The sequence below is a fragment of the Anguilla anguilla genome, chromosome 15 (assembly GCF_013347855.1).
Source record: "Anguilla anguilla isolate fAngAng1 chromosome 15, fAngAng1.pri, whole genome shotgun sequence".
Taxonomy (NCBI): domain Eukaryota; kingdom Metazoa; phylum Chordata; class Actinopteri; order Anguilliformes; family Anguillidae; genus Anguilla; species Anguilla anguilla.
Window position 1 is genome coordinate 5,731,177 of NC_049215.1, and position 68,678 is coordinate 5,799,854.

The 68,678-nt window shown below is 45.1% G+C and overlaps 1 protein-coding gene across 1 annotated transcript; it reads left to right on the forward strand.

The window, feature by feature from the left end:
* Positions 1–1,269: 1,269 nt before the first annotated feature.
* On the forward strand, positions 1,270–46,300 carry LOC118214525 (neuropilin-2-like). Its single transcript, XM_035394544.1, has 17 exons — positions 1,270–2,024; positions 6,300–6,477; positions 16,859–17,040; positions 21,507–21,737; positions 23,785–23,940; positions 24,053–24,222; positions 26,331–26,486; positions 28,185–28,329; positions 29,983–30,332; positions 30,754–30,898; positions 33,943–34,029; positions 34,322–34,483; positions 38,205–38,476; positions 38,870–38,966; positions 39,816–39,848; positions 43,349–43,411; positions 44,338–46,300. Exons 1-17 carry the CDS (start codon positions 1,952–1,954, stop codon positions 44,640–44,642), a joined length of 2,805 nt encoding a protein of 934 aa, XP_035250435.1. The 5' UTR covers positions 1,270–1,951; the 3' UTR covers positions 44,643–46,300.
* Positions 46,301–68,678: the final 22,378 nt, after the last annotated feature.

The window sequence follows — 68,678 nt, forward strand, 5'->3', positions numbered from 1 at the left end:
CTGGAGTACGCAGAAAGAAAAAAAACAGTACCCACCCGTCCACATGCATACTCCCACCCGCCTACCCACTGCCACATAAACACAGACTTTTAAGAGCTTTAGTATGACCGCGGTACCTGTCTGTGACTGAACGTGTGTGTTCCAAAGGGGACCGCAAACCAATTTTGCACTGTATATACAACGCAGGCAGCGCCAGGACATTTCTGAGCAGATTTTATTTTTGGAGCCGGGAGTTTCTGCATCATTATAACTCCCGTCTCTGTACTTAAGAGTGGCTGATTGGAAGCTGGCCTTGGGTTGCTGGGTGGGTTCGGGGTGGGTTCAGAAATTAGGTCTGTGTTTCCTTTCTGGATGCAGGGAGACCAGCTTTGATGTGTGTTGTGCGGTGAGAGAGAGAGAAAACCATCCCGTGCACAGCTTCCCACACCAATGGCCTCGCTCTCTCTCTCTGCTCGGAGTTCAGAGTAAATCAGAGATTTTGGTGAAAATATTTCTCACAGCCCAGATTAAATTTGTGCTCTTCTGGAATTGCAGCTTCTGTCGTTGCTAAATCGGGGAAACTGAACAGTGCAATTAGAGGCACAAGTGGTTGCAACTGTAGCTCTGGCCCTCTCTGTACTTGCAGCTGGAGCCACTTTCTCACCAGCTTTCCAGTAAAAGCAGTGTAGGTGTAGAACACACTTGTGGGACAATATGTAAGATATGTAGGGTAATGTACAGAAATACCCACAGGGTCTATGTTATGTGGAATGCCTGCACTCAGGGTTAGTTAGGACCTGACTTTCTTGATTCATTTTCAATCAGAAGTCTCAGAACAGTGCGCTATGGTCAGGCTTTCCGCTGCACAATGGGCACATTGTCAATGTCGGATTTTCCAGTGGTCAGTCCGTTTAGAAAATGCGGTATAAAAGTGCGGTGATTACCACCCTTAGCTCAGTAAATACTGTATTACTGTCTGCGTATTCTTATTTGAGAATGAGAACTGCGGTAGTCTGTCACCTCGTAAATGTACACACACACACGCACTCAGGGCGTCCTAAAAAGCTAAAAGCGGCCTGTGGTTCAATACTGCACCGGTCAATCTCCACGACACGAGTGCGTTGGCTGGGCGCATGCATGTTCTTTTTCAGATGTTTTTTTTTTTTTTTTTTTAAATACATTTTTTGACAAATTTACAGAAAAGCCTCTGCCAGTGCGCGCGCTCCTTTTTAATCGAAGGGGGTGGTAGGCGGGCCGAGGCACCAACTGTAATGCGATAGCAGCGGCGCTCTAATGCTATTACACACGCACGGCTCGCACCCGCGCAGAAACGGAGGTGCGACCAGACAGATGCGAGAGAGCGCACGGACACCGCGGAGTGGCAGAGTGCAATCGAATGCTTATGAGTAATATTTAAACCAAGAGGATCTTGATTTTGGATTCGCCACATGGGAGATCAGGTCCGACGCTTTACCAGCTTACAAAATCGCGCTCTAATCTGCATTCTATTTAGATTTATGTGAATGGGTGTGCTCAAGGGAAAGAAAATCACTCGTGGCGTTGGATTTGGTTTGGGGAAATTCACACTTCAGATTTTAGCTTGAGGTAATCGTAAATCCAGTGGACGAACAACTGATCGCTGGTGGAGTGCGCATTTAATTGAATACATAATTATGAAGTGAATAACCACGTAGTATAGACACGATCGATTAATATTCAAAGGAATACTTTCTGTCGATGTATCAGTATGGCTTGTTTGGATATTGCGGAATGCTCAAAAGAACTGGACTGTAACTAAGTCTGTTTTAGAGAGGGGAATGCGAAGAGACGGAGGATCGTGACTCTTCTGGATCAAAGTCTCAAACAGTTTCGGTGTACAGACGGATAAATACACCAGGGGTTAACGTAACATAGGGGAGACTTGGACCGCAAGTTCTCTTCAGAAACGGAACGGTGAAATACACCCAACAAGATGGATATATTCATGTCGATGTTTGGATTGTTACTGGCATTTTGTTTAACACGCAGAGTGCACGGAGATGACGGTAAGTTTTATGAAGTTGTTTGCCCTTTCCCAGCCACTGTTGTTTTTCAGATCTAGTCCAGACCAAAATATTCGCAAACATTCCCTCGTATTAATTGTAAACAGATTTAGTTGGCTGGTTGTCATGTTTTGAATAGCCTATATTACATTACCGGTGGAGTCTCTGACCAATATGAAGTAATCAGATCTCACTGGAAGCTTGCTTGTTTTTCTCGGTGTGAATAAATCACTTAAAAATCGAATACGTGATAGATATACAGCAGGAACTGTGATACAATGGACATTCGTTTAACGGTATTTTACACTGAAGCCAAATCAAACCGTGCCGCTGTTAGCTATCGGCTGGAAGTAGAGTAGGCATAACGTAGTAGAAGACTGTCGCCCGCGGTACACTGGTAAGCTGTCGCCAAGTATCAGGTGCTGCGAACTTGTCTTTATTCCTCCGCTTAGACAATTTCCATGCGTGCATGGGGTGGGGTTATGATTATACCCCCCCTCCCCCCCATCGTGTTACGTTGTGACAATTTAGACTTCAAGGTTGGTATTGAATTCCTCATTTAATAATCCACATGTTCCTCAAAAGTGGGGCATTTGTAATATCATAATAGCATACTTATGAAGCTTTAGATTTTTTGAATGGACCAATTTGTTTAAATACCTAATTTTTGTTTTTGGTATGCATTTTTGCATTAACAAAATTTTGTTTACACATGTAAGGCTTCCCAGTGAGCTTTTTAAAACAAAAACGTTAGGAAAACTGTTCAAACATAACATTAAGTTGGCATATAAACAGTGGCTTTTTGCAAATAATAATAATAATAATAATAATAATCTATGTTTTACATTGTTCCTGTGTCCCAGTGTGCCAAGGCAAAATACAGCGTAGAATTCGTCTCGATGGACGGTGGCATCTGTCCTTAACTCCAGCCGTAATCAGCGTGTGTCATTCGTCAAAACCTTTTGCAACTTCTTCCAACGTTCCTTTCTCTTTCTTTACCTTTTTAATAATTTCGCTAATACAGACGAAGACTTGTGCTCGTTCCGAAGGAATTGCACTACCCCTTCACCATTACCGATTTTGTGAAACAAACAATCACGGGAAAGCGGGCGAAAAACAATAATTAAACTTTTGCAATTGATGTGGTGTGAGGGCTTGCTTGATCTCGTGCTGAATGTTGCACTTAAGTTTATTGATTCTGTCACTTGAGGTCCGCGCAGGGTATTTCCGTTCGCGGGACTGACGCCCACTGCTTTCGTATTATCTTCCCCAGCATCTTCTGTTAATCTACGCGAGTGGGGAACTTATATATTTCAGCTTTGTTTCCAACCTGAAAAACAAACAAACAGCTATGTAAAGCACTGAGAATAATAAACGACGAAAGCTTTTGTTGATAAGTTGATGGTACATTTATGCTGTAATATGATTGCCTTGTGCTTATTTTAGAAATGGGTTATGTGGAGTCTGTATGGACTATAGATCCCTTTTGAATTAATTAGTGTTAAATTCAATAATTGATATAAATTGTTTAGAAGAACAACATCTGTACATTCATAGAACATGAATCATTGAAAAGAACAACATCTCTACATTCATAGTAAACAGTACACACTGTCATTCAGTTGCAGCACCCAAACCGAAATTTTTCCCTTTCTTTTTTCTGCTGGGAATAGTCTAATCTAATATTGTTTACTAAGTCTAAAAGCCTGACCAGGTAGGCCTGTAGGCCTGTACTATCAGTGACGTAATTATGTTGATACTTTTTCATGTGACAGGAAGGGAATAAATTTTGACTCCAGTAGTTCAGTGCAGCCTTAAAAGTAGCTTACACAATGAATGAGTCACGCTCATAAAACATGAATCCGCTGCACTTGCCCATGTTGCCCTGTCCATGTGCAGCTGTCTGCCCACCAGGTTATGTGCGATCAGCATATATGAACGTTCAGCAGGGTAGTCGGACGAGGGACTTCTGTTTCTGAACATCAGAAGGTTTTCTGGGTTCACACAAATGCTAAATTTGTGAATGTTTCTTTGTTATCCCATAAGTTGTTTTTCATTCTAATCCAGGGTTTTGTCCATTTGTGCCTTGTTAGTTTATACTGCCCCCTCCTCCTCTGTAGTGCTGCACCCCCCAATCCCCTCTGCTGTTCCTCTTCCTTTGTGTTTTTCCACTGAGTTTTAATGTAAGTCACCTGCTGGAGTCTGGGACTCTTCCTCTGTGCAGTTGCGTGTGTGCGTTTCATGTGTGAGTCTGACTGTGTGTGTAGGGCAGGGGAGAAGCTTGGCCTGCTCGCTCTCTCTGCTGATGAATGGCAGATGTGGGTCGTTTGTTTATAGGCTCTCAGTGCCCTGTGTTTGTATCATGCACAGGCACATGCAGCACTGTGCTTCTCTTCTTCACTGACACACGCCACACTGTGCTTCTCTTCTTCACTGACACAGGCCACACTGTGCTTCTCTTCTTCACTGACACAGGCCACACTGTGCTTCTCTTCTTCACTGACACAGGCCACACTGTGCTTCTCTTCTTCACTGACACAGGCCACACTGCGCTCCCCTCCTGCACAGGCAGCACTGTGCCTCTCTCCTGCACAGATAGGCAACATGGTACTTCCCTCCTGTTCAGACACAGACAAAAGTGCGCATGTCTCCTGCACAGGCAGCACTGTGCTTCTAGATCAATGACATGCACAGTGGCAGTTTGAGAGATGGATGTAAGAACTGTATGTGTCCAATGCTTTACTATGCGGACTGCATTTTCTGTGTGTAACCAGATAAACAACTGAACATGTCCTCCTGCCCAAGCAGGTGATCAACAGAGTAGTGCAAAAAAATCCAAGCGGAGGCAGACACAGTAAAGTTGGTGCAAACCCAGAGGGTATGTGTTAACCAAAGACTAGAATCCGTCTTCTCACAAATTCATGTGAAAAGAACTGCCTTTGTGTTTCGACAGTATCCATTTTAAACACGCACCTATTTGGAAAAAAAAAAATTTCTATTGAAAAAAAAAGTTGTATTTCCACTCCAGAAAGAAATGTAATCCCTATATATGTGGCAAACAAAACAAGGTGTCATTTCAGGCTTGAACAGGAGGAGGAGGACTTTATTTTTGTGAGGTGCAGAGGACAGTAAGAGCTTGAAGTGATTACACTCTGAAAGACTACATTGCAGTGCATTTAGGCATTTAGTGGAGACTCCAGAGCGAATTTAACGGGCCTATCAGGAGGAAATTCCTCACAAATGAAACACATTCACTGGATGTGCAGCTGCATCCTCTTAGCTGTGCTACTTAGAGGTGGCAGGGAAGATAGAACAGCATTTAGACTTATTTAATGAAGTGGTGGGTTGTTCAGGGTGCGTTCATGTATGGAAAGCACTAAGCTGTGGAACACCACATGGGACAGTATCAGCATAGATACTGAGTACATCGTGTAGCTGTCAGGTCTGAATGAGGTTGAAACCCATGCCGGTGGGGTACACCAGCCTGCCAGTCGATTGCACAGCTGTTGCGTGAGCTTGGACACGCCCCTCTCCCCTGATTGGCAGCTGAATGACGTTTCTCTTTTGAAGGAAGCGAAATGGTGGTTAGTGGATGTGCTGAAAGGTGAAGAGACCTGGCAGAGTTGCTTTGACGGACCCTGGGGTGCCAGTCAATGTTCAGCTCCTCTGAACACCTTCCTGCCAATCACTGTTCACTTCCAGTGAAGCCTTTCCTCCAGTTGCTGCTCACTTCCTCTGAGCCCTTTCTGCAAATGGCTGCTCACTTCCTCTGAATCCCTTGCGGGCAACCAATCCTCTTCCCTGTATTCCCTGCTCAGCCACTATACACAGGCTCTGAATGTTTGTGGGGTGTGTTTGTGTGTGTGTGTGTGTGTGTGTATGTATGTACATGTGTATGTATGTACATGTGTATGAATGCACACTCAAGCTGCTTAGATCTTGGTATGGAATGGATGATTTCTTAGATAAAATCCAACAACAGTGTTGGTGTCATTCCTGACCCTTCAGATAGGAAGTCACATAATATATGTCACTTCCTGTCCCAGTTACAGAGCCGTCTGATGGGGAAGATATTATTCCATGGAGGGGAATATAAGATCTTTGAATGTATCCTAATGTTTGTGCATTGTTCACAAGCCCAAGAACTACTTGGCCTAGACCTATCCCTCTGGGCCATGTGCGTGTGCTTCTTGACGCAGGGTTGTGTGGAGAGCTGTTTGTTTCATCGTGTGGGTGTGCCAGTCATCATGTCTGAACTCTGATTCTGTCTTTGCTCAGAGGTGGTTTGTGGGGGACGCGTGGATGCCAGAGACGCGGGGTACATTACCTCCCCAGGGTACCCTCACGAGTACCCCCCTCACCAGAACTGCGAGTGGGTGATCACTGCCCCCGAGCCGTCCCAGCGCATCGTCCTCAACTTCAACCCCCACTTCGAGCTGGAGAAGCTGGACTGCAGGTGAGGAGAGAAGGGGCTGTGCTCTAGGGGGGCTGGGGTTTAGTGGGGTTTAGTGGCAGTAGATGGGGGCTGGGGTTTAGTGGGGTTTAGTGGCAGGAGATGGGGGCTGGGGTTTAGTGGTGTTTAGTGGCAGTAGATGGGGGCTGGGGTTTAGTGGGGTTTAGTGGCAGGAGATGGGGGCTGGGGTTTAGTGGGGTTTAGTGGCAGGATATCAGGGCTGGGGTTTAGTGGGATTTCGTGGCAGGAGATGGGGGCTGGGGTTTAGTGGGGTTTAGTGGCAGGAGATAGGGGCTGGGGTTTAGTGGGGTTTAGTGGCAGGAGATGGGGGCTGGGGTTTAGTGGGGTTTAGTGGCAGGAGATGGGGGCTGGGGTTTAGTGGGGTTTCGTGGCAGGAGATGGGGGCTGGGGTTTAGTGGGGTTTAGTGGCAGGAGATAGGGGCTGGGGTTTAGTGGGGTTTAGTGGCAGGAGATGGGGGCTGGGGTTTTTGTGGGGTTTAGTGGCAGGAGATGGGGGCTGGGGTTTAGTGGGGTTTCGTGGCAGGAGATGGGGGCTAGACTCTGGGTGTTAGAGACAGGACAGGGGGCTTGACTCTGGGATTTAGTGGCAGGAGGGGCTGGACTCAGTACGCTGTGCTATGGGCTTCTTTATTTTCTCTGGGACTCATTTATCACCGACAGCAATCCCTTAACCGGTCATTAAAAGTGTTCAGATTTGCGCATCTTACTAGATTTACCAGGCTTTCTACTGCACTCTGCTGATCAGTGAAGGAAGTGCAAGCTGACCAACCAGAGCATCCTTATATCTCCGGACGTTAGCACTGGGCTCGCACACAAAGCAGTGCACAGTTTACCTACAGTATATGAGTGACTTTCACTGAGTCTGGATTCTGGGTCATGCCCAAAAAAAATAAATAAATAAATAACAAACTAAATTTGATACAAATATAAAAAATGTATCAAATTGTAGCGAAGAGATCAGACCATTCAGCCTGTCTAGGCTTGTAATTTAGATAGTCTGAGTGTGATCCTGTGACCTGAACAGTTCTTCTTCCTGCTGAGCCTGTGAGCGCCACTGTGCTATGGCGTCGGCTGTAGCTGGAACATCAAGCTCAGAACAAAGAGCCTGTATTTTTATTTGTACGCTCTAACGGAAAGCACGGGCTAGCAAGTTGCACTGACCCAGCCCACCGCCAGATGTGATGCAGAATCATTCCGGGGCTGATATGAATTATGGCTTCAGTGGGGATCGCGATGACAGTTGAGGAAGAGATGGAGAGGAAATCGGAGCAGGGAAAAGGGGGGAGGAGTTTTGTGGAGTTGACGGTCTCCGTGGGGAAGTACACCCGGTGTTAGCGGCTCCTAGCCGTGGTGACAGCTTGCCTCCGGGATGCAGTGAGTAAAGAGGAAAGTAAGAGCCTGCTGCTGTGACCGCACTCCCAGTGTTCGGCATGCTCGGGAAGGCTGTGACTGCTTGTCAGGAAGGCACCTTCCTCTACCCAGCCTGAGTTTTCAACAGACAGTCCATGGACCCCTAGGAGGTCTTTGAAAGTACTAGACGTGGTACGTGGCCAAAACTGATATGCAATGACTATATTTATATATTTCGGAAAATATTTAAAAATATAAAACCTTTGTTTAAATATAACACTTTTTTAATGTATGATGGATGCCTTTGATCCTGTTTGGGGGTCTTGGGTGGGGGATCAAAAAAGGTAAAAAAAAAAAAAAGAACCCTGCTCTGCAGGAACCTTTCAAATAAGTATCCATCAATCAGCATCAGAATTGTTTTTTTTGTCATTACCAGTGTACCGTGTGATTGGTGGAGCTCCTCTCTGCGTGCTGGCTGAAAGATGGTGAACAAAGTGTGTCCTGTGTGGATGACACTAAAATCTCATCCCCATTTTGTTATCCCTTCACAAATCAGGGAAGTCATATACATGATTCTGCCGGTCTTAATTGTCCTCAATGTTATTATATTCTTTATTACCTCTATGTACAGATCAAAAGTAATGCTTAATTTGGAAAAAAAAATTACATGGGGCTTCCTGAAAAAGTAAAAACAGAATCTGACAGCAAATTTATGAGATTCCATGACCAGAATCTGTGCCTGCCAATGATAGGTTATTTTGATCCGTGGAAACAATAAATACAATACTGCCCATTGAATAAAGTCAAGTGATCAGGGGAGGCTATAATACCCACTAACTATTGCACTTATTTTGTGTCTCATGATGTGAATAAAAATACGGTGGCTGGAATTTTTAACCTGGTCTCCCCAGCTGTGCCGAGCGCAAGCACCTAATTGAGCGGCCTTGGTTCCAGCGTTTTACAGGTTGGCACAAAATGGCCTTCCAGTGGCCGGGCCATTTGCCAGTTAGCATTTTTAAATGGCTGATGCCTATCTCAACTGCCTTGCCTCGCCTCAGTTGTGATCTATCGAAGCACTTGCAGTGCAGATTTTAGAAATGCTGGCTGTCCTAGAGCTGTGCTCATGGTGGACAGCTGGTGGGCAAATGTATTTATTTGTTGGGTGGGTTGGTCCACGGTCCAGAAATAGGCTCTACTTAGACGGCCGTCTTTGCTCCATTTTCTGAGGGGTTTTGTTGACCTTTCAGTTTTATCATTTGTTTGCACATTATGTGACTGACATGAAGCAACAGGGGGTCCATAGCTGAAAATGTTTTGGTAACTTAGTCTTTTAATATACCTTTGTTGAAGTGGGAATATAAATTCTGAAAGTTTTCGTTGTCGTTGAAATGGCTCCCCTATGGGATTTTGGACAAAAGGAAAAGTTTGAACAGGGAAGTCTGTAAAAGTGTGATTGGCAACCGGCTGTGTGTTCTACTGGGCCTGCTCTGCCACTCTACCCGCTGTGAGGCATGATTGCTGATGGAGACAATCTTGCGTCCTCCGAAAACAACCCTCCCAAGAGAAACAAACCTGTTCTACAGCTCCATTAGTAAACAGAAATTCACGGTGAACACGAACGCAAACATACTCATTTATTTATTGCGTGAGACGCATTCTTTTGTGCTTTCCCAGACTGGCTTGTGGCCATGTTTTGAGGTCCTGGAGAATAATTGGGAAAAGAAGCTGGGTTGTATCATTTTGTTTTGGGTCTGCTGTTCAGCGCAACTGTCTGTGGTAGCTCTGCCGTGGCAGAAGAGAGTAACGCGGCCGTTCGATGGCCTGTGATAGACGGCAGACTTGATATGGATATCCTGTAACAGAGGGTAACACTGGTGTTTGTTACCCTGTAACTAAAGGTAACATTGGCATTTGATTTCATTTGACAGGTTAACTCTGGTGTTTGATATGTTGTAGCAGAAGGTAACACTGGTGTTTGATATGTTGTAGCAGAAGGTAACACTGATGTTTGATATTTTGTAGTGGAAAGTAACACCGGGGTTTGATATTCTGTAGCAGAAGGTAACAACGGGGTTTGATATTCTGTAGATGAAGGTAACCCTGGGGTTTGATATTCTGTAGATGAAGGTAACCCTGGTGTTTGATATTCTGTAGCAGAAGCTAACAACGGGGTTTGATATTCTGCAGCAGAAGGTAACAGTAGCGGATATGTCCTCTCAGAGACGGGCAGTGGTGAAGACTGTAGAGAGGTCCTCTCTGGAAACTGGTCTGAAACGGGGCTGTGTGACTGTGGGTGGCTGCAGCCATGTGTCCGCTGCAGATCAGTGTAAACTGAGCGGCTGACCTTCCTTCAGACCCTACATACCTCTCTCTGAACTCTGGCTCCAGACGACCCTGGAACTGCCCCGGGAAGAGTAGCTCTCAGTGGGGAGGAGAATGTGGGTGTCAGGGGGGTGATGATCAGATAAGTATGGTTGTATCTGAGGGTTAATGTTTTAGGGACCTCTGCTGGTCCAGAGGCTGTGGAAGGAATGTCAGAGCTGCTTGACTGGGTGTTGGTGACATGGAGAATGTGTGGTTGTAAATGACTGCGAGGTGTGAAGTGTATCTGGGTGTAGGTGACTTTGAGAATGTGTGGTTGTAGATGACTGCGAGGATATCAGGATGTAGGAAACAGGATATCAGGGTTTAGGTGGATATCTAAGGATATCTAACTGCGATTCCCATCATTAGGCCATGATTAATTTTGGACCCACCCCCCACCCTCGGTCCAGCTGACATCTTGGACAAATACGTGACCTGCTCCATCATTCTGAGTCACTTTGACCTAGAAACTCATTTTGGGTTTTTGTGTAGCCTATGGCTGTGGAGAGGAGAAAGTCAGCTTTCTTGTCATAGTAATAATATGTTCTATTCCAAATTTTCAGGGTGATATGCTCATTTAAATCACGACTCTCATCAATCTGTGTTTCTTGGAGAAAAGCCTCCGTAGTTCATTTGTCTATGTCTGATTTGACAAAAATGACATTTCTGTACAAACAAGCACTTGCCGTCACAAAATGATACAACACATTTCCTAATGATAAGGCTGAAATATCATAAACATTGGCATCACTGCCTGAAGAACACGGCAGTATTTTGTCTGTCTTTGCCTTCTCCTGGCACATTCCTTCACTGCTCTGATTAGTTGGTGGCAACACCAACAAGCCTAGCGTCCCAGCACGTGATAGTCCCACCCACAGAGCCCATGAGCACGCTGGCTTGCTGACGTGTTTCTCGTTTTCTCTCTCTCTTTCTCTCTCACTCACTCTCTGCTTTTCTCCGATTATCGGAGAGCTGCATTTTGGCACCACGTAAATAAAATTTGAACTGTAGTTTAATCGTTTGTTCACACTTTTTCTGCTTTGGTGCTTGCACATTTTACTTTCGCGCATAGCAAAGATTTCTCTATGCAGGAAAAACCTTGATATCTAGATGTAGGTGACTGAGGATGTGTGGGCGTAAGGAGCTGAGAGGATGTCAGGTTATAGGTGACTGAGGATATCTAGGTGTAGGTGGCCATACATCCATGCATACACTTACAGTCAATCTGGCGTACTTCTCTATCTTTGTTTTTTTTTTTTTTAAATGTAACATCTAAGCATTGTGCTGTGGGGAATTGGGGTGAATGGTCGTTTATGCATAGCTGTGTAAATATGTCTGGGTTTCCCCTCTCAGCCGGCAATGCATCATTGTGCTACCACTTTCAAGCTTAGAGTTAATGCCTGTGGATAATTACGTTGACGACCGCTGGCTCGGGCCATGAATGGTAACAGAGGTGGCCGTTGTGTTCAAATCCTGGGCTCGCAGATATGGCAAAGTGGTTGCTTGTTGTCCTAATGGTAACAAAGTGTGTCTAAAGGGTGAAAATACCGCCCGACTCTTAATCCTTCACAGGGGTGTCTTTGTTGGGCTGGGAGATTCTGTGAGCGTGACTGAGAGTCTCGGCCCATAGATGGACAGCAGGGTGAGGTTACAGGGTGGAGTATTTAGAGAAGCCCCAGGCTACAGACCAGCGTCTGTATGCGGTGCCATTTAGTCGTATGGTTGCAATTGCTTTCCACACTTTGTAGAATGTTGTTAAGCAGTCTGTCTGTAATTTCACAGTGGCTTCACCGTATCAGTATTGCAGATATCAGTATTCTGAATAAGGGCGGAGCCTGGACTGCGCATGAATGAGGGCGGAGCCTGGATTGGGCATGAATGAGGGCGGAGCCTGGATTGGGCATGAATGAGGGCGGAGCTTGGACTGGGCATGAATGAGGGCGGAGCCTGTGTGGGGGCAGAACTTCAAGGATACATAGAGATCGTGGGGCAGAGAACCTTGTCCCTGTTTCTCAGCTCCTTCCCCCTGCCTGTTGATTGGTCCAGCCCTGTGTGCCTGTAGATGATGTCATGTAAGTGCAGGTTTCTACCCCTCAAAGGGTTGTGCCTCCAAGCCATGTTGTCACATACACTGAAAATAAATTATATATGTTTATGTATCTGAAATGCAATCTGCACTCCCTTGCTCTGTAAAGGGCATGAATATGAACTTGCTCCTATCTTGCTTCAGTTCAGTTTTCGGTCTTGGTTTATCTCTCCCTATCTCTCTCTCTCTCTCTCTCCCTATCTCTCTCTCTTCCCTTCCCCCAGCTCTCTCCTTATGGAAATATGTGTAAGGTTTTATCCTCTTCTCTTTTCAGAAAGATTAATCCTGTCTGAGTATTTTATCCGCGCAGTTTTAATAAGCCCGCAGAGTTAGTGTAATATCCTCCCTGTCGCCCGTAGACATGGTGAAGGGAGCTGCTCGCCTGTGAGTCAGGCCTTTATTATTGTTCTATAATGAGTGTGGCTCTTTTTTTTTTTCCCCCTCTCATTATTAATATTTGGGAGTAGAGATGGAAACCAGTGAGAATAGCCCGATGTGCTGCATTTCTGCAGTTGTCTGGCTGGACCCCTGTGTCCAGGACGAGGGCCGTAAGGCGCAGACATGACTCGTGTGGTGCACGCATGTATATTTCTCACACCGTGAAAGAGAGCGGTTTAGGAGTTAGCGTGTCCCCGAGCCAACAGGAGGAGGCACGTTTGACCCGTGTAAAATGTGGTTTCCGCAAAGCGGCATTTTCAGTGCTGATTGCTTGCGGTGTCACCATCTTGTTCAAATGCCAATGGCTGTCCTCCCATAGCATTGTATATGCAAGATCCACATGTGATAAGCAGAATTTGCTGGGATACAATTGCTGCAGTCATCTAAGCTGGCAGTGCGTGTGGTACAGTTTCAGTTTTGGTGCATATTGGAAGGAAATGACAATAATTATACTCATTTTGACCTGAGACCGGCTTCTTTACGCTGGCATTATAAAGATAACATTCAAATATAGCCAGAAATCATGCTGAATGTGAATGCGAAAGCTTTCATTTAAGCACTAATCTTGTTTGAGGTTCAGACTCACTGGTTCACATAAAGAGAAAGTGTCCAGAGTTTACACCCTTTACAGAGTTCACACCCTGATCTCGGCTGGAGAGAGAATGTGTGCGCAGATTTCACACCCTGATCCCAGCTGATCGGAGAACGTGTGTGTGACAGATTGAAGGTGTCCTCAGAGTGCGGTGGTCAGTGTTAAAAGTGTAAGGGCAACTGCACTGTGGTCACGTCAGATTTAATACCTTGGCGCTAGCCTGCCAGAAGTTTGTCAGACTATCCCCACCAGCCAGACCACAACTTTGGGATATCTGGCTTTCACCCTCTTGGGGCTTACTGCACGTTGAACCCTGATTTTTGCACTGTACTTTTTTGCATTGTAAGTTGCTCTGAGTCAGAGCACCTGCTAAATATCTGTAAAATAGGCCTGTGTCTGCACAGAACAGAGGAAAATAACCTGTCATATTTAAAGTCCTCTGGGTTTTCCCTATGAAAGAGACCTGCTGCTTTTTATGTGTAGGCTTATAACATCAGTGCTTGCTTTGTGCTATACGCTACTCCACCAGTACGGGCCTGTTTCACTGGGTGGACTGGGGTTTGGTGTGATGCTGCTGCGTTGGTTTCACCAGAGTACTGGGACTCCGGCGTTGCTCTGTGCTGATTGGACCAGAGAAGCCGGGGCATGAGCTGCCTGGTGCAGGTGTGAAAAAAACACAGGGTGTGAAAGGCAATTAGCAGGCAGGGTGTGGGAGTGCACACACAGACACACTGCCCTGGCCATGACAGACATGCCCCTTAGAGAGCATTCTCTCACACACACCTGGAGAATCACTGCCTCCTGTTTACAGAGGTATAGACAGTGAGAGAGGGAGAGGAAGAGAGAGGAGGAAGCCTTTAAGCAATGATTATTTCATTACAAACAAACTAATAACAACAATTATCTTGTTTTTGTGGTTGAGTTTTTTAATGAAATACTCATTGCTTAAAGGTTCATTAAAATAAGTATGAGCATCCCTGATGTATTTGATGTTTTTGTTATTGTCGATTTATGTTTTACATAAATGCTTTGTCAATACTATATCTATATGTGCTCAAGCCAAAAAAGCATTTTTGAATTTAAGAGAAAACTGAAACACAGGGGCCCAAAAATGGCAAGAGCTGAGCCCAAAAAAAAGCAGGAAAAAGGGAGGTAAACACTTGGCTTTCATAAAACAGGGATAAAAGAGTCGCGTGTACACAGAGCTCAACGGCACCGATTATGAGATTGCTGATAAGTGTCCGAGCAAAGTAAAGCAAAAACATATTTGCGCAACTGACTAAGCTGATAAGAGTTATTTAATAAATTCTTAGTGTGTGTGTGGATTTTGAAATGTCCAGCATGTACACAAATCCCATAATTGGTGCTGGTGAGCTCTGAAAGACTGCAATCAGTTTATGTTCAGAATAGTTTAATTGTTATCAAAATACCCATGATAAACCCAAAATTCTAGAGGACAGAAAAATACAGACAACCCAAGGTGCAATTAATTATGGTCTTTTTAAAAATAGAAGGACGGTGAATGTGATGCACACGTGCGCACAAAGCACCTTAAATAACTGCAGCCATCCATGGCCAGCTGGTTAAGCACATAATTGAACCCAAACAGTGCCAGCTTTGTGATCAGCACCACTGTCCAGAAGGAAGTAGATGAGAGCAGGTTTAATGTGGATACCACAGAGAACCGATACAGGGGCTCATTTTACAGCTAATCCACCACCATGAACCACAATAAAAAAGTAAAGAGAAAAAAAAAAACAGTGTCGATTGCACATCAGTGCAGTTGGTGCATGCTCTGCGTTTCCTCGGCGTGTGTGGGAAGCAGCCGTGGCCATGCAGACGGTTCCTCCTGAAGCTGGTCTCCAGACCCATGGAGGACTGTCGCCGTGGCGATATCCAAACTAACTGGGGGCGAGCGGGGATGAATCTAAGGCCTGTGGGTGATTTTTTTTTTTATCCGGCCCAAAGTTCCCTGCTGCTCTCCTGGACATAAAACAAGAGGACACGAGCGCTGTCCTCCGTCTGTGGCAGAGTCACACGGGGGCTAGCAGGGTCTGATATTAGCCCGCAAGGTTCTGAGAGACGTTGCTGTCTCAGGCCAGAGGCGTGCGAGTGTGTGACCATGTGACCACATTAAGGCATGCTGGGGGATTCAGAGTGAGATCGCACACTCGCCATGGAGCACGGTACGAAGCTCATTGCTGCTTTTTCTTTCGCTAACTTGTTCATGCATTAACGCGGTTTTTGGCGCCGCTGATGAAAACCAGTTTTGTCCAGTTCCAAAAGTTGAGGAACGCTAATGAACACGGTATTAGGGGCCTGCCCACTAATGGAATCAGCTGTGCCAGTTACCATAGCAGCCAGTGGGCCTTGGAAGCGAGGTGCGCGGATTTTTCAGCCAACGAATTACTTGCGTGAAGCGTGTAAGCCAAAATCTGCGGCCCTCCGGGGCTGTAGTTTTGAAAGCCCTGCGCTACGCGATCGTGGCATTGAGATGCTACATTAATCGTGGCCATAGTGCGGTCGTTAGTCATTGTAAATGAATTTTTACAGGAGCGTTGTGGTTTGGCCCACTGTACTGGGCTTGGTTTACTGCAGGAGAGAAAGGACAGCTCATTCAGGCTGGCTTCATTGAAATCCGCCTCATTAGCATGACAGGGGAGCGAGAACGATGCTACCGTGCGTTCAATTGTCTGTTTTATTTGGTCCAATAGACTTTCACCATTTGTGCTTTTGGCCACGCGCTTTGACTAGTGCTTTCATTTTTGTCTTTCGAAGGGGGAGGGGGAAACCACGATGGACTGTCATTGGCTCTACTCTGTGAACAGAGACACTGGGCTTAACGGTCCTTATCATCATTGTACAGAGTGCTCCTTTGTTTTAATTCATCCAGGCAGTCCACCCCCCCGTTACACTCTGGCACAAACTGTTAGATGTTTATTACTTGCGTTCGTTTCACTCTCGGCGTTGGTGACGTCTGTGGTCCACGTGAGAGTGAGAGGATAGAGAGCTTATTGCTGCAGTGTTTTCCAAGTGTACGGTATGAAGCAAGGGTTCCTAGTTCACAGGAGGTACTGCGAGCTCCTAACAGCCAAAGGGATTTTCACAACCACGCAGGCCTAATCCCATGAATACAGGGCAGATCTGTCTGAGTCCTCCACTTGTAACAGCTGTAATTAGTTCTGCATTGTTAGTGCTAGTTTTACTGTTTTTTCGAGAATTGAATTGACACAATTGACACGTTTTAGCTGCTGCCCCCCAGTGGAAGGCCTGGTACTGTACCTTGCGTTCCTTTGTGTATAAAATCTGCTTGTTTTTCATGGTGAAGTTACCAGGCTTAATCGTTCATGGAAAAGATGTGCGTGGAGCAGACATTGTCCAATACGTACCTGAAAACTGCAACTGGTTCAATGCTGTTAGAATGTTTTTAAGTTAAATCTTTGTCCTCTGTATGGTGTTTAAATTCACCTGTAACATTCAGTGATCTATCCCTCCCCCCTCTCTCTCCTACCCTCTGTGTGTCTCTGGGGCAGGTACGACTTCATTGAAATCCGGGATGGGAACTCTGGCGTCGCCGATCTTTTGGGGAAGCACTGCAGCAACATTGCGCCGCCTGCCATCATTTCCTCGGGCCCCGCCCTCTTCATCAAGTTTGCCTCAGACTACGCCCACCAGGGGGCCGGGTTCTCTCTGCGCTACGAGATCTTCAAGACGGGCAAGTGTCTCTCTGCAGAATCTTTGGGGTTCTGAACTGTGGGAAATGTAGTCTCCTGATCTACAGTCAGCAGATCTTTGTTCAGTCAGTCAGTCAGGTTCTGCTCTAGTGCACGTCTTCTGGACTTCAGCTGCAACATCATTACATTTTGACAGTGAGTGATTTGGAAGTGGGCGTGTCTTCAGGAGAGCGCTGGCAGATTTGTAGGGGAGGAGCTTCCTCTTCTGCACAGCAGCCTGACAGGGAAGGGGGCAGCATGCACTTCCTCATATTACTCTTATTTGTCTCTTACTAACTGTGGAAATGTGGTGATTGGCTGTTGAAAGTGGGGAGTCCCATCTCATTGGTTGCCAGTGAACCCAGTGTCTGTGACGCTGCCTTTGCCCGGTTGTTTGAGTGGTGTTGTGATGTTGCAAACGTGTGACCCCACATGATCCCCCCTCCCGTGGCCCTGGCCTGCTGGTTCAGGGCGCCCCAGGATCTGTCTTCTCTCCATGGGGCCACTTCAAACTGCCCTAAAATCATTAACATCAAGGGACCCAGCCAAGAAAATAAACGGCTTTCTAGGGGGGAAAAAAAAATCTGTTTTCAGCCCAGGGAAGCATTCCTGGAATGTCTGTTTAATTGGGTTCTGATCTCACTTCCCTGGGGTTGGGGGGGGGGGGGGGGGGGGGGGGGGGGGGGGTGGGAGGGAGTCATGAGAGTGTTGGGGCATGAATGAGCAGGGGAAGGGAGGAGGGGTTAGGTTATATGTGTTTTTATGCGTGAAAACATTTGCAGTACCATCTTATTCTGAGATCAATTTGACAACTACATTATTGCAGCATCTAAATGTAATTCTTAAACTAGTAATAATGATGAACCTGGCAGGGCCTTGGCTGTCATTTCAATAGAACAAACTCAGTCTGGTTGTGCTTCAGTATAAGAAATAAAACTGCATGTGGTGTGTGTGTGTGTGTGTGTGTTGAGTGCGTTTGTGTGTATGCTTGTGGGAGAGTGTCATTTTGTAAATTTGATTTCCTCTTTGTCAGTGTCTGTGGCATAGAGAATCTTACCGCTTCAAAGAGTTATAGTCTCCTATAATTCTTTTAACAACTTAGGCTCTTGCCAGATATCTCTAAGGGCCGATGTTTAGGAGGTTAGGAAAGAGGAGTGAGCTAGGGGTGTGCAGAGAGCACCTCCGGTGAGAGGCTGTGTATTTATGCTGTTGCGAAAGGCCTCTCTCTAGACTCTTAGATAGACACACGGCTCTCCCATCTCTGGATAAAAGACTGCATCTCCTCCATCCTCTCCTCTCTTGGTAGGAAAACAAAATCAGTTTTTTCCCCCCCAACGCTGCTGCACCACCGAATGTCTTTGAAATGATTTTTTTTATTGCTACTTGGCCGTAGCGCAGCATTTTATAATTTACCATATTTGGCTGTGAGCAACCTTTCATTTTCTGAGGACTGGCAACATTGCGGAGTGAAATTGCCTCTCACCGAGAGGATTCTGTTCCCCCTCCTGAAGGATGGCGTATTTATTCCAGTTTGGGAGAACATTGTGATGCTATTATTATCATAATTTATTTTTTATTTTTTATTTTTTTTTTTACAAATATTTATTGTCTCCTGTGTTTCCTTTCCTATTTCAGCTCTCTGACTCAGTCAAGACGTGTTAATAATTGGTTTCAGGATTGTTTTGTCAGTGTCAGTATGGCTGTGAATCTGTCAGCCGCAGAGTCCGGTGGCCCCCGGGGGGGGGGGGGGGGGGTCTGTGTCAGGGGAGATCTGGCTCATAACGGAGGGCCCCTGCAGCGGGAGCGGCGCTCCTGGTCACCCGGTGCCCGCGGACCCGGAGACGCCTGTTTTCTGACGGAATGCTCCAGAAGGCCGGCTCAGCCTGCAGGCTGCTGCTGCGGGCATTTTTATGAACCTGCAGAATGTTTTTTTTTTATTTATTTTTTTTTTTTTTTAACAGAGTTCAATTCATTTTCTTTTGGGCTTTTGTCCCAGTTTTGTAATTCAGGGTGTGTTAGCGGGCCCATATTTCACTTCTATAGTTCAGGGTTGGAAATAAACCATAGGTAGATTTTTTTTTTATTGGGCCTTTGGTTTTTTTGCTGAATTGGTTTTTCTGTGGCGTAGACGGCCTCTGCATCTGTTTAAGAGTATTGATAGCCAGTCTGAAGCCCCCTGAAGCACTTGTTTCCGGCCCAGAGCGGGCTGAAGTTGGTGCAATGCAGTGTACCGTTTTGTCTGTGGTAAAGCCTCGGATTCCTCTTGACCATAGTAATTCTGTTCTCGTCTAGACTGACTGACGGAGCCCGTTTCTGACAGCACTGCTCTAAAAGCTGTCTGGGTTCTGCTTTTGTCTCAGCTGTGTGCCAGACACTAGGCTGCCTCACCTGCAAATATTTGTGCATGTATTCAGTAACGTCAAACCATTTTTCTCGAACCTTATTAGCTGTTGATTCATGCATTGTGTATATAAAACTATGTTGTACTCAAGGTACAAATACCACTGCTCTATGAATAAGACAGCTCTGTAATTTCTAGTATTCATTCAGCATTTTTTAGTAGGTAAATATTATAACCATATTCTTGTCATATACAATACCCCGACCACCACTCTGGTCTGAGTGAAAAGGAATAATATGCCTTTTTATTGGCCACCTTTATTAAATTGAGTGTTTTATTATTGGGTTCGGACTGTGGTCTCTCTCTTTGTCTCCCTCTCCCTCTTTCTATAGAGCTGGAAATATGACAATTAAAAGCATAAAGAAGTTTTCCCTTTGGACAATCCCCCTTCCCCCTCCCTGCCAGATCACCTCCCCATGCCCTGCCCTCAGCAGGAGAGCGAATGACGACTCCACCCTCTGACACCCTTTCCCGTCGTTGTCCCACCTGCGTGTAAACAAAACTTTAGCCCCACCCAGCCACAGTCTGCTGCAATCATGTGACGCTGTTGCTATGGTGACTGCAGTCCCATCCCTTCTCAGTACCCTGGCGCTCTACTCCCATCTCAGAGTGGCGGGTGCCAAGAGCCGATCGTGATCTTGCTTTCTAACTGCCCCCACCCACAGCCGCCGCTGGTGCTGCTACTGCCCCGGCTCTCCCATTACTACCTCAGGCAGACACAGATCCTCCCCAAACTGCCCCTGATGCAGGGCTCTTGAGTGGACAGCAGGATGTCCCATTGGGAAGGACCCCCTCTCTGTGCGTGGTGTGTCTGATTCCCTCCGGGAGAGCAGAGCGTCCCCCCCCCGTTCTTGTTGGCTGAAATCTGAAATCTTGAATTATGAGGCCCTTCTGTACTGAAGTGTGGAGGCAAGGTGCAGATTGAGAGAGAGAGAGAGAGCATAGCAAACCGCACACAAACACCCTCCACCAAACGCTCGACTGCTCGGGTCGACTGAAGACTCCCCTCTTCAGGCTGCACCTCTCCCCATCCCTCCCTACCTCCCTGTAAATGACTGTAAGCTTAGGGTTGTAACTAGGCAGCTGTTTCGTAGGTGACTTAGGTGCATTAACTGTCTTAACTACTGCTTGTATTTTTTCCATAGACTGCGTTGTTGCCGTTCTCGTTGTTAGTGTTAATCAGTTTAACCTACAGGGTCCAAGTTGAACTATGCGGTTGTTCCCTGCACTTGGAACGGTACTTCTCTCTAGGGGTTTCGTCATACTTGTTCCTGGTTATGGTTATTACACTTTGTTGTACGTCGCTCTGGATAAGAGCGTCTGCCAAATGCCTGTAATGTAATGTAATGTAATGTAATGTCCCTCGCACCCAGACATTAGCTGCTCGCATTGTGGCCTTCGGTGAGTTATGCGGCAGGCATGTGACTGTTGGGCAGCTTGTCTGTCTGCGCTGCGGGGGGAGGGGCAGCTGTTTTTGGTATGTTCATAGCCATGAAGTAATGTGAAGGAACAGCATGCTGAAAGCAGCAGTCAGGGTCAGTGTGTGTGTGTGTGTGTGCATGTATGTGAGGGAAGTCTGCACACACACACACATTACAGCTCTGTAATGAAGATGTGAGCTGTCGTTCGGGTGGAAGGTACAGCAGGGGCCTGTCTTGCTGTGAGAACCAGGCAGGGGTTGGGGGAGGAGGGGGGGGGGGGTTGTTTGGGATTGTGTGTGCAGGAGACTGGTGATGCCTCAAGTTAAACCTCTCCTCCGCTTCCTTCACCTGCAGCATGCCTCTGGTCAACTCCACAGAACGAGGTCACAGTCTCTCACGCCAAACTGGTCACAGTTTGTACACACGATATAGTGTTATTCAAACTCTGAGTTTTTCCATAGGTGCAGGAGCTTCGCTTTGTGTAATAGCAGCACAGTGGCATTTCAGCACTGCAGAGCCATTGGAGTTATGACTTTATTACACGTTTATTAAACCCTCCTCGCTTCTTCATGTGTTTATTACAGATTTATTACACCCTCACTTCCTGCTATGTTGTTTATTACACGTGTGCTTCTGCTTATTACAGGTTCAGACTTCTGCTCCCGGAACTTCACCAGCCGGTCGGGCGTGATCGAGTCCCCGGGGTTCCCTGACAAGTACCCCCACAACCTGGAGTGCACGTTCATCATCGTTGTGCAGCCGCGCATGGACGTCACCCTCACCTTCCTGACCTTCGACCTGGAGAACGACCCCCTGCAGGTGGGGGAGGGGGACTGCAAGTACGACTGGCTGGAGGTGTGGGACGGTCTGCCGCAGGGTGAGTCGCCCCCCCCCCCCCCCCAAGGATGTCTGACGGAATAACCTGCGTTTCTAGATGCTACACACAGGAGGGGGGTTAGTCTCTGTGCTGGGGATCAAGGGGTATTAACGTGTTTGCCACCAACAACACCCCTCCTCCCCCCCCCCCAATACGGGGAAATTAATCCCCATTCAGCCCCCCTCCCTCTTGGGAGGGGGCTGCCCCTTATCAGCAGCCAGGCAATGTGTCATTCCTGTGAGGAGCCTGGAGGAGGGGGGATGGGGGGGGGCAGCATTAACCTTTATCACGGGTGAGCAACAAGGGCATCAATAATACCAAAAAGGGATTTAATCAGGGAAAAGAGGCTCAATGACACTCCAGCATTGAGCGTGCCATCCTCCCCTTTCCCCATGCGAGACAGCTTTTCTGTGTCAGTAGCCAGAGCCCCAGTACCCCCTGTACCCCTCTGAACCCACAGCACCTATATCCCTCTAAACCCAGAGCCCCAGTACCCCCCTGTATCCCTCTAAACCCAGAGCCCCAGTACCCCTCTGTATCCCTCTAAACCCAGAGCCCCAGTACCCCCCTGTATCCCTCTAAACCCAGAGCCCCAGTACCCCCTGTACCCCTCTAAACCCAGAGCCCCAGTACCCCCTGTACCCCTCTAAACCCAGAGCCCCAGTACCCCCCTGTACTCCTCTAAACCCAGAGCCCCAGTACCCCCTGTATCCCTCTAATCCCAGAGCCCCAGTACCCCCTGTACCCCTCTAGACCCAGAGCTCCAGTACCCCCTGTATCCCTCTAAACCCAGAGCCCCAGTACCCCCCTGTACCCCTCTAAACCCAGAGCTCCAGTACCCCCTGTACCCCTCTAAACCCAGAGCCCCAGTACCCCCCTGTACCCTTCTAAACCCAGAGCCCCAGTACCCCCTGTACCCCTCTAAACCCAGAGCCCCAGTACCCCCTGTACCCCTCTAAACCCAGAGCTCCAGTACCCCCTGTACCCCTCTAAACCCAGAGCCCCAGTACTCCCTGTATCCCTCTAAACCCAGAGCCCCAGTACCCCCCTGTACCCCTCTAAACCCAGAGCCCCAGTACCCCCTGTACCCCTCTAAACCCAGAGCCCCAGTACCCCCCTGTACCCCTCTAATCCCAGAGCCCCAGTACCCCCCTGTACCCCTCTAAACCCAGAGCCCCAGTACCCCCCTGTACCCCTCTAATCCCAGAGCCCCAGTACCCCCCTGTACCCCTCTAAACCCAGAGGCTCAGTACTCCCTGTATCCCTCTAAACCCAGAGCCCCAGTACCCCCTGTACCCCTCTAAACCCAGAGCCCCAGTACCCCCCTGTACCCCTCTAATCCCAGAGCCCCAGTACCCCCTGTATCCCTCTAAACCCAGAGCCTCAGTACCCCCCTGTACCCCTCTAATCCCAGAGCCCCAGTACCCCCTGTACCCCTCTAATCCCAGAGCCTCTCTCTCACAGATGACAGCCTCTGAGCTGAGCTGTTCCTCCCCTAGCCATCGGCCCCCTTCTAGGGAAAGAGGCGTGGAGTTCTGTGCACAAACAAGCCCTGTCTGTCCTGTCATAAATAACAAAAAGGCTACAGTATCAAAGGCATTTCATTTCGTTGCTGCATGAATCAGGGAACTGGATTGTTCTGAATGGGGAAACACACAGGCTTTCATTAAAAACCGAATCATGTGAGGTTGGACAGAAACACGGCACCCAAACTCATGTGCGGTTAGAGAGAAACAGGCCATCCACCACAGACCCACGTCTTCAGTGAAGTCTCACATCTCAGCTGCAGCCTGCTGCTAATGCTAATGCACACAGAGACACATGTAGACAGGCGTGCACATACACGCATGTACACGCACGTACACGCACGTACACGCACACGCATACGCATGCACAGACACACACACAGCATGCTAGAAGAGTCACTCTGTGAATTGGAGCATATGTTTGTAATATGTGACATTTTTTTTGCCGTGATCTGATTTGTAAAGTATGGGTTCTTACGGTGTGTGTGTGTGTGTGCGTGTGTGTGTGTGTGTTTTGGCAGTGGGACCCCTGATTGGACGTTTCTGTGGCACTAAGGTTCCTCCTGAGATCCAGTCCTCCACCGGCCTGCTCTCTCTCTCCTTCCACACGGACACGGCTGTAGCCAAAGATGGCTTCTCCGCCCGCTACAACATGACCCAAAAGGAAGTCAGTGACAGTGAGTGCCAGCCGTTTCCCCCGCCCCACCCCCTCTCCCACCCGCCGCTGGCTCTGCCCACACGTCTATCTCCATGGTGATGCTGACCCCGCCCCTCTCCCTCTCTCCCCAGCGTTTCACTGCAGCAGTCCCTTTGGGATGGAGTCCGGAAAGATCTCTGACGACCAGATCACGGCGTCCTCTTCCTTCGAAGATGGCCGCTGGTCTCCTCGCCAGGCACGGCTGAATAACCATGACAACGGGTGGACCCCTCGTGAGGACAGCACCAAGGAGCACATCCAGGTGCGGGGTGCCCCCTGTTTCCGACCGCCAGCCTCCCCCGATGCACCCCTGTACACTCCTGCAAGCAGTGGAGCCAGAAGGGTCTCCACACTCAATGGGGTTCACACTCAATACCCATCCTCACTACTCAGTACTCTCCCTTCGTACTCAGTACTCACAGTCAGCATTCACACACAGTCCTCAGTGCTCAATTCTGTCCTCAGTGCTCAATTCAGTCCTCAGTGCTCAATTCAGTCCTCAGTGCTCAATTCTGTCCTCAGTGCTCAATTCAGTCCTCAGGGCTCAATTCAGTCCTCAGTGCTCAATTCAGTCCTCAGGGCTCAATTCAGTCCTCAGGGCTCAATTCAGTCCCTAGTGCTCAATTCAGTCCTCAGCATTCACACTCAGAACTTCAGAACTCCAAACTTACTCTCAGCGCTTAGTACTCACACGATTTAAAGTGCTCAGTGCAGTACTCAGTATTCACACTGAGTACTCGCATTCACTAATCGATGCTCGCGCTCCGCCCCGTCCCCCAGCTGTCAGTCAGTAACGACATGCTGCATAAGGGGGAAGGGAGCAGACTGCGGGCCCTGAATCTTAACTCCCCGGCTCAGGGCAGACTTGACAGGTGAGCATCTCCTGCGGCGGGTCGCCCGTTGCTCCCCATCTGTAGCCGCTCGGGCGTGACTCTCCACAGGGCCGTGCGAGGATCTCATTAGAGCCACGCGCTCCAGGGAGCGCTGCCAAGGGCTTGGGGTCGGACAGGAAGTGCCTTTCCGCGCGGTCTCCGCCCGCCAGCGGCCGCAACAAAGACGTTAGCCGCCGCGCAGCCGTCCCGCTGAAATGCCAGCGGGCCTCCTGGGGGCTCAGCTGTTGGCCTGTGTTAACACCTCTGAAAGGGGCCCCCCCTCGCCCGCCTCTCCCCCCCCCCCAACCCCCCCCGCCACCGCGGCTAGGACAGTCGGGGCCCGGCTTCATTCACTGACAGCTGCTGTAAATGCCAGCATGCCTCCCTAGCATATGCTCCAGTATACCTCCCCTCTAAACATAGCTGTGTGTGTGTTTGTTTGTTTGTTCGCCTGTGAGTAGATGTGTGTGTATGTGAATGAAAATGTATGTGTGTGTGTGAAGTCGTTAATGATTAATGTGTGTGTGTTTGTGTATGTGTGTGTGTGTGTGTGTGTGTGCGCATGTGTGTGTATGTATGTATGTATGTGTGTGTGTGTGTGTGTGTGTGTGTGTGTGTGTGTGCATGTGTGTGTGTATGTATGTATGTATGTGTGTGTGTGAAGTCGTTAATGCTTAATGTGTGTGTGTTTGTGTATGTGTGTGTATGTGTGTGTGTATGCATGTGTGTGTATGTATGTATATGTGTGTGTGTGTTATGGCTGTGGGGTTTGTGTCTTGCTGTTTGCTGGGGCCTGTGGTATTCCTGTCTCACTGCATTACTCTGATCCCCACTTACTGGCTGAGAGAGATGCTCAGGAAGGCTCTATATTCTCGCGCAGACGGAGGAGCTCGTTCGCTGGCTCTGTGCTGCGGGAGCATGCCTATGGTGCAATGCAGCCGCTCGGGGGGGGGGAACTGCCTCCAGATTGATGAGGGTCCTTTCCAGGAAATAAATAGTTAGCGGCGTCTCTATTGATCTTCCTGTCGAGGTGTGTTTCAGCGGCTGGGGGGGGGGGGGGGGGGGGGGGGGGGGGGGGGGGTGGGGGGGAGACAGGGTGTGAACGCTGACTCTTTCTCCCTGACACGGCAGCAAGCGCTGTGGTTTACTGTCTTTCATACTGATATGACACATCTGGCAACCATGACGGGAAGTGTGGGTGGTGGTGGGGCGGGGGTGTTTGGTAGAAGCCTGCTTACAGTCCCACGGGGGAGATCATAGCCCTTACAGAGGAAAAGTAGATCGGGCGTTGTCCTGGTTGAAACGCGCAGATGAATCAGGAAGCAGTTTGTGCTGTAAATATTGTGGCACGGGAAATTGGATTGAGCTCTGGGGGATGGTGCTATCAATCTAACAGCGGGAAGATCGATATTTCAGACCCATCTGCGATGATGGCTTGGGGGGGGTGGCGACCGCGGCCAATATTAAAGCAGCTGAAGTCTGACCCCGCCTCTTTCAGGTGGACCTGCACTTCCTCAGGGTCCTGACGGGCATCGCCACCCAAGGCGCCGTCTCCAAGGAGACGCAGAAGTCCTATTATGTCACCACCTTCAAGCTGGAGGTCAGCACCAATGGGGAGGACTGGATGGTCTACCGACATGGAAAGAATCACAAGGTACCATTACGTCATGTTACATTGTTACATACTACGGAATACAGCATTACATTACGCAACATCATATGACGTTAAATTGCAATACATTGTAGTACAGTGCATTACAGTACTGCACAGCACATTGTAACACTATATTAATTACACTACACCTCCATTTGGTGTTACACAAAGAACTACAACAGACATACAGAATTCTTTTTCTCACAGTCATCCTTTCCTCACTGCTCTCCAGAGGATGATGGGATTAAGGAAGGGGTGCAGGAGAAAAATGAGTTTGTGGAAAAGAATCCATAATGGGGACAGAACTCCACGGGAGGTAGACAGTGCCACAGCCATTTAATTATTTTTTTTTTTTATTATCACCAAAATAAAATCCTGTTCTGAGCCGACTGCTTTGGAGGTGATTTTGGAAATCCTGGAGAAACCTGGGGATTAAAAGAAAAAAAAAACCAACTGGAAATTTAGACCCCCAGACAACTGGTTAGGTTGTGAGGTCTGGTTGGTCTTGATGATGGATTTGTCCACGTCCAGCTGCCAGTTAATCTGAGTGAAGTCATAATCAGTGTAGGCTCAACCACAGGGTGCTTTTGCAGGCCCCTCCCATATTTGTGTTCCCTGAGTTTGAGATGCTTCCTATTGGTCCCAGGTACGGGGTCCCCAAGCTCAGGGTGGCTAGAGCGCAAGGCTCCTAAGGCTATTGCTGCAGCCAGTAGTATTTATGCAAAATTGTATTTAACATGCATTCATTTAATAACCTCCTGTCACATTTGTAATGCCCTTTTACCTGAATCCTGTGATTAAAGGGGATAGATTTTCCCATCCTGTGATTAGAATTTCAGATGTATGTTTGTTCCCGTATCTGATCGGACCGGAATTTACTACACGGAATGCTGTTTCTAGTACAGGTGAAGGGTCATCAATAAGGTGGATTCAGTGGAGGTATGGGGCTGTGTGCATTAAGCACACTCAGGGGAAGAGTTGGAAGCAGAAAGCGAGTTAGAGTAACGCAGGCTTCAGCTGTGAGGGTACATGCGTGATGTTGTCCTGCCCCCCCCCCCCCCGCCCATCACCCCTGAGCCAGACTCACTAATGAGCTCCTACCCTGGGACTGCAACCCTGGAAATCCCCAGAAACACGGCACCCCCACAGGCTGTGAGCCGTGTGTCATGCGCGTGCCCGCGCGTGTGTTTGTTCAGTAATGAGCAGACCTGACCGCTGAAGGGGCGGGGGGGGGGGGGGGGGGGGGTCCTTTAAAAGGTGTGATTCACGGTGGAACTCTGTTCCTGTGTCTCAAATAAAAATTAATGTATGCTTTATTGGCAGTGGCCACGCATCAACATCATATTAGTCAAAATAAAACACACCTACAGGTAAATAATGATAATAATAATAATCATATTAATAACAGTAATAATAATAATAATATTCAATATTTAACTGCTATTCACTGTCCCAGCCTTTGCCATGCAATCACATATTGAACAATGAGAGGTGCTGTGTGCCTCTCCTAAAATAATTTAAATTCTCTTCCTTTGTTTACTTGTGAATGCTGAGTATTAAGTTTTTAAACTTTGTCAAAAATAACATTCTGGTTTTTAGAAGTTTACAGGAGGTGCACTTCCATCCGTACCTCACCTGTCATAGAGTGACCGCATATTTATTGTTTATTTCTCCCTTTCCGTCCGTCTCCTGGCCCAGGTTTTCCACGCCAACACGGACCCCTCCGAGGTGGTCCTGAACCGCGTGCCCCAGCCCGTTCTGGCCCGCTTCGTCCGGATCCGGCCGCAGACCTGGAAGAACGGGATCGCCCTGCGCTTCGAGCTCTACGGCTGTCAGATCACCAGTACGTGCGCGGGTTTGAACGCGTTACTGTGGGGTGACTCTAGCTCAGGAAGCGGAGCGGATTGATCCCCGGTCTTCTCTGTGGAAGTGTCCTTGAGTGAGACACCTAACCCCCAAATTGCTCCCAACGAGCTGGGAGTGTGTGAGTGTGTGAGTGGGGCGACATAGCTCAGGAGGTAAGACCGATTGTCTGGCAGTCGGAGGGTTGCCGGTTCAAACCCCGCCCTGGGCGTGTCGAAGTGTCCTTGAGCAAGACACCTAACCCCTAACCCCTAACTGCTCTGGCGAATGAGAGGCATCAGTTGTAAAGCGCTTTGGATAAAAGCGCTATATAAATGCAGTCCATTTACCATTTACCAGTGTGTGAGTGTGTGTGTGTGAACAAGAGGCATTCATTGCAAAGCACATTGTGCAATTGTTGCTGGACAATGTGCTGTATACATGCAGACCATTTACCATTACATTACAGTCAGCTCTCATACCAAGCAAGAACAGCGACAGACAGGTAGAGCACTGCATGAACAAACACGATCACAGTTGTTATAACCGCATAATTACGGTGTTATTACTGTAGGTTTACTTAGTCGGGTATATTGGGTGTATTGCTTCTCTCAGAAGGAGGAAATAAACAGCACGTTGTGTGTGCCTGTGTTCATGCATGCGTGTGTGTTACAGGGGCACTTACATCAGTTATGCACAGGCACATGCTCATACGTGTGCGCACACACACACACACACACACACCCACATGCACGTGCGCACGTGCGTCCGCACGCGCTGGTGCCTCTTATTTTGTTTAATTCATGATTGTATTAAGCAGGTACTTGTGTCTGCGTGTCTACAGCTCTGAAAAACATGAACGTGCTTTTAGCAACCGTAGCGACAGCAGCAGTCTCGCCTGAGAGACAAAAGAGACATAAATCATACAACACTACTGCAGCTACTTCCCCCTACTGTAGCAGAATGGAGACAGGGGATACAAGATGGTAGCTTTGGTGAAATTGAGGGGAGGGGAGGAGTTTTGGTATTTTTTTGGGGGAGGATATATGGTGGTAGTTTGGAGTCAATGCCAGCTGCACTGCGAGCTCTATAACTCCACTCTTACACCCCCAGCTCATAAAATCTCACCCACTCCACAGCTCTGAGAGAATTGGCTTCATCAAAGTTTTATGCTCCTCTCTCTCTGACTCCATGGCTGTCCCTTGTCTCTCCTTGTCTCTGTCTCTCTCTGTTTGTTTATCTCAGCTGAAGTTCAGTGCAGCTCTCTGGCCTTGAATGTCTCTGGTTCAAGGACACATTTCCTAGCTCACCCACCTCTGGAAAATCAACAGACGTGTATACACACACAGGTTCACGCACACACACACACACACACACACACACGCGCGCAGGTTCGTGCATACACACATACACAGACACCCTCACACACACACAGGTTCACACACATACGCACACACGCGGATGCACACCCGAGTGTATTCTTTGCTGAGGCTGTTTGTGTATTATTTATGCATTGAGCCGGCGTGCTGTGACTGAGCACAATGAAACATTGATCTCCGTAGCCTTAAAATGTCAATCTGCTTCGCACTCATCCTCCCCCTCTCTCTCCCTCCCCCTCTCTCTCCCCCTCTCTCCCCCTCTCCCCCTCTCTCAGACGCTCCGTGCTCGGAGATGCAGGGGATGCTCTCGGGGATGCTGCCTGACTCCCAGATTTCGGCCTCCTCCGTTCGGGACCTGCACTGGTCCCCCGGGGCGGCCCGGCTGGTGGCCAGCAGGTCGGGGTGGTTCCCCGCCCCCGCCCAGCCCGTGGCCGGCGAGGAGTGGCTCCAGGTGGACCTGGGGGTCCTCAAAACGGTGCGGGGCGTGATCACCCAGGGGGCGCACAGCGGGGAGGGCGGCACCAGCGCGGAGAACCGGGCCTTCGTCAGGAAGTACCGCCTGGCCCACAGCACCAACGGCAGGGACTGGAACTTCCTCATGGACAGCAAGACCAGCCTGCCCAAGGTGACTTCTTATATCTGCCTGAGGCACAATTCTATAATATTTACTCTCACATGTACAAAGAAGCCTTTTCTGGTTGACTTTACATTACATGACATGACTCTACATTTATTTGGCAGGCACTTTTATCCAAAGGGATGTACGAAAGACAAAAACAATAACATACTAACCGAAGAATGAGGATTCTGTTGTAAGCAGGGCTATTGTAGAAGCCGAGAACAGTGGTGTGTCAGTGTCTGTGATGCTCATTTCCATCACTGATGCTGTCATAGGCACTGACAGAAGCGACTGCCACTGGCTGATGTGCCACCACAGTCTGCGGGGTTGTGTGTTTCCTAGTGTGGAACCTCGCTGTGCTGTGTATAAGAGTGGCGGCCCTTCACAGCGGTTGTTGAAAAACAATGCTCTGCTTGTCTTTTCTCAGGTTTTTGAGGGGAACACACACTTCGACACCCCGGAGATCCGTCGGTTCGAGGAGACCCCGGCCCAGTTCATCCGGATCTACCCGGAGCGGTGGTCCCCAGCGGGCATTGGCATGAGGCTGGAGGTGTTGGGCTGTGACCTGCCAGGTAAGACTGCGGCAGGCCGGGGGTGTTCAGGTGTAGGGTTCAATTTTTGAGGGCTTTTCTGTAACCACGGAAACTTGCGCGTAATCACAAACATTTTGGCGCACCACTGAAGCTACTCTTAACACAAAAAACAACCTTATGCGTGGGAGGTGATTCCCCCAGTCACCTGGTCTCTACAGAACCCTTCTGCCCCGCCCAGGCTGATCCTGTCCATATACAGGACATCCTGTCCATATACAGGAAGTGTTCGGGCTGAAAGGCGGGTGAGAGGCTGGATTAAAAGAGTCGTCCGCAGCCGGCTCCAAGACTCTGCTGGACAATGTCAAAAAAATTGAGAGAGCGAGAGTGACGGAGACAGAGGGAGGAACTCAGCTGCTCGGGATCGACTGCGCTGCTAACTGCGTGCTCGACAACTAACGATTATCTCTAAAAAGCTCTCGTTTGGTAATTGTGTGGAAAAAGGAGTAAAAGTGCTTTATCAACACATCTGTCTGTGTCTCGTCTTAGACGGGCACATTTTGCATATATCTTTTCAGAGTGCAGCGGGCCTACAATCAAACCTTTCACAGATTGTGGGGGAAAAAGAGAGAGAGAGAGAGATTGAAGAGAGTTCTGGCGATAGAGAGAGTTACAGCTGTGTGAAACATTGCTAGTCGTCTGAGCCAATGTGCAGTAATCCAGCTCTGGTCTGGTCTGTGCAGCAGATGTGATGGAAGTAGGGGGGTTGGGGGTGTGGATTGGGAGGGGAGGGGGGGGGGGGTTGTTGGGTAAGGCAGCCTTTAAATTTTTAACCACATCTGTGGACAACTGTGCTCCCTCAGCTCCCAGTGCAGAAAGCCTGTCCAGCGGAGTGGCCTACCCTTAATCTGTGCACACAACCCCCCAGGGCAGGGTTTGGGGAGGGGGGGCGGGGGGGGGGGCTTTTCTAGGACTCGCCCTCACAGCCGGTTCAGGAAGCCAGGGCAGTCCCACCCACACTGTCCTCTCCTGAGCTGGGCTAAAATGAACCATGTTCCCCCTGTGCTGTACGTTAACCTGCCAAAGCTGGGGAAGGACTGGAAGCCGTGGAGACAGAGGGGTTGGGCAGGTATTATTATTATTCAGCGTTTTTATTCTGGGGGGATTTTTTTGTTTGGGGGAAGGCGGGGGCGGGGGGCGGGGGGTTGTTAAATATTCAGAGGACTGCATCAACGCTACTCCAGTGAATAGGTCTGTGTATAACACGCATCTGCTCGGCCACTGCCCTGCTACCTGTAACAGACGTTACCCGGCAACACACAATGACAGCACTGTGTAGCACCAGCAGTGTGCCGTAGTGCCGACAGTGTGTAGTATCAGCAGTGTGTAAAAAGGCAATGTGTATGTGGCAAGATGGTAAATTATACCCAACCCAGAACACCCCCATCAGAAACGATAAAAGGTGTAGCATGGTGCACAAATACTCGGAGCTATGTGCCACACACACGTACAGAGCTATGTGCCACACACGCACACACAAACACAGAGCTATGTACCGCACTACTGCACTGTGCTGCACGCACAATGGGGTGTTTATTTAACCTGTCCTCCCTTCTGCCAGGCCCTTTTCTGTTCCACTCCTGACTACAGCTCTGCTCTATCCTCTGCTTATCCTCTTTGAGTTTTCTGTTCACAGCCCCAGGGTCTGTAAACACTGTTCTGGGCATACCTTTAAAGTCTGTTAGCGACTACCACATAGGGTGTGTGTGTGTGTGTACATGGTGGGTGATGGTTGGTAGTGAGGGAGTGGAGGAAAGGAGTTGAGGAGTGCTGAGGGGTGAAAAGTAATGGGATGCACCCACGGAGTACAGAGAGTAGCCATGCTACTCTATGCATATCCCACAATGCACTTTACCTGATAACAGAATATTAATTAGTATATATCATAATAGATATGCAATATTGCTGGTGTTTTTTCCATACACAAATGTAATTATATGCATGTATACGTGAATGTACGTACAGTATATGCATACATTTAGTATATGCATGTATATGTGTTTAAACTTAACAAAGTTTTCAAAGAAGGAGAGAAGGTAGAGAGAGGATGAGAGCAAAACCGTGAGGTAGTGGAGGGAGGGGTGTGTGGTGAGTGTTTACTAAACCCGCAGTGATTCATGCCCTTTGAGGGAAGCTAACGTAGCCGGTGAAGTGCATGTTATTAATTCCATTTAATTTCAGAAATATTACCGACTGGAGACCGTCTTTCATTTTGTGGATTTATATGTCGGCGAATTTATATAGTTAATTATGCCGCTTTCACTTTCCGTCTCCCGTGTGAAATGGATGTGCGCTTAGCTCTCTCAGTCACGCTCAGGCCAATTAAGTGCAGAATTATAAAGAGTAATGACACTAATTATTCTGAGGACTCGTTATCAGTGCCGAGCGGTTTCGTACGCGTGAACCTGTGTGACGGCCTTTGGGGAATAACCCGGGCGCGTTCAGAGACATGGGTGTGGTGTTTGTGCCTGTGACAGCGGCGTCTACTGTGTACTTACTGTCGGCGTGTGTTGATAACTGGGCTCTGTCTGCGTGTGTGTTATAAATTATTACTGTGTGCACATGTGTTGATGATTGATTCCTTTATGCACATGTATTATAATTTATTACTGTGTGCACATGTGTTGTAATGTATTACTCTGTGGTTGTGTTGATAATTGATTACTGAGAGCACATGCTAAAACTGAGTACTGTGTACAGCATATATTCTCATAACTGAGCACTGTATGCACACGTAATAAACGATTACTGTGTACATGTGTTGATAGCAGATTGCTAGGGTTCCACTGTTGATAACTGATTGGTTTCTGAATGGGTTTGATAGCTGATTACTGGTCCTGAGTGGGTGGGGTCTGCAATGACTCTGATGTGAGTTCACCCACTACCACAATTAGCAATACTCCTTGTGATCCCTATAAATGAATACTATTGGATGTATACACTCTGAGTGTATAGAGAGTTCAGACAGGGCCCCTGTACTGACCTATCAGTTTATATTGATTAGAATTCTACATTTTCTTCCGCAGAGACAACCTCGCGCACCAACATGGCCACAGCCACCGCCCCCCTGCTCCACCCAGGAGAGGGAAGCGCCACCCGGAGGGCGGGGCCAGGTGAGTCACGCCCACATGCTAAAATCCCCGAAGGCTGGAGATTTCAATAGTAATGCCTTTACTTTACTGCCATTTGGCAGATGCTCTTATCCACACAAGTGCAAAGTAAAACTGAAGCAATTCCCAACAGGGGAACCATAAATTACAAAAGAAAAAAAATTCTCTGTTGATATCGTGCATGTGTGCTCCTGTGTGTTTGTGTACGTGTGTGTGTGTGTGTGTGTGTTGCATGTATGTAATTGTGATTAATGAGGATACAAAATGTCATGAGTCTCTGTGCCCTTCTCTGCAGTTCCTGTGACCACGCCCTCCTCTCTGATTGGCCTGTGTGATTTTGAGCGGGGCTTGTGTGGGTGGAGCCGGGACCCCACCGCTGAGCTCCACTGGTCCCTGCACAGCAGGGGCGGGTCTCCGGGTGAGGGGCGGGGCCAGGAAGCTCCTCAGGTTTCTAAGGGTAAGTCACCGGCAGCTGTCGTATCACACTCCTAGTCATGCTAACTGAGACTGCACATCACTGGGCTTGCTTCCAATGCAGTTGCCCAAATGCCCCTGAAAAGGGGGACCATAAGTCTTCCCCCTTAGCTCTTTTGTCATTGAGAGAGGTTGAGAACGTTCTAAATGGACTGCATTTCGTCATTCGTACATGTACCGCTCCCCTCCTGCCCCCTCCGCACTCTGTCTGCCCCACTGTAATAACCTGCAATTAATGTAATAACTACTGGAAGCAGAGTAGTTATTTCTCCTCCCACGGGCTTCTGGGTAATTGTTCACCACAGCCTCCCCAAGCAGTTAAAGCTTGTATGTCTTGGTTGTAACTGTAATGGAGGGAGTGTGTGTGTGTGTGTGTGTGTGTGTGTGTGTGACTGTGTGTTTCAGGGAGTGTGTGTTTGTGTGTGTGGGCATTTCAGGGAGTGTGTGTCTGTGACTGTGTGTTTCAGGGAGTGTGTGAGTGTGTGTGTGTGTGTGTAAGTCTGCATTTCAGGGAGTGTGTGAGTGTGTGTGTGACTGTGACTGCATTTCAGAGAGTGTGTGAGTGTGTGTGTGTGTGTGTAAGTCTGCATTTCAGGGAGTGTGTGAGTGTGTGTGTGACTGTGACTGTGCATTTCAGGGAGTGTGTGAGTCTGTACGTGTGTGTGTATGTGTGTGTGTGAGTGTGTGTGCGAGTGAGTGTGTGTTTTATGTGCAGTGTCCGGCCCTCATGGAGTTCACAGTCTGTTTTCTGGGACTTGGGTTGAAGGGGATCCCCTATGAGCTGATGGGCCCTCCTCTCTGCCCTGTGTGTCACATGACCAGCGAGTGCAGCTGGACTGGACTCTGGCAGCTCCGTTTCCCTAAAGACCCCGGGGACATGCAGCGTAAACCGCAGCAGGCCGCTCGCTCCCTGATGCTGGGGGAATGATTTATGGCCGGCCTCCAGTACTTACTCACGTCATTATCGCGGTGCCTTCCACACTCGCTGAATTGAGAAGCGATGCATGAGCAGATGGGAATACGCGCCACTTGCTCATATCTGTGGCCTGAAGTTCCCTGTTACCTGAAGGACAGACCTGCGCGTGGTTTGTGCCGCCTGCTCTCCTCGCCCCTCTGCTTCGGCAAGCTTGGACATGGCGACGTTCTGCGAGTGACAGTAAACCCGGCTAATCCAGGGGCTCTGTGTAGAGTCCTGAGAGAATGGGGTTTGGGCCTTTGCTTGGCCTCGCTGGTGCTGCAGTAATCCTGAAGGGGGGCTCCAGGAAAGGGAAGGGGTTAACGTGCAGTGGCTCTAATTAACTTTATCTGGAAACGTTTTTTTCTCTGCAGCGCCTGCAGCATGCTTGGCTACCTGCGGGCTGATATGTCTCTGCCAAGTGCGGTGCCCTGTACTTTCAACCCCCTCGAAAGAAATGGTTATTAATTTCCTTTTATGCACGCAGGGCGGCGCGGTCCACACGATCAAAAAGGAATCTTTCCCGCATTAATAAAAGATGTGACTTTATTTTGCAGTTTTGGGTCAAGGAATTATTATCCGAACCATTAAAATTCATTAGTTCTGATACATTCTAAATGCGGCTTATGAAAGATTGAACAGCCCGTGGAAGCGACTGTATCTCAGCAGTTTTTTTTTTTTTATTTGTTCCCGGAGGAGTGGGAGATCTGTGGCGGCAGATTGGTTCGAGGCCGAGGCGGTGATCTCTCTCGGTGATTGCTCTGGAAGTCTGGATCGGGCCGGCGGTTTACTCGCACGGACGCTTCCGGAGCCCCCCCACACGAGCGATCGCCCCATATTCGAGCGCTGAAGTGTCAGAGATAATAGCAACAATAAAAAGAGCATTTAAGCCAGCGAAGCACTATTCCCAACCAGCAGGAATATTTATGGCTGCGTTTTGAAAGCAGGCCTTCTATTTTGCAGGTGGTAGGCAAGACTGGAGCTGATGAATAATGTATTAATCGCTTACGAAAATACAAACACGGCTCCCTCTGCCGTGTTCTCCGCTGAGCGAGCTTTAGACGAGGGCGGCGTCCGGAGTGAGTCAGCATTCGGGCTGGCCCCAGCTCCGAGCTGTCGGCCCTTTTGAGTGCTTTAGGATGAAGGATTAAGTGCCTCCCATTATCAGGGTGAGCCCGCGGCAGCACAGCACAGTCCGATGCAGCACAGCACAACACCACACGACTCAGCACAGCCCAATACAGCACAGCCCAATACGGCACAGCCCACACCACACAACTCAGCGCAGCACGGCTCAGCTGAGCACATTGCAGCACAGCCAACGCAGCGCAACAGTATCCTATAGTGCAGCACAACGCGCACCCACAGCTAGCTCCTTAACAGAAGCAGCATCGCCTAGAACAGCCTCAAGCACAACCCACCACAGCAACACATGCCTACCGATGTAGCAAACGCATGCAGTAGGAGAGGCCGCTGAATTAATCAGTGAAATCAGTGCAATATTTATACTGTCCATCAGCCCGCTGAGGCCACTTAACCCACCCACCCCCCCATCTGCCCCTTCATCCTTCTTCTGCTGTGTCAGATTCCTGTAGAGAAATCCCCCCCAGGATCAATTCCCCGGCCACGAGCTCACAGACTAAACGTCTGCTTTTTCTGCATCTCGGAATAATGATGATGATGTCTTCAGCACATTGGACCTCTCTGTGCCGGATAGTAAAGGAGTTTCAGTGAGCTCAGACCTCATGCTGGGCGGCAGTGTAGTATAATGGGCAAGGAACCTCAAGGTCGCAGGTTCGAATTCCCGGGTAGAACACTGCTGTTGTACGCTTGAGCAAGGTACTTAAGCAGTGTAGATTGCTTCAGTATATATCCAGCTGTATAAATGGATGCAGTGTAAATGCTAGGGATGTATCCGAATCTGAATACATTTATACATGATATAAACTAATTGTATGGTATAAAACGAGAAGGAACTATTTTTTCTTGATAGAATCATTGTTTTCATAGAATTAACGACCAGAGTTTCTGCATAACGATGGTCCAAATAGAACTACCAACCAGAGTTTTGCTTGACAACGGTAAAATAATATGCCCAAACGCTCGCGGAAGAATATTTCACTTTCAGTTGATTAAATCAATTCATTTTCATTGAGTTTTGAACTGCCTACGAGTCAGCTTCCTGATGGAGCTCTGTCTCGCTAAAATGGCTTCGGCCTCACATGTTATCTAGCCTATATGAAAAATCTTTTTCTTCCAGTCCAGGTTTTTTTTCCTTCCAGTCCAGGTTTTTTTTTCTTCCAGTCCAGGTTTTTTTTTCTTCCAGTCCAGTTTTTTTTCTCTTCCAGTCCAGGTTTTTTTTCTTCCAGTCCAGTTTTTTTTACAATTCCAGTCCAGGTTTTTTAATTTTTAAAAATTTTTTTTACCTCGCAACAAGTTATTTCTCAGTAAAGGGACACCTCGGTGTTTTAACAGTTCTAAAATCAATGCTCTACAAAATCCAGCATTCTAAAGCAGTTCAAGGGGAGGCACCACTGTCAAAAACAATGATTTTGGTTCCATATGTTAATTTTGATATTTTTTGATATTTTGCTTCTATAACTTCTATAGTTTCAGATACAGATACAGGTAATGACGTCTCTGCACCCCCCTAGTAAATGCTATGTAAAATGTTGTGTACGTTGCTCTGGATAAGAGTGTCTGCTAAATGCCTGTAATGTAATGTAGTGCTGCTGTGTGCTGGGCGCAGATTTCGGGAGCTACCTGTACGCGGAGGCGAGCCCCAAGGCGGAGCGGGAGCGGGCGCGGGCGCGGCTGCTGAGCCCGGAGGTGGAGGAGGAGAGGGGCCCCATCTGCCTGCTGTTCTCCTACCAGCTCCGCACCGAGGGCGGGGCCAGCCTGAGGGTGCTGCTCCGAGACTCGGACCACCAGGAGACCCTGCTGTGGGCTCTGCGGGGCGACCAGGGGCCCCTCTGGAGCGAGGGCCGAACCATCCTGCCCCGCTCCCCAAAAACGTACCAGGTACTGTACCCACCCCCTCCCTGAACAATATGAGCTACAGTTCCCCATCACATGGGAAGTAGTGTCAATATAGGTGTTACAATATAGACAGCTGTGGGAGTAGCAGTAATTTGTTAATAGTTGTGGTGTTATTATAATTAGCATGATTTACATGTTGTTATATGACACACAGTGACAGTAATAAACATGAACACCCTGACCCAGTGACTTGTCTACTTGTCTTTCAAAGCTGTGAGGTCGCAGTAGACTTTGTTTGTCTCGCAGAGACAAAGCTGTGAGCTCACGGGCCCACACCTGACTGTTTGCTGTAAATAAGGGAAGTCTCAGTCTCGGATTGGAGAATGGGTGTGAACTTTCTTTCTCACTCCCCTCCTCTTCCTGTTCCTCCGGCAGGTTGTCATGGAGGCGCTCTTTCACCGTGGCGACAGGGGACACATCCGGATTGACAACATCCACCTCAGCTCCAGCACGCCGCTGGAAGAGTGCATACGTGAGTGCCACGCCCGACTTTCTGCCCCACAGAACCCCCCCCCCCCCCCCCCCCCACTGCCCTTAGCCCCGCCCTGAGACCCCAAAGTGCTGTGCCTTTTAAAAAATAAAAACAAATACATTCCCATCAATTTAAAAAAATAAATGGTGAGAATATAGCCTTTTCATATTTTTCATTGACAAAAAAAAATAACAGAATTGGTGCCACAAACATCCTGTGGGCAGTGATTGTATCCAGCTTCGGTATTTGTAAATAGAGCCTCCTCGTGCCAAGTGGGCGAAGTACCCACCGCCTGCCTCCCCGGCTCAGAGGAGAGGCCTGGTGCTCATTAAGCAGGACACCACACTGAGAGGCTCTATCAGAAGCGTGGTTCAGATTTGAGCCGCTCCCGGCCTCCGTGTCTCTCTTTGGCAGTTTTGCTCGTTTAAAGGGCGTGTGAAGCACAGTTAGCGCCTCATCGGTAAACCGCGTGGCGCTTTTCTGGGCCGCGGAGGCGAGGTCGCGGTCAGAACTCCGGGAGCCGACGGCTCGCGCCGTCTTCTTTCCGGTTGCCTCGGCGCCCGAGCGCCGCGAGCTACGTGTTCTGTCCTATCGGCGAGCTCCAGCCTCTCTCGGCAGGGGGGACTGCGGCCAGTCACTGTGCTTCATTCGCTGCCAAGTCACACGCGCACCAATAACATGAGAGGAGAGTTCCGGGAGGTCAGCCCTCAGACTCGTACTGGGGCGGGCGAGGGCGTCTGAACAGCGTTCAAAGGGAGCGATCAAAAGAAAACGGAACAGAAAAAACAGTTCAGGAACACTTTGTTGTTTTCTGTTCTTGCTCTGAATCTTCTCTGTGTCCTCCTTCAGAGCCGTTTGCCGCCTTCCCTCCTGACATGACTGGTGAGTCTTGACATCTTTGTTGGCTTTCACTTCCTGTGGGAATGCTTGTATTTCCTGGTTGCTGCTTGTGGTGTGGTTAATGGATGGAACAGCTGTGCTGTCCTGCAGCCCAGACTAAGCGCACGCACAGGGGGACGGGCTGAACCAGACTCAGAGAGACTGAGGAATACACACTGAATGACTGATACAACCGTGGAATTTACCGTCAGCATCGTCGTTCCCAGCATGCAATTCAGCATACATGTCTGAAGTCCTGCCTTGTTGTTGTTGTTGTTGTTGCTGTGTTTGTGTAAATATGCAATCTGTACTGCAGACAGTGAACTGAGAGAGATTTTTTTTTTATCAGGATGGGAACAGCATGAGTTAGAAAACAGTTGTGTGGGCCGTATGGTTCTGTATTGTTCACACATGCATCACAGGCGGGACCTTGGGAGTTTGTGTTTATGAGGTGTGAGAATTTCTCTTTCTGACAAACGTTTCGACATTTTCTTTTTTGGGGAATTGCAGCAGCAACAGGATCTTAAAATGTGTGTTGTCAGTTGAAACAGTCGAACGTCGCATGTCTAGTAACGTGCCTGCACGTGTCAATAATCCTGATTGCGGTGCTCCATTTTTGCCGCTCCTGCAGATTCTTAGGCCTCGTTAGATATTCCGCTGTGTGTTCTTAACGCCAAAAGTTTTATCTCCCTACCGTTGAAGCTGGAACATTCCAGTTTTATGTGTCTTCATCGAGGGACGCGACAGTACGATACCGTGCGGGTGGACATTCCGTGCTGTAGTTCAGCGCTGGAAACTCTTGTTAATTACCCGCTCCTCCGGTAGTTAAGAAGCAGAGAGTGGTTTGAAGGGACGCGGGGACTGAGCGCGTCTGGTGAGTCTGAAGAATCGGGGGCCGCTTCTGTGCCGCCCCCGCGCGCGCGTTCCAGGGGCCTGTGCCCGCTCCAGCGGGCTGGAGGAGAGGGACCCCCCGTGCCCAGTGCTGGGGCCAGAGGCTGCAGCCGAGCTGGCAGCTTGGATTCGGGTCCTCTGGAGGGGATGAAAGGACACACATGGCCTCATTATCCCCTGCGGGATGCTACATCTGAGCAACGTTCATAAAACAACAGGAATGAAAGGGAAGGGCTGAGATTATAGCATGCTTATGGGTTTTTTTTGGGGCATTTTAAGGGGGAGCTTTGAGACTTAAAAGAGAAATGGGGCTGTGGCGTGTGTGTGTGCGTGTGTGTGTGTGCGTGTGTGTGTGTGTGTGTGTGTGTGTGTGTGTGTGTGTGTGTGTGTGTGTGTGTGTGTGTGTGTGTGCGTGCGTGCGTGCGTGTGTGTGTGTGTGTGTGTTTTCCGAAGCCTGTTTGCTGCCGAGCAGCCAGCCCGCAGACAGAGTGCCAGCTCCCCTGCAGATAGGCCCTTTCTGTGGGCCTTTAATCCTACAGTCGTGACAAATCCCACTGGAAAGAGTCAGGACTTTCCTGCCCAGCGAAAGGGAGAGACTGAAGCCTCACCTGTCACCGTTAGGAATAATCCCCCCCCCCCCTATTGATGGAGGAAGGATTGCTTTGTGCCTCTGCTTGTTTGAGGAGGGAGGACAGCAGGCTGTGGGACTCATGCCTTTCTCTCTCATAGCCTGCAAGCGAACACGAGAACATGGGGGGATTTGTATAGTGTGTTTGTTTAGAATGAATGTGGAGGGATTCTGGGTAGAGCTCTCGTGTTAATGCCGCCGCCTCCTCCTCCTCCTCCTCCTCGTTTTCCTGGAAACGAAAACAACTTCTGGGCAGGTAGACAGCTTTCCCACGTGAAAGGGAACCCCAGCCTGGGGCATCTGCTTGTGTCTCGTATCGCACGAACAAGACCTGTGTGAACACAGGCAGGAGAACATGTGCATCTCCTCATGTCAGTGTACATTATGGGAGGGGCATGGAAAGAAGCAGTCTGGCCTTAATCTGGGAAGGGGCAGGGGATTATGGAGTAGTGTGTTCTCCCCTGTGCCTTTGTGGGGTTGAATGTAATTGGACTGGATTCTTGGTGGGATTTTTGGAGTTTTTTTTTTCTGCTGGTTGTAATGTGCAAGTTCAGCTGAACGGAGATGGATATCAGTCGATAATGGAGTCCTTTCAGTCACGGAGTCTTGGCAAACCGTCTTCTTATCTCTACCAGCTTGTGTTTGTTCTTTCATTTTTAATGGGGCCAAGTCAAGTGGCTCCAAACCTACAGGTTTCAGAGACACAGTAAGACTTCATAAGATCTTGCAGTTCAGGATCTCCTCTAAACTTGTAAAGGAAACTTTGAGTGCAAGGTTGTGTGAGGTTTTTTTTATCAATCTGACCCAGTTCAGTTTGTTATTGATCCTGCAGCTTCTCCTGCATGTTCCCCAAGTTAAATCCGCATTTTCTGTCGATGGGCATTTTCAGTTTGTGACTGCTTTGGACAGATTACTCCGAAAGGAGTAAATAAATCTGAATAGCTTGTTATCTCTAGATGATAATCCTTGTTGTGGTGAGAATTATGCTGTTTATCTGCTGTTCACAGATAAGATGGCAAAGATTACATGCACTTTCTATTAATAGTCTGTCTCTCAGAGGCATGGATTTTAGGTGACAAAATGAAAGATCTCCTGGCAGTTGGTCTTACCTTGCCTGGAGTTGGATGTTTAGATTTAAACTGGAGTACCACAGATCGCAAATGCTGCACCCTTTCAGTAATATACCAAGGTCTTATCATTTACCACTTCATATCAGTGAGTGTTTGGAATTTCAGATATCAGTTGATACGCAGTTTGGAAATCTGTTTTTCTTTGTCTCTATGGAGGAGTCCAGAGTTATTATTTGCATTTTGTGTCCTCTGGGCTGGGACTGTAGGACCCCTACATGTCTATACATGCACATAAAATATACACGTTCTCAATTCCAAACCAGCAAATATTTTGTATTTACACTGTATGTGTTCATAAACATATATGTGCGCGTACACTACGCAAAAATATTCACAACATAGCATAAACACAATACACAATGTTGTCCTTGGCTTGTATGTACAAAAGACAAGTCTAATTTTGGACATGTTAAATATAAATGATCACAGATAACCTACACCTGGATTCAGTAAGCATTTTTCTTCAACTCAGAATTACATTTCCCCAATAGGAAAGCACGCTTTTTCTTCCATTAACCATTTTGTCAGTTAAGCAATAATAAAAGTGAATTAAATGGCCTCTATTATGACCAGACAAAAGTGTCAGTTGTACTCAATTTTATGCCAAAAGAAAAGGCAAATCTTGATTAAATTCAGAGCCTCACTGAAGCCAGTCAACACAGTGTAGTGTAGCATTAGATTGCCGATTAGAGTATTTGTAGAGTATACTTCCAGTCTAGCAAGGTGGGTTTCTCATGGCTGCTTAGAAAAAAAAAAACGTGTTCCTGTCCAGTGTACCTGTGACACCCTTAAATGGCTGCTGTATCCAGACTGTGCTCGAGTCACTGACCTCCCTGTGTATTTGTCCCTCACAGATCCAAGACCAGCAGACTTTGGAGATGAGCTTCTGTCCAACGGCAGAGGCCAGACAGACAGAGGTAAGATCCTGCTGCGGCTTAGCGTAGTGCTGGTAATGTAGCAAGACTAGGCCAAGCCTGTCCTGCTACATTACCATCATCTTTCTCTTCCTGGATAAATATAAGGCAAGCCACTCATCTTTGGCCCGAGGTTTGAATCCATCGCATGCTGGTCTGGGTCTTCTCTTCTCTGTACGGTTCTGTCATCATGCCTCGACAGCACAGGCTGCAGCCCTACAACCCAGTCCATAAGCTCATCCTTGCCCCAGGAATTCAAAAAAAGATGAAGTAATTACAGGGCTGGAACTGAATCTTTTTCTCACCTTGTCTTTCATTACCACCTCTCTGCTCTACCTCTTTCATAAAGTAATGAAATGATCAGGAGACCCTGCTTCCTCCTCGCTCTCAGTCGCCAGTCTCAGGATGCAAAATTAATAACCCCGGCTAAATGAATCAGGGTCACGTGCCGCAGTCATTTTATTAGCTCTGTCCAGATAACGCCAGCTGTGTGAAAGGCTTTGGGATTCTGGGATTGGAGATGCTCGCCGTGACACCTGGCCCTCCCCCGAGAGAGAGAGAGGGGGGGGGGGAAGGAGGAAGCCGTCTGGGCTGAGGGGAGCTTATTCAGAGGGGAAACCAGCTGTGACTGGATGAAGGGAGAGGCCGTGCTCCAGTGTAAAACAGTAGCATTGGTGGAGATGTAGTCTGATGTGAATTAAGGGAGATGTTATACACCAGTGTAAAACAGTAACAGCAGTGTAGTAGTAATGGTGGATTTGTAGTCAGTTGTGATGAAGTGAGATCTTACAGTAGTGTAAACCAGCAGCACTGGAGTGGCAGTTAAATGTGGCGAGAGACCTTACACTGGTGTATAGCGGTAGTATTAGCAGTGGAGTTAGCGGTAAGTCATCCCCTCCACTAAAATGTCTGTCGCTTTCCTCTGCCAGGAGTCCCGCACCTGGAGAGGAGCACCCCCGCCCCGTCCTCCGACCCCCCGGTGACCCCCGAGTCTGAGAAGGACAACTCCTGGCTGTACACGCTGGACCCCATCCTGGTGACCATCATCGTGATGAGTTCCCTGGGCGTCCTCCTGGGGGCGGTGTGCGCCGGGCTGCTCCTCTACTGCACCTGCTCCTACGGAGGCCTCTCCACCCGCAGCTCCACCACCCTGGAGAACTACAACTTCGAGCTGTACGACGGCATCAAGCACAAGGTCAAGATCAACCAGCAGAGGTGCTGCTCCGAGGCCTGAGGGGGGGGGCGCCAGGGTCCCCCCCCCTCTCTCTCCCCCTCTCTCCCGTGACCTCTCTCTCTCTCTCTCTCTCGCCTGTGGGACAGAGCCTGAACAGAGCCTGAATCACCGACCGCCCTGCTCCTGAAGAGGAGGCAAGACAGCGGAGAACTGCTCCTACTGCACTGTTCTGCAAGTGCCAAAATCTTTAAAACATATCAGCAATGCCTAGCCCCAAAAACATTTCGTACAGACTTCTGCATCTTCCGCATTTTAATCAGCTTGCATTTCAGCCGAGTGACACCTTGACAACACAGACACGAGACTGAGTGACACCTCAGATGTTGACGGGCAAGTACTTGTGAAACTTCAGGCTTCGTTGTGGCCTGGGAATTTTTTGTTGTTGTTGTTGGATGGTCTCCACAGAATTGCGGCTTCAGTTTTTCTCCTTTTTTCATCTGGGCTATTTTTATAGATAATTATTTTTGTCTGTTGACTGTCAGTCTTACGCTTCCTCGGTTCTTAAGTGTGTATGATATTAATATTTGAAGTTTTTGCTTTGGAATGTTGCCAAGCTGTGTAAAAAAAAAAAAAGAAGACGTAATTAGGCAAGAAAATGTTTTTACAAAATGTTCAGTTACACACTTTAGCTGGACAAGAAGGATCGTCTTTGATTTTTTATTTCTGAAAGAAGGATACACAAAAACAGACAGAGAGACACACACGCAGACAGACTGACACACACACACACACACAGTGATGCTCTGTGACCCCAAAGGTTATTTCATTGCATCCTATGGATAGCAGAGCTTGAGCCATGGACATGTTGGTCACAGATCTACACGTGTATCAGAGCAAGGAGAGAGGCAACACACACACACACACACACACACACACACACACACGCACACACACACACACACACTTCAGAGAACGGAGGAGAGGGAGGGGTTTTTGTCTGTCCTCACCTTCCCCGAGTGCCATATGAAAGCGCTTAAAGGAGGCCCAGACGAAGGGTTCTGGAAACGGACGCTTTGTTGGGAGTGCTGTTGAGCCTTAAGCCCAGTTTTTGGAGGAGAGCCATCGAGGCAGAGATGTCCAGGACACAAACCACTGAGGCCTTGGGAGGGCTGTGTCATCGTCGTTTCGACATCGCTTTTTCCACAGCGAAGCAGAGAGCAAACAGGACGCAGGTTTTGTGTTTATATGAGTCTGACTGGAGTACTTGTGTAACTGTTCCTGGATGTTTCTACATCGTAAGAGAAAGAACCGCAAATCTTTTCCTGCGTAGGATGAGTCTTACCTGTACACACATGCACACGCTCGCATGCACACACACGCACGCACACGCACACACACACGCATACACACACGCTCACGGGCGGCGTGCGAGTGTCTTGATCCGTGGGTGCTGATTGGACGCTGACAAATGAGCCAGTGGTGGTTCAGCTGTGGGACGGAGATGGTGCATCGAGCTCCTGGAACTCTGTTCACTCTTTTCCAAGTGCCTTGGAGCTCGCCCCAGTGAATCTTCCTTTGGAGCGGAGAGAGCACGTGGTCTCCTGTCTGGGACAGGAGGCTGAGATCATCCTGGCACTCCTCAGATACAAATGTTATTTGTAGACTTTGTACAGAATTTTTTTTTATTGTTATTATTATTTAATAAACGATTGAGAATACAGAAGAGGCTCTGTTAAAACTTGATCCTTACCACCCCTGTTTTAGTACCATTCAGTTGTGAAGCAGATTTTTTTGGTCACTGTTTTTTACATGAACACACGATCTCAAATGTACACATTCACACAAAATTTTATTTTTCAGTTGAGACCAGGGATGAACTTTTGATAAAGGAGAAATGGGTCATTTGAAACCCCATGTCCACAAGGGAGGGTTGCAATCCTTTGCAATCTTTAGAGTTAACACAGCCACTAGGAATGATGGGGGTTGGGTGGGACCACACAGGATTTTGGTAAACAGACGAGACTGTCAAAGGGTTTGTGGTCACACACAATTGTTTTCCCCTCACGGAAAGCAAGGTTAAGCTGTAAAAATAATTACTTTGTAGGTTTAATCATATTGACTGACCTCCCGGTTACCCCCTGGGGGGTTAAATGCATCGTGCCACATGCTCAGTGCCTGACGCATATTTGGGGAGAGCTGTGCGATGGAACCATGCGACTCAATAAATATTGGAAAATGTGTAAGCGATGCAACAGCAACTGTTGTAGTTTACGAGAGCCGCCTCAGAGAACTCCTAAAATGGTTCCCACGAGCCACCTACAGTATGCAGGGAAAAGCAGTTTGCTGGAGATCACAGGTATTTACCACAGGTATTTTCTCCACTGTGAAACGATGCCTTGAAGGGATGAACTAGTTTAATCAACTAAGTTGCAGTTTTGTAGCATGTACACACATGGAGTCAGAAGTGCATAAAAATACATGATGATAATGACAAGAATAGACTTCAACCCATCTAGGCTTGTCATTTGATATGTAACAGCAATCAGTGGTCATGCTAGCCTATGGAATGCTGCGTCTTTGGAACACAGGACATATCAAAATCAGTTTTTTTACACTACTTCACTTGTGTTATGATAAAAATATGTGTGTCTTTCATAATTTCATTATATTGTAATAGAAGCAGATGGAAGTGGCTGGATTAGTGGGATGAAATAAGCTGCAAATAATGTTTTGGCATTCTGATCAAAATTAATTTCACACGGGCTAATAATATTTTTAAAAATCCAAGGAACACTTTCTGTTTTAATTTACTCATGTTAAGCAAGCTGGCTAGAGTGTGACCGCTCCTTTTCTACTTCATTCAAATGAAGCATTTTCTCTTTGGATCTAGCAATGCTACCAACGACTGTGTAAATATTATGACCAATAAACAACACGAATGTCAGACACTTAAAGACGACGGGCTCAAAGAAACAACAGTAAATATTTGAATATTTTATTGTGGTTAAAGTCTGGGTCATCGCCTGTTGTAATCTTGCTTTTTTTAAAAATTTTTTTATTTTTTTAAACTTAATATCTGCATTTATACAAACTAGAATATGTTCTGCATTTTGGCTCTTTTTCTGCATGAAAAAAATGCAGCATCCTGCATTACAACCACCTACAATAAAATAGGTTGAGGGTGAAGTGGGTAAATGTACACAGACAATCAAGTACAGTATGTAAAACATATTCAGAGACACCTAAGGATGAGCAATATGTTGCTATGGAAATCTTACAGGGTTGCAGGCAATCTGTTTGATATAGTAGTCTGTTGACATGGATACTAATGCAGCACTAGTTGAACAATACCACACTGACATGCATATTTCACCAAGAAATTGATTAACAGACAAGCATTGTGCCCCATTAGACAAATCCTTTTAAAACAAATTACACATTTTGCAATTCAGTGATATTAATGGACTGTTCCTTTGATTCTCATTTGAAAAGCAGTTGGTTGAGAGAATGATGTGCAACAGTATATTCTCCAGTGCATCTAAATTGCTAATAACGCTTCGCTTGTTTGTACCTCAAACCTGTTCTACTGTGGGATAATTCTCTGTTGCCCTCTAGTGCATTACCTGGGAAATGTACCTGGGAATGTCTGGGAGAAAACGGCACAATTTGATACTGGATTCTTGTGAAGTCCCTTCGCGTCTCAATTCTCAAACTCACCGGTGAGCTTCTGGGGGTACTGCGGCAGGTGCTGAGATGCATATGTCGAAAAACGTACTCTATTCATCCCTTCCAGAGACATTGACTCTAATCACACAGCACTGAAACTGGCTCATTTTCAGAGCAAAATGTCCAGTAATCAACCTGGATAGAGTTGATTTTAACCCTGAACGCATGGACTGTCATAGAGTACATTCGTTCTCTCCTGGACTCATATAAAGAGCATATCTTTCTATGTAAATACATTTATAGTAATGTATATTCAACCACTAAATGTTCCAAATTTAGCTACTTGCGTGTGGCATTGGCCGCACAGACAACATCAAAATATTTCCTGTGGATCCCGATTGCAGACGTTGGCTGGCGAACCTGCCTTACAGTCCAGCACAGCAGTCCACCGCAGGCTTACAGGCTGAATGACGCTGCTGTGCCTTTGGGTCCACGCCTGAGTAAGCTGACTAATGCCGCATCGATATGCCGATGCTGGCTAACCTTACGCAGGAACGAAGGCCGCATTCTGCACAGCTGATGGATGTGCCCTTTGAGTAGACGCTGTGAGACACTTGAAAAATGTGTTTTGGTGGCCTCATCGGGCGTTGTTAAAGACCTGGGGAAAATTATGATTATTTATCACTTGATAAATCGCTAGACATGTCTGCCAGGATCTCCCCTGTGTAGAAAACGCACATATGCCTGTTGTCCAGTCTCATTAGCATCCTCATGTTTTATGTTAAATAATTGTCTTGCACATAAAACGCGTGGAGACGGGGTTGACCTTGGTATTGGCATTGCGTGGGACTGACCCTATAGCACAGACGGAAACTTGCACCTGAGAGAGCGCTGGAGCGTCAAAGAGACACTCTCTTCAGAGTTCTGCGCTGTGCTGTTGTGTTGCATTGCACTGACAGCTGTGCTGTGCTGATTTGTGCTGTGTTAGGTAGCTGTGTTGTGCTGTGCAGTGCTGTGCCGTGGCCATATTTAACTGCCAGTGCCTCTCTGTTGCGTTCGGTTTGTGAGCCCTGTCATGGCGTCCCGCTGGCTGTGTGGGGTTATTTATGTTTTTGAGGTGGGGTGGGTGGTGGGGGCGGTGTGACGGTGGTGCTGTGGGAGGTGGAACAGCCTGTCATGCATTAAACATGGTCTCTCTGTGCAGCAGGGCTGTTTGTGGAGGAGTGCCAGGCGGGTTCGTTATTGATTCCCGAATGGGAGCTGATAGGCCGATGTTTGTGCCAGCTCAGATGTGTCCGCCCCCCCTCCTGGCTGCCTCTCTGCCACAGAGAGTTTACTACCCTTACACCCAAAATCTGCCCCACCCAAGTCCTACCCCCGGTCTCCCAAATCTACCCCACCCATAACTTACCCCCCACTCTCCCTAATTTACCCGGCCCATTTTACCCCTCTCCCAAATCTGTCCCAACCACGTGTTACCCCCCACTCCCTCAAATATATCCCACCCACATTACCCTCACTCCCAAATCTACCCTAACCCACATCCTACCTGTCTCTTCACAAATCTATCCAAGCTATCCATATTACTCCATTTCCCAAAAGCAACCTTCAAAAATGTTGGTTTTTATGATTTGGTGAGAAAGGGGAAAGACAGATTGAGTGTGTGTGTGTATCCGTGCGTGTGTGCGTGCGTGCGTGCGTGCATGCGTGCGTGTGTATCCGTGCGTGCGTGCGTGTGTATTTGTGTTTGAGTGTGATAGGAAAGATTGTGTGAATGCATGTCATTTTCAGATTTCCCCCCCCCTGTTATTTTGTGTACCGCAGAGCTCTCACAAATGTCATATGCAAAGTACCCATCACTCCCTGTCAGTGAGTCACAGGTGGCACTATTACGCTGTCTGAACAGCAATGGGAGTATCTTTAACAGGCAGTGGCACCTGCGTGACACCCACTGCCAAAATGAACTGAACCAGAGCCTTCTCAGTATTTAATCCTGCACCCAGAGCCACCTCTGAGTGGGTGACTCAACACAACCCTGCACCAGCAGGTCCTTTCTCACCGCCGTTTGTGTGCTAGCTCCATTCAGGGAGACTGACAGAGCTTATCATTTGGGGGAAAAAATCCCTTTATGTGGTTGGATGATACTTTGTGACACGACTGCAGATTTGAAGTGTGGAGAGGGTTTGATTGTGGTGTTCTGTAAAGTATTCACTTTTCATTTAATTCTGACAGAGTTCATTTCCAGAAGTCAAGGAGCAATCGAAATGTACCTTATCAGAGCAAGATCTATCTCTGTCAGAGTCGATTTAACTCGTATGAGTAGTCTGTGTTTGGAGGAGAGCTAAAGCAGCCTTGTGCCTCGGAGGGGTGTTGCTGGCTCCAGTCCTGCATCAGGCACAGCTGTTATTTCCCAGAAGGAGGTGCTTATCCTTGTTAATTCGTCCCCTTTCACCGTGGTACTAATGTGTGTCAATGGGTTTAACCTTACCTTTACCTTAGGACTATTATATACAGTCACTCTTAGTTTCAGACCCACCTTGAATTTGTACTGGTATTAGGCTAACCTCGTTAATGTTTTTGTCCACAGTGTGACAGTGTGTAATTCAGTGTTACAGAACGTTAGTCAGACATGTTAGTGTGTTGCTAACATGAGGACAACGTCTCGTGGAGCGGGAGGCTCGCAGAGCTATTTTCTTGCATCGTGCCTGCCTTGGATTCATCGTGCTCTGTAAATCCACCGTGATTAAAACACTCCGCGGCTGCTCTTAGCCACACAAGAGGCTGCCGGTGTCTGCTCGCTCAGCCTGGCCGTCCATTAGCAGGGAAATCTGCGCTTCGTCTTCAGTAATCACAACTGACTGCTGGATTGATGAGAACGCACTTTGGCTCTTTAAATATTTATATCTGCACCTGAGGAGCATTGTGCCGGAGAAGGGAGAGAGAAAGAGGGAGAGAGGGAAAGAGAGAGAGAAAGAGGGAGGAGGTTAGCCTTGCTTGTGGGAATAACTGTGGCGTGATCTTTTTGTTCGGCTCTCCTGTTCTCTGCCCCTTCACTCTTCCTCTAACATATGAATGTCTGACTATTATTATTGTTATTATTATTTTAACAAACTTGTTTTGTGGGGGGGGGGGGGGGGCGTTATGGCTGTGCTCCATTTATCCTCTCATCAAAAGGTATTTCACCACTTTGTTTATCTGCACGTCCTGCAAACCCTTCTCCTGACACACATCCTCTCTGACTCCCTCTCTGTCACGCCTAGCAACTTTCTGCTCTCCTCAGGCTTCATACACACTCACTGTGTATGTACAGCTGCACTCACATTCACACACACACACACACACACACACACAGACAGACAGACACACACTCTCACACACACACACACACACACACACACACTCACACACACAGACATTGCTGGTGATCCTTAATTGTTCAGGCTTCCAGCCTGGCCTCCACTGTGTGGCAGATTGCGTATAAAGTCACAGATTAGAGGTAAAAGCCAGGAGGTATTTGTGTTTTGGCTCAGATTGGGTGATTTGATAGGCATATTTGATTAACAGCCACAGATGGGGAAGGCCAGGGCATCCACATGCCTCTCTTGGGGGAGAACAACAGAGCCGAAGACTGGATATTCCACACACACACCCTGCACTTTAACTACATGCGTTCTCTCATTACGGTGTCTGTGTCGGACCTGCATCCAATTCATCGTTTGAAATATTTTAATATCGAATCGCTCGTGTGGATTCCAGGAACTTTCGGCTAAATGTTTCGCGAACCAAAACGTGTATGTCAGGAGTACTGCGTCCTTAATAATGGTGACAACAGATATTTACTTTAAAATGATTGGCAAGCCCTCAGGAATTTCACTGGTGTCTAAAGGGCCACAGCGCTTGAAATTGCAATTTGATCAAAGTCGCACATGGTTTCGCAAAGACCGGAACGAGGGAAAATGTTGTTCGTGTTGTTCTTTGGGGTGAAAGATATCGCGTTTGATCAGCGGAGATTGAAACGGTTTTTTTGCATCCAGTGAAACAAAAGGCGGATGAGAGAGGCTGAATGGCTCGTCTGATATTCCACACGAGCACAACGTCGTCTCACGCCGAGAACAGAAACAGAAATCAAGAGCAGAAGTAGCAAAGGCTTCACAATCGCGCTTCCTTTCACAGCTGGGATCGGAGATGAAGAATAATAAATGCCTATTTCTATAAATAAGACCGAGACAACAACAAAAAAAAAAACCCCAGACAAACACGAGGATCCGACAAAGACAAGGGAGCGTTAATATCCGCATTGTCTTTTACTTTTTTTCTCCCTCTTTTCATCCTCCTTTTGTAAAAACCGTCGTTTGAGGCTCTAGAGGTCCCACTGCGTGGCCCTCTGCAGCTGCGCTGGAGCAGTGCTCTGACACGGTCACACAGTACCCGCGATGGCCATGCGGTGCAGCGGTTCAGGGGACCGGGCTTGTAACGGAAAGGTTTTTGCATTCCGTTTTTAGCTGGGGCACTGCCGTTGCACCCTTGAGCTTGGCACTCAACCTGAACTGCTTCAGCTGAATATCCAGCTGTATAAATGGTTTCTATGAAAAAAATCTATGTACGTTTTATTTACCGTACATACATACACACACATAGACGCATGATGGCAGACATTGTGTTGCAGGCATACAAGGACACACACAAGAGCACACATTGTATTCAGTACACCCACACACACACACACACACCTTGACACACCTGGATTCTTCGTCCTGAGTGTCTGAGTGTCTTCCTGCACTTCTTGTGCCTCCTCTGCTCCTGAGAAGCTTCTGTTTTTGTGAGTCTTTGTTGAAATGTTTGTTAAAATCTGATGTAATTTTCAGAGCTGGATTTCCGCAGTGACGGTATTATTCCCAAAGGAAGCGTGTCTGAGAACCAGAGTCAAAAAAAATCAGTTCAAATTATGATTGACTTAACCATCCTGAGTCATAGCTTTGCTGAGCACCCAGTCCATAATGACTCACATGCACTTACTGTAAGAACATAAAAGTCACGGGAGCGGTCCCAAACATCAGATCCACCATTTCAATTTCATTTTAAATTTTAAATTCATTAAATATCATTGAAAATTGTATTTTTTTTTTTTTAAATGTAATCTATTGACTGCAATTACAGATAAGCCGACACGTTTCGTTTGAGGTTTCTCAATTCAGAATGAAAGCGTTTGTATTTTCTTTCTTACGCTGGCTGTAGAGTCAGTAATGTGCAGCAGGAGAGGAATGATGCTGAATGTCTGATAAGAGTGAGCGTTTCATACGTACCGTAGGAGACTGATGTCACTGCGACAGTGTGAGCTCGGGAAGCGCCAGGCAAACAGAGGGGTCTACTCCACCCTTTTCACCTCATTATGGACTGCATGGTAAATGGACTGCATTTATATAGCGCTTTTATCCAAAGCGCTTTACAATTGATGCCTCTCATTCGCCAGAGCAGTTGGGGGTTAGGGGTTAGGTGTCTTGCTCAAGGACACTTCGACATGCCCAGGGCGGGGTTTGAACCGGCAACCCTCCGACTGCCAGACAATCGGCCTTACCTCCTGAGCTATGTCGCCCCTATTATGCCTCTCCCGCCCAACAGTTTACCCCGATAGAGCTCTACAGCCCCGCCCCTTCTCTCTCCGCTGCACCGCATGTTCACGGCATGCCGCACGTGCCGTTTGGCGCGTACCTTTCTAAACCTCACGCCGCCCGTGCCGCTCGCCCGAAGGTGCTTTTCGGTTTTTTGCGGTTGTGTCGACAACCACGTTCCAGCCGTGCTTCCACCGCACAGGACACCAGCCGAGGACAGCAGCAAATTCCCTCCAGCCAGACGGGCCTGCGAACAACGCCGCAGGGGCGGCATTAGGGACAGGGACAGGGTGAGTGGGCTATGCTGATGCGCACCTGAGCTCTCGTTTGTCAGATGGCGGGGCGGAGAAAGGCCCTTTCGCGTGGCGAGATCCGCGGAGCTCCGCTGAGGGGCTAAATTGACACGTCTCGCAGCACGGTGACAAATCCTCGTCTGTCACACGCGTGCCACACTGATTCCAGATCTGTGCATCCATCTTTGACATCTCTGACACAGACCAGATGGGAGATGTCATGACTTTTCTTTTCTTCGGAAACACGTTGGGTGACAGCACAGAGTTATGCGGAGATGAGAATACGGTGGCCAGAGAGGAACACAATGGGTTGGGGGGGGGGGGGGGGGTTGTAGGGAGAGACATGCGGGTCATGGTGAGAAAGCATATTTTTCTGTGGTTTTTCATTTCCAGTGATACTGGAGTACATTGATTTGTGTCAGCCTTGAAATGAAATGTTACCGTTCATACATTTAATTACAATGAATATCACAACAACAGAACAACGAGGTCAACAACAGAATATTGGTCAAATGAATCCTTTCGCATCCCTGCTTGCCCAGAGAGCACTGCGGTGGGGCAATCTTAGGGACAGGAGAACAGTAGGAGTCAGAGGCAGTTATGGAAGGATGATCGCCCCAGGTGGAATTCGTTTTCAGTGAACTGAAAACTGCCGGCCTTAATTCATAAGAAATTCAGAAGAATTTTATTTGAGGTAAATAATTAGCTAATACAAATAGATAATTTTGCTTCTAAAACAAATTTTGGCTGGACAAAAGTAATGTCAACAATTATAAACAAACTCTAGATGTGCCCAGTCTAGCAAAATGTAAAAATGGGTCATTTGGAGGACTTGACCAATCTTAGGCCTAATTTATTTACGTCCTGGCTGGAGATCAGGCTGTCGGTGGGATTGGGCAGCATTTCCATCCTTTCTAGGGTAGCCATCTAATGGCTAGTGGCTCCTCACTCCATGCTCCTCCAGGAGCACTTAAGGAACTGGAATGTCCTTAAAGACGGTGGATCGACACTGATTTTCAGGTCATGCGAGGAGGGAGAAGACGAGGGCAGATGAAATAAGCAATTGGAATGAGCCCGTGGGCCCCATTTTCAAACAATACATCGCCCAATAGAGTACTCTCTCACAGAAACGTGATGTGTGTGTAAATGTAAATGCATTTTAAACAGGTTGAAACAGCAATTAAATGAGGTGATGTGCATGCACAGGTTTGACGAAGTCCGTGTTCACGGAGGAACAGATTTACCCCGTTACAACCACTATGAAAAAGTTTAATGGCCAGCTGAAGGCTGACGCAAAGCTAACTAAAGGCCTCTGTCTTCCTGTATTTCTGCTGTCCTTTCATCTGTGGGTCCCCATCCATCCTGGCCCCTGGCAGCTCCTGTGCTACTCTGCAAAGTGCCACGCGTTCCTCCGGTCTAACCTGATGACCTCATGCGTCTTTCGCAAACGCATGAAACAAATGACAGGTGTGTCCTTACACTTTGTGTTCTCTAATACCTGCTGGGAGCTCCAGACTCAGAGGAAGTACACATATAGCAACAGTGTGTGCTTCCTGTGAGAGAGTGCAAGTACACAGATCAGGAGAATGGTTTTTTGTGTGCCTGAACTGAACACACACGCACGCACACACACACTCTGACAATGAAGGCTTTCTACATGTGGCATGAAGGGTAGGGAAATTTCTATTGCCCATATAGGGTATACCCGTGTGTTTTGTGAAGTAATTTCTGGAATAAGTTTGTGAAATGAAATGAGACAGGTCACTGTCACCAACAATTTACTGGATTGAATTTGATAGACAGTCAAATCAGGAAGTTCAAACAAACACAGGCTGAAATTGAACTAATATAATTACCGCCTCCCTTTTCACACACACACACGAGCACGTACACAAATCAGGTCTAAATCTGGCTACTACCGTTCCCGCTATTAGTAGAGGATGTAGTGGAGGAGGAGATGAAAATCCCTTACTGAAGTTCTGGAGACCTGGAGATCCCACTCTCAGTCACACCTGCCAGAGACAGGGACTAAATGTTTATCCAAAAACAAGGGGTCTCGGAAGTCCCACAGCTAAAGGATTAAACAGGATATTAATGAATAAGGATTAAATGGGGGTATTAATGAATGAGGTTTAAACAGATATTGATGAATAATTATGAGAAACTCTGTCCCCAGCCTCCTCACCAGATGCCGTGCCATTTGTTCCACTCCAGAAACTTTTAAATTAAATTTCACAGGAACCTGCAGGGGGATTAATTTACCTGTGCACAATCTTGCACTGACACAACAGACACCATTCTCTCTTAGCAAGGCTAGAATTCACTACTGATCGTGTTCGAATATTGCTATTTCGGGAATGCTCACAAACAGATAGTTTTTTGCTCAAACGTTTACCAATTTGGGAATGTCAAAATTTACAATGCCTTCAGAACGTATCGACCCTGTTCTTCACAACTTGCAGCACATGACATTTTTAATCAATTGAAATATGTTTCCCCGTTCATCAACATAATAGCTGAAATACACAATGCAAAAACATTTTAAACGAAACATTTTAATATTTCTTTTTCAAAAGCGAAAATCTTATATTGCTCACATGTAAAGGTATTCCCCCCACCTGAGATGATGCTTTGTAAACAGGCGTTTGGCAGGATTTACAGCTCTGAGTCTTCTTGGGTGCATCTGTACGACCTCTCTGCACATTCAGTAGATTTACCGCAGATCTTCGATGGGATTTAAGTCTGAGTTTCGGCTGGGCCGTTCCAGATGTTGTTTTAAAGCTATGCCTTCAGGGTTTTTGCTGCATGCTTTGTTCGTTGTCCTTTCGAAACGTGAATATCTGCCTTAAATGCAGAGCTCTTGTGGGCTGAAACAAGTTCTCCTCAAGGATTTACCTGCATTTGGCTCTGTACGCCCTGCTTGATGTTTGGTTTGGCTGGTGTTTGCGTTTAGTCTCATTGGACCACAAAATCATCGTCCAGATGTCTCACCATGAGTCAGGTGTGACTTAATGTTAGCCTTTCCAGTGTTCCGAACAAATCTGTGAAATGCTCCTTTCTGTACAGTTTTCTGTACGTGCCCATTTCAGCCAATGAGCTCTGGAAATCTCTTAATGTTCTATCTGGCCTCTTGGTAACCTCTCTGACAATTGCCCCTCTAATCTGGTTGCATAATTTGGTAGGTATCTGATTGGGGGTATCTTGTTAGGGTAGAGTCATATTTTTCATTTTTTATCAGAATGCACTTAACGGGAGGAAAGTTTTCCGAACTTTATATAATTTGAAAACCTTTTCCAGGTTTCTGACAACCTAGTCTTGAATTTTCACAGGCAGATCTTTGGACGTCACGAAAGCTTAACATATCTGATCTGCTGTTTCAGTTGAAAACAAAATTAATGATATTTTTCCCGCAATCCTGAAATTCGACTCAAAATGTGAATTCAAAATCAACATGGGTGGACCTTGTTAACATATTTTGTGTGATCTCTCAAGAAAATGGAAAATACATGGTCCAATTTTGATTAATATTTAAGAGCAAATATTTATCAATTAAGTCCTTTTCTGGTTTTTCTTTTTTATATTATTCTGAAGACATCTAAATAATTTCATTTTGACATTATAGAGTAACCTATATGAGTTTTAAAAAAAACAAACATTTCTTTTGAAATTTAATTAGATTTTGCAACACAGCAAAACAAGAAATAATGGAGTTGAAAACTTTGTGATGGCACAATATCACTGTTTTAGACTATCATAAGAGAGGAAATTAAGACTGGTTTCCGTGGTTATTCAACTTACTGTTTAACATTTCCCGATGGATTGGGGTATGATTTCACTGAGTTGGAGCAGACATTCAATGCCATTATGTAATTAGTATGGTTGCAATATTGATTTGGTCCCTTTGTAATTAGAGTGGTTGTAGTTGTGATTTACCCCTTTAGAAATGAGCATAAGGACTAATCCCTTCAGTAATTAGAATGGTTAATTATTTAATAACTAGTCCTGTTTTCTCTTCCTGTTCTTAACATTCACAATAGCCCTGTGCACTTCCGACAAGCTCACAAGACAGTCAGACAAAAACAAGAACAGGGTACAGACAGATTTTAAACGCAGTATAACAGGCTAGGAGAGCTGACCTGATAGGAGCTGCAGGACGAGTCCTGTTAAGACGCTGTTCTAGCGCATAGATTAGCCTCACGGTTTGGTATTGAATCTGGACCATGTCAGTTCTGACTGGTTCTAGCAACAGGGCAAGGCACGGCTGCTGGCTCTAGCTTTGCCTAGGGACTGGAGGGTCTCAGACAGATGATACTGCCAGGATGATACTGTCTCATCACTCACCAGTGACCCCTGCTGGTTGATCGGGGACCCGCATATCTGCCTGTTAAGTTGGGCAAGAGTCGTCTTCCAACTCGTGTCAGTATGAGCCCGACTTGCAAAGTGTGGTATGATATGAAACAGCAGCTGACATCACATGCTTCATCAAATCAAGCGCACAGTATGCGATAATGACTGCTGAAAAAATATGATTTTAGGCATTCGAGATTGAGGAGAGAAATGGGATTAAAAGCTTAAAAGAAGTCACCTGGATGAATTGCCTGTAGGATGCATTACAACAGCCTACTCAGCTTTAAAAGGAGTAAATCTCATGGAGTTGTACTGCCCCCTAGTGAGCAGTATGAGTTAAGGCTGGTCTTCTGAGTGCATCTACATTTGAAATACTCAGAACATATTAGAAACAGGATTTAGCATATTTACTTGTTGGTGGTGAGAATTTTAAATTGATTTGAGTAGAAAAAAGTACATAAAAGCTTGCTTATATTTTGCCCTTGTAAGCAATTGTCTTAGGTGTTTTGAGAGATTTCTATTGAAATGTTCTTCTCATGAGCATCAGCCACATTTTATGTGAATGTTTACTCAATAATTATGTAATGTTAGGGTTTTTAAATCAATACGAGAAATTATATTTATGTAGTCACAGTCTTACTTGTGCATTTTTCAGAAACTTTTTAACTCTTGTGTTGCCCTCGGGGTCAAAAATGACCGGATCCTGAGTTTAACAGCAGTGCATGCAACTTTAAGACTTTTCCCAGAGCGACCCATTGGAAAAAGTTAAAAGTTATATTTTATAAAAATGGTACACCATTGGGGTACAAAAGATAATCTTATGAATCTTTTTCAACCATTCAGTTACGAAATCAGAAGCTAAAGAAGTTAAGCACCACACACCTATTACAGCAAGAATGTGTGTTGTGTAATAAAAACAAGTGGTGTAGACTGAAGAAATAACATCTCTCTGGACTGTAAAATAAGAAATAATATTCAGTTCAACAAAAAAATTCAATGAAGAGGCTTTATCACAGGGGTTCTGGCAAAGGTGAGTCATATTTGGCCCTGTACAAATAGGGTGCATGCATAATATTGAGACAGATGGTTTGTAATGACGGCATTGATATGTGTATAGTATATATACAGTAAGCACCATAATGTTTGGGACAGAGCCATATGTTTTCTTGATTTAGCTTTGTATTCCATAATTTTAGATTTGTAATCTAACAATTTGTGTGTGTTTTTTAAAGTGCAGATTCTCAACTTTTATAAAAAGGTATTTTAAAACATTTTGGTTTCCCCATGTGGAAATAACAGCACGTTTTATACATTGCTTCTTATACATTGCTTCTAACCTGGCAATCCTGTTTCTACAGCTGACAGATGGATTGCATCCTGCAGTGTAGCATGTGTAGCTCTGTTTATTAAGTATTCTGTAGACAGCAGTTACTGTCACAACCACATCTGCCTCCCCAAGAGTGTTTCTGGTTGTTTTTTTATTATGGTGAGAACTCTTCGGTCATAAACTGTACTGCCGTCCAAAGGCTAACCGCAGTAACTACATTTTGGTCGAAATTGAGTTATAACTAAAAATGAACTTCTTGATATCTGTTTTATCTTGTGACAAAGTTTCAGAGTTAAATTTTGCTTTGTTTTAGAGAAAAAACGGTATAAAAATTGCAGTAACTACAAAACCCGACTCAAAACCATGGCAGACCGCAGTAAGTGAAGTTACTGCGGTCTGCTTTGGGATTCTACCGGCCGATTTTTCGATCTACCCATCTAAGTTACCTCACGCGACTGCTTTGGGATTCTACCACCAGCCGATTTCACCCATCTAACCTCACACAACAAAGCTGTTTAAGATGGCACTATCCAGGGGAAAGAGGATAGTGGAACTGGTGTTGAAAAGAAAATACCCAGGTAGGCTAAGTAACGATGACATTAAGCGTTGAGAAACTAGCAATCACATTATAAAACACCTGTCAGCCTCGCTATATATGCTGACTGACAGGCGATGTTTAGTTAGCTAGCGTTATCTTACCTGCTCCCTGTAGCTGTAACATTATCATCTGTAACTTCACATCATCGCCGATGCCATGTCATGCACTTAAAGATTGTTTACAATCTAGCCTACGCATTGTAGGAATACGAGTGCAGAGAAAGAAGCGCATGTATCCGCAAATAATATAGATTAAAAATGTGCACAATTTCGTACTGCAAATGAAAATAAATGTAGGCTATAAGGCCTAGGCTACTCGCTAAAACTGCCTATTTGGGGAGAGCTGGCTATATATGATAGTATTGAGTAGCCTATTTTGTGGATTAATTGTATTGATACTCAAGGAAAATCAGGGAAGTTTCTGCCACTGCTTAGTGATTAAAACGGATTTTTCTAAATCGCATTTATCATTTAATCTCCCTAACACAATGCGAAGAAGCTGTCTGTCACTTTCCAATTGATTAGTCAGATCGTTTGCATGCTTGTTAATCACTGAAAATTAATTAAAACAGTTTGAGATCAATTAGTTTAAAGGAAAGTTTTGCGCTCCACCAAAACACGCCACTGTTTAAAACATGTAATATAATGAACACATTGTACTGTGATTCAGTGTAGCCTTGTATTTATTCATTGTGTTAAATAGTAAAGACAAGGATAATGAAAATTATTAATGTGATTGTCATCAAGGCAACAACAGTGGTGGTGATGACAACGATGATGAAATTGAAGATGATGATGCAAAGTTTAATTGATAGGAAAATAATTATCTAGATAGGTGAATAAGTAAAAAAGTGAAATGAAATGATATTAAGACTAAACGTCTAAAATTCTCAATTTGTCCAGACTTAATTAAACATGCACAAATCCATAAGTAGAGTTGTTAAATAGCCTACTGTTAAATACAATTATAACAAAATCAGTGTCAAAATAGTTTTTGTTCACTGACAACACAATATAAAAGCTGAGAACATTGTAGTTACTGCACTTTGCTTTTGCATTGCTCTTAGAACCATTTAAGGCAATGCAAAGGCAAAGTGCAGTAACTACATTTTTGGGGTTAAAGGTCAAATCAGCCATCATGGTTTTTGGGCATAAAATTTACCTCATGAATACATGTACAATTAGTGCAATATCACTGATATACCTATAACACATTTGGCTGGCCAGTTAAAATACTTTAAAGCCATTTTTCTCAGTTTTACCCTTTGCGTAGTTACTGCAGTTAGGCTTTGTAGGGCAATATAGCCTTATGTATATTTCTGATTTTCCACTGACATATTTCTTCCAAAAAAGTCTTCAAACACATTGTTGCTCATTTATTTCACCGGGGTTGTTCAATAAAGATGATATCCCATGCATTGGAATTAATGAATTGCATTTTTAAAAATTTAGCATTATTTTCACATTTTGGACATAAGCCTATAGCCTTATGTATTTTTCTGATTTTCCACTGACATATATTTCTTCCAAAAAAGTCTTCAAACACATTGTTACTCATTTATTTCACCGGGGTTGTTCAATAAAGATGATTTCCTATTGATCCAAATCAATTAATTGCATTTTTACTTTTTTTGCATTATTTTCACATTTTGGACATAAGCCTTTAGCCTTATGTATTTTTCTGATTTTCCACTGACACTGATTTTTCGCCAGAAAAGTCTTCAAACACATTGTTGCTCATTTATTTCACTGTGGTTGTTCAATAAAGATGATTTCCCATGCATTGGAATTAATGAATTGCATTTTTAAAAATTTAGCATTATTTTCACATTTTGGACATAAGCCTATAGCCTTATGTATTTTTCTGATTTTCCACTGACATATATTTCTTCCAAAAAAGTCTTCAAACACATTGTTGCTCATTTATTTCACCGTGGTGGTTCAATAAAGATGATTTTCCATTGATCCAAATCAATTAATTGCATTTTTTAATTTATTGCATTATTTTCACATTTTGGACATAAGCCTATAGCCTTACGTATTTTTCTGATTTTCCACTGACATATATTTCTTCCAAAAAAGTCTTCAAACACATTGTTGCTCATTTATTTCACCGGGGTTGTTCAATAAAGATGATTTTCCATTGATCCAAATCAATTAATTGCATTTTTTAATTTATTGCATTATTTTCACATTTTGGACATAAGCCTATATGGCCTTATGTATTTTTCTGATTTTCCACTGACATATATTTCGTCCAAAAAAGTCTTCAAACACATTGTTGCTCATTTATTTCACCCGGGTTGTTCAATAAAGATGATTTCCCATGCAATGGAATTAATGAATTGCATTTTTAAAAATTTAGCATTATTTTCACATTTTGGACATAAGCCTATAGCCTTATGTATTTTTCTGATTTTCCACGGACATATATTTCTTCCAAAAAAGTCTTCAAACATATTGTTACTCATTTATTTCACCGGGGTTGTTCAATAAAGATGATTTCCTATTGATCCAAATCAATTAATTGCATTTTTACATTTGTTGCATTATTTTCACATTTTGGACATAAGTCTATAGCCTTATGTATTTTTCTGATTTTCCACTGACATATATTTCTTCCAAAAAAGTCTTCAAACACATTGTTGCTCATTTATTTCACCGGGGTTGTTCAATAAAGATGATTTCCTATTGATCCAAATCAATTAATTGCATTTTTACTTTTTTTGCATTATTTTCACATTTTGGACATAAGCCTAAAGCCTTATGTATTTTTCTAATTTTCCACTGACACAGATTTTTATCCAGAAAAGTCTTCAAACACATTGTTGCTCATTTATTTCATTGTGGTTGCTCAATAAAGGTGATTTCCCATGCATTGGAATAAATGAATTGCATTTTTAAAAATTTAGCATTATTTTCACATTTTGGACATAAGCCTATAGCCTTATGTATTTTTCTGATTTTCCACTGACATATATTTCTTCCAAAAAAGTCTTCAAACACATTGTTGCTCATTTATTTTACCGGGGTTGTTCAATAAAGATGATTTCCCATGCATTGGAATTAATGAATTGCATTTTTAAAAATTTAGCATTATTTTCACATTTTGGACATAAGCCTATAGCCTTATGTATTTTTCTGATTTTCCACTGACATATATTTCTTCCAAAAAAGTCTTCAAACACATTGTTGCTCATTTATTTCACCGTGGTTGTTCAATAAAGATGATTTCCTATTGATCCAAATCAATTAATTGCATTTTTACTTTTTTTGCATTATTTTCACATTTTGGACATAAGCCTATAGCCTTATGTATTTCTCAAAATTTCCACTGACATATATTTCTTCCAAAAAAGTCTTCAAACACATTGTTACTCATTTATTTCACCGGGGTTGTTCAATAAAGATGATTTCTTATTGATCCAAATCAATTAATTGCATTTTTACATTTTTTGCATTATTTTCACATTTTGGACATAAGCCTTTAGCCTTATGTATTTTTATGATTTTCCACTGACACTGATTTTTCTCCAGAAAAGTCTTCAAACACATTGTTGCTCATTTATTTCACCGGGGTTGTTCAATAAAGGTGATTTCCCATGCATTGGAATTAATGAATTGCATTTTTAAAGATTTAGCATTATTTTCACATTTTGGACATAAGCCTATAGCCTTATGTATTTTTCTGATTTTCCACTGACATATATTTCTTCCAAAAAAGTCTTCAAACACATTGTTGCTCATTTATTTCACCGTGGTTGTTCAATAAAGATGATTTCCTATTGATCCAAATCAATTACTTGCATTTTTACTTTTTTTGCATTATTTTCACATTTTGGACATAAGCCTATAGCCTTATGTATTTTTCTAATTTTCCACTGACACAGATTTTTATACAGAAAAGTCTTCAAACACATTGTTGCTCATTTATTTCATTGTGGTTGTTCAATAAAGGTGATTTCCCATGCATTGGAATTAATGAATTGCATTTTTAAAAATTTAGCATTATTTTCACATTTTGGACATAAGCCTATAGCCTTATGTATTTTTCTGATTTTCCACGGACATATATTTCTTCCAAAAAAGTCTTCAAACATATTGTTACTCATTTATTTCACCAGGGTTGTTCAATAAAGATGATTTCCTATTGATCCAAATCAATTAATTGCATTTTTTAATTTATTGCATTATTTTCACATTTTGGACATAAGCCTATAGCCTTATGTATTTTTCTGATTTTCCACTGACATATATTTCTTCCAAACAAGTCTTCAAACACATTGTTGCTCATTTATTTCACTGGGGTTGTTCAATAAAGATGATTTCCCATGCATTGGAATTAATGAATTGCATTTTTAAAAATTTAGCATTATTTTCACATTTTGGACATAAGCCTATAGCCTTATGTATTTTTCTGATTTTCCAGTGACATATATTTCTTCCAAAAAAGTCTTCAAACACATTGTTGCTCATTTATTTCACTGTGGTTGTTCAAAAAAGGTGATTTCTCATGCGTTGGAATCAATTAATTGCATTTTATAATTTATTGCATTATTTTCACATTTTGGACCTAAGCCTATAGCCTTATGTATTTTTCTGATTTTCCACTGACATATTTCTTCCAAAAAAGTCTTCAAACACATTGTTGCTCATTTATTTCACCGGGGTTGTTCAATAAAGATGATTTCCCATGCATTGGAATTAATGAATTGCATTTTTAAAAATTTAGCATTATTTTCACATTTTGGACATAAGCCTATAGCCTTATGTATTTTTCTGATTTTCCACTGACATATATTTCTTCCAAAAAAGTCTTCAAACACATTGTTACTCATTTATTTCACCAGGGTTGTTCAATAAAGATGATTTCCTATTGATCCAAATCAATTAATTGCATTTTTACATTTTTTGCATTATTTTCACATTTTGGACATAAGCCTTTAGCCTTATGTATTTTTATGATTTTCCACTGACACTGATTTTTCTCCGGATAAGTCTTCAAACACATTGTTGCTCATTTATTTCACTGTGGTTGTTCAATAAAGGTGATTTCCCATGCATTGGAATTAATGAATTGCATTTTTAAAGATTTAGCATTATTTTCACATTTTTGACATAAGCCTATAGCCTTATGTATTTTTCTAATTTTCCACTGACATATATTTCTTCCAAAAAAGTCTTCAAACATATTGTTGCTCATTTATTTCACCGGGGTTGTTCAATAAAGATGATTTCCCATGCATTGGAATTAATGAATTGCATTTTTAAAAATTTAGCATTATTTTCACATTTTGGACATAAGCCTATAGCCTTATGTATTTTTCTGATTTTCCACTGACATATATTTCTTCCAAAAAAGTCTTCAAACACATTGTTGCTCATTTATTTCACCGTGGTTGTTCAATAAAGATGATTTTCCATTGATCCAAATCAATTAATTGCATTTTTTAATTTATTGCATTATTTTCACATTTTGGACATAAGCCTTTAGCCTTATGTATTTTTCTGATTTTCCACTGACATATATTTCTTCCAAACAAGTCTTCAAACACATTGTTGCTCATTTATTTCACCGGGGTTGTTCAATAAAGATGATTTCCCATGCATTGGAATGAATGAATTGCATTTTTAAAAATTTACCATTATTTTCACATTTTGGACATAAGCCTATAGCCTTATGTATTTTTCTGATTTTCCACTGACACTGATTTTTCTCCAGAAAAGTCTTCAAACACATTGTTGCTCATTTATTTCACTCTGGTTGTTCAATAAAGATGATTTCCCATGCATTGGAATTAATGAATTGCATTTTTAAAAATTTAGCATTATTTTCATATATTGGACATAAGCCTATAGCCTTATGTATTTTTCTGATTTTCCACTGACATATATTTCTTCCAAAAAAGTCTTCAAACACATTGTTACTCATTTATTTCACCGGGGTTGTTCAATAAAGATGATTTCCTATAGATCCAAATCAATTAATTGCATTTATACATTTATTGCATTATTTTCACATTTTGGACATAAGCCTATAGCCTTATGTATTTTTCTGATTTTCCACTGACATATATTTCTTCCAAAAAAGTCTTCAAACACATTGTTGCTCATTTATTTCACCGTGGTTGTTCAATAAAGATGATTTTCCATTGATCCAAATCAATTAATTGCATTTTTTAATTTATTGCATTATTTTCACATTTTGGACATAAGCCTATAGCCTTATGTATTTTTCTGATTTTCCACTGACATATATTTCTTCCAAAAAAGTCTTCAAACACATTGTTGCTCATTTATTTCACCGGGGTTGTTCAATAAAGATGATTTCCCATGCATTGGAATTAATGAATTGCATTTTTAAATTTATTGTATTTTTTTCACATTTTGGACATAAGCCTATAGCCTTATGTATTTTTCTGATTTTCCACTGACATATATTTCTTCCAATAAAGTCTTCAAACACATTGTTACTCATTTATTTCACCGTGGTTGTTCAATAAAGATGATTTTCCATTGATCCAAATCAATTAATTGCATTTTTTAATTTATTGCATTATTTTCACATTTTGGACATAAGCCTATAGCCTTATGTATTTTTCTGATTTTCCACTGACATATTTCTTCCAAAAAAGTCTTCAAACACATTGTTGCTCATTTATTTCACCGGGGTTGTTCAATAAAGATGATTTCCTATTGATCCAAATCAATTAATTGCATTTTTACTTTTTTTGCATTATTTTCACATTTTGGACATAAGCCTAAAGCCTTATGTATTTTTCTAATTTTCCACTGACACAGATTTTTATCCAGAAAAGTCTTCAAACACATTGTTGCTCATTTATTTCATTGTGGTTGCTCAATAAAGGTGATTTCCCATGCATTGGAATAAATGAATTGCATTTTTAAAAATTTAGCATTATTTTCACATTTTGGACATAAGCCTATAGCCTTATGTATTTTTCTGATTTTCCACTGACATATATTTCTTCCAAAAAAGTCTTCAAACACATTGTTGCTCATTTATTTTACCGGGGTTGTTCAATAAAGATGATTTCCCATGCATTGGAATTAATGAATTGCATTTTTAAAAATTTAGCATTATTTTCACATTTTGGACATAAGCCTATAGCCTTATGTATTTTTCTGATTTTCCACTGACATATATTTCTTCCAAAAAAGTCTTCAAACACATTGTTGCTCATTTATTTCACCGTGGTTGTTCAATAAAGATGATTTTCCATTGATCCAAATCAATTAATTGCATTTTTTAATTTATTGCATTATTTTCACATTTTGGACATAAGCCTATAGCCTTATGTATTTTTCTGATTTTCCACTGACATATTTCTTCCAAAAAAGTCTTCAAACACATTGTTGCTCATTTATTTCACCGGGGTTGTTCAATAAAGATGATTTCCTATTGATCCAAATCAATTAATTGCATTTTTACATTTTTTGCATTATTTTCACATTTTGGACATAAGCCTTTAGCCTTATGTATTTTTATGATTTTCCACTGACACTGATTTTTCTCCAGAAAAGTCTTCAAACACATTGTTGCTCATTTATTTCACCGGGGTTGTTCAATAAAGGTGATTTCCCATGCATTGGAATTAATGAATTGCATTTTTAAAGATTTAGCATTATTTTCACATTTTGGACATAAGCCTATAGCCTTATGTATTTTTCTGATTTTCCACTGACATATATTTCTTCCAAAAAAGTCTTCAAACACATTGTTGCTCATTTATTTCACCGTGGTTGTTCAATAAAGATGATTTCCTATTGATCCAAATCAATTACTTGCATTTTTACTTTTTTTGCATTATTTTCACATTTTGGACATAAGCCTATAGCCTTATGTATTTTTCTAATTTTCCACTGACACAGATTTTTATACAGAAAAGTCTTCAAACACATTGTTGCTCATTTATTTCATTGTGGTTGTTCAATAAAGGTGATTTCCCATGCATTGGAATTAATGAATTGCATTTTTAAAAATTTAGCATTATTTTCACATTTTGGACATAAGCCTATAGCCTTATGTATTTTTCTGATTTTCCACGGACATATATTTCTTCCAAAAAAGTCTTCAAACATATTGTTACTCGTTTATTTCACCAGGGTTGTTCAATAAAGATGATTTCCTATTGATCCAAATCAATTAATTGCATTTTTTAATTTATTGCATTATTTTCACATTTTGGACATAAGCCTATAGCCTTATGTATTTTTCTGATTTTCCACTGACATA

Bases quoted from the DNA above. Each gene is read 5' to 3' on its own strand.
- LOC118214525 (XM_035394544.1), top strand. From the start codon at position 1,952: ATGGATATATTCATGTCGATGTTTGGATTGTTACTGGCATTTTGTTTA. The intron at 24,223-26,330 runs GTGCGGGGTGCC...CGCCTCTTTCAG, and splicing joins GCACCAAGGAGCACATCCAG to GTGGACCTGCACTTCCTCAG. The intron at 30,333-30,753 runs GTGACTTCTTAT...GTCTTTTCTCAG, and splicing joins GCAAGACCAGCCTGCCCAAG to GTTTTTGAGGGGAACACACA.